The sequence below is a fragment of the Pipra filicauda genome, unplaced genomic scaffold (genome assembly GCF_003945595.2).
Source record: "Pipra filicauda isolate LSUMZ 115617 unplaced genomic scaffold, ASM394559v2 scaffold106_size2291244_pilon, whole genome shotgun sequence".
Lineage (NCBI taxonomy): Eukaryota > Metazoa > Chordata > Aves > Passeriformes > Pipridae > Pipra > Pipra filicauda.
Window position 1 is genome coordinate 1,339,960 of NW_024103507.1, and position 72,089 is coordinate 1,412,048.

At 40.5% G+C, this 72,089-nt stretch overlaps 1 protein-coding gene across 3 annotated transcripts; it reads right to left on the reverse strand.

Annotated features, from left to right (window-relative positions):
• Positions 1-10,169: 10,169 nt before the first annotated feature.
• MARCKS (myristoylated alanine rich protein kinase C substrate) lies at positions 10,170-15,221 on the reverse strand. Of its 3 annotated transcripts, none has more exons than XM_027731275.2 (3): positions 15,134-15,221; positions 13,374-13,546; positions 10,170-12,234 (listed from the first exon to the last, which is right to left on the reverse strand). In XM_027731275.2, exons 2-3 carry the CDS (start codon positions 13,470-13,472, stop codon positions 11,473-11,475), a joined length of 861 nt encoding a protein of 286 aa, XP_027587076.1. In that variant the 5' UTR covers positions 13,473-13,546; positions 15,134-15,221; the 3' UTR covers positions 10,170-11,472. The 3 variants fall into 3 exon arrangements, with proteins under 3 accessions (XP_027587076.1, XP_027587075.1, XP_039236114.1); XM_027731274.2 differs by lacking the exon at positions 15,134-15,221 and adding an exon at positions 13,787-13,904; XM_039380180.1 differs by lacking the exon at positions 15,134-15,221 and having other exon boundaries at positions 13,374-13,851.
• Positions 15,222-72,089: the final 56,868 nt, after the last annotated feature.

Sequence of the window (72,089 nt, forward strand, 5' to 3'; positions counted from 1 at the left end):
TTTGCCACTGTGCAGTTACACTCTACAATACCATTTAGGTATATAACACTACTGCACATCCATCATAGATTATAATATATATCTACACTTGTAGATATGTAAACTGCTAAATTTAGCAAACAGTCCTTGTATCTTTGGTCACCACAAACAATTCAGATGGTTCAATCCCAGACGCTAAAGGACAGGGACATTCCTACGGGAAAACCAGTTCCTTCTCATGAAACCAGAATGGTAATACTTTGGTGCTGTTTTGCTTGCAACTTTTTTCTATAGATTTTAAGGGGGCTCTAATTTTTGCTGTGAGTGTATAACACCTAACTCAATACAATCCACCTCTTAGACTGAATAGTTAACATGTAAAAAAATATTATACTATAAAATAAATATTAAAAAAATTGATTTATTTCCAGAATCTGTTTCTGCTTAGAGACCTTACTGATTACTGCATTAAGAACAATATGTGGCTCTGTTAGTGCATGTGTATTTTTATTTAGTTGGATGTTTATACATATGTATCTCATGAGATAAATTCTGGACAACTGTTATTGTACCCTCCCTTTCCTGTACAACAGTTTAACTTCTACTGAAGCACAAGACAAAGCTTTCCCTGGTCTCTCAAGACTTTTTGGAAATCACTACATTGAATTAAAATTCTAAAGCAAAGATATATAGGGAGGGAAGGGATCTTGAGCTATACATTTTGACAACCACTGGTATTAATGTAGGATAAAGACAGACTGCACCTTTCAGATTATCTGTTCTAACCTCAAACGTCCACAGGGAAGAAGCTTTTCCACAATGTTCCTATTGTGTAATCTGTTAGACCATTGAATTATACTTGTAGTCAGAAATCCTTTCCTAAAACTTAAGCAATATCCTCTTTCTTACAAACTATACTAATTATTTTTTGTCCTGCCTCCAGTTGACACAGAGAACAACTGATTTCTCTTTATTATAACCATTCATATGATGAAAACCAACTAAATCCTAGCCCTCCAAACCTCTCCTTGCCTGTAGTACGCAAAACCATCTCTTTTCTATGTAAAGCTTGTGTGTTGCCTTAGGCAATTTCCATATTGCCCAAGATTGTTCTTAAGGTGCATGTTTTTAAAAGATGCTCAAAACAACCCTACTGGGCCCTTACCACTGCACTAATGCTTGACTGATATTGACTGTGAACCACCTTGGCCCCAGGTTCCTTTCCTGTTGCCTGGGTAGTCCACATGTTCTGTTTCTGAACTAGATTTCTTTTCCTGAAACATAGTCCTTTGCTGAACTTCTGCTTGATTTTTGGATCATGTCTGTCTCATGTTTATTGCCACGTTAAGTCCCATAGTATTCTGAGTTCCCTTCTGTATGAACTTCCAGTCCTCCCAGTATAGCAGCAAACCATTGACTGTTATATCTTGAGGTTATTTTTTTAGGTCTTGAATTTGCTCAGCATCTATCTTCCTAGATCTTATTTCCCTGCGTTTATGAGAATGTTGCACAGGACAGCATAAAAAATATTACTGAAGTAAAGATCTATTACAGCTCCTGACTCCCATGGAACTACTAGGCTGGGTACACTGTCAGAAACGAAAATAACATTGAATTGAAATAGTTTACCCTTGTGAATCTGATCCTGACTATTTCTTACTATTTTATCAACCTAAAAATACATTTGCTCTAGTGTATTTTCAGTTTCCTTAGTTGGCTGCTTTATCTGTAATTTTTCTAGTCCTTATTTCAGTGTTCTGGTTCCACTCAACACCCATGTCTCTTTGTCCTTCTGCTGGTCCCTGTCTTTTTGTTTTTACTCTCCTCAACCTTATTTTCTCACTCCTCTATCTTTTTTTCCCCAGATCTTTTGTGAAACTATATCTAAAACAGGTATGGTATTTATTCTTCTCTAATTGTTCAGATTATCCTATTTCTTTTTGTTGCCGAAAGCTCCCACTAATGACTCAGAAATTGTTTGGCTAAGTTCCTAAAGCTGTGTGAAACCCTTTAATTACTTTTTAAAAAATTATTCTTTTAACTTATTTCCCCCCCACACACACACCTTGGCATGTTGTAGATAGAGTTTTTGAAGTTTAACGCTCTTGGTAGCAACAAGTGCTAGGTGTCTCAGTGGTTACATTGGCTACAACAATTTTAGGGAAATTCCCTCCCTTAGCTCTCCCACGTGGCTAGCAATACAGAGACTGTAAATATAGCCAAACCGCAAGCATTTTTACCACTTTAGCTGATTTATGCAACATCATGGTGAAAATGTCATCAGGCACTACCATTCCTGTCTACATTAGAGGAAAGGTTGGAGAAGTTTTTAAACTTGTGATTTTCAGGTAAGTGTCTCTGATAGATTTGGCATAGTGTGCTAGGAAATACAGGGAATAATACAATCAATTTTACAAACCAATGCGGTCACTTTTTTTCCAATGCCATATGAAAATAAATATCAAAAATCTCTAATAAACATGCTTTTCCTTCTATTTAATGCACAATATACACATGCACTTCAGCTTATCAGGCTGCTGGTTCATGAGGACTCACAGCATTCCAGATCATGCATCTGAACCAATTTCCAGGTAGTTCCATTCTAAGTAGTTCCATATTTTCTTTGGTTATCTGTAGTTTTGAAACAAAATTTGGATAGAGTGAATTTCTTATTAATACTCTTAGGAATCTCGAATTATACTGGAAAATTTAGGGTGTTAAGGTACTTTTTAAATAAAAAACAAAATCTATGAAGAATCTTCATTTCTGTACTTGAACATGACAATATTTAATAAAATTGAGGATAGCTTTTGATAAAGAATGAACAGCTTCTGAAAGAAAAATCATATATCTAAATGCAAATATTCTCCCTAAACTAGGCACCTTCCCTCCTTTCCAAAAAACCCACACTACTCCCATGGTGGGATTTGCATCAGTGTTCAAAACAACCACTCCGAGTGAAAAGTATATTAGTTTCAGTACATAAAAATGGCCTCAAAGTGTCACTAGAGAGCTACCGATAATCTGTTTCAAACTACATTCCATCGTTTCTGGGTTGCTTGATCTTTTCACTCAAGAGCCACTTCTAACTTAATCTTATTGCTTACAATGCCCATGACTATGCGTAGCCATAAAAATGCCCTGGCCACTTGTACACTGATGGCAAGGCTTTCCGTATCACAGTTCCACTTTTATGAAGGCAAAGAGCATGAAGCGAGAAAAGAAACTTGCAAATAACATCCGGGGGGCTGAGGGGGAGGGAAGGGAAGGGAAAAAAAAAGGAAGTTGGTAATTTATTCCCTCTCCCTTCAAAATCTTGAACAAGACAAATAGAAATGTGATTCTAACAATGGTAGGAAGTGAAGCAGCCTAACCTTTCTGCATTTAGCCTGGAAGCTTTTTCAGAGTAGAGACTGTCTCTCGTATATGTTTACACAGTGCCTGGTACAAGCAAGACTCATATTTAATCTTGGCCTTTTGAGCCTGTATCACAATATAAATATTTCCTAATTGTAGTAGTAGTACAGAAATGAACCTTTGTTTACGCTGCTGTTCAGAAGCGGTCCCCCGCCATGCTCCTCCTTCGGGATTCCTTCCCAACTGTCCACGTCACTGTCGCCTGCAACTCGATTGCCTTTAATGCAGCAGATTCATGCGAAAGGAAGCCTGAAGTATGCAAAATTTTAAGATGTCCAGTTTCCCTTGCAAATGGTGCATCTCTTACATGTATGTTGCTTCACTCAAGTGCTGCTGGGAACATCTGATGTTCAGCTCCCTTTTAAGTCTCATTTGAACTTGTGTGCCTTTCCTGAAGAGTTATGCTACAAGTGTCCTCATTCTATCTTTGTCACAAAAGATAAACACTGTATTATTTCATCTGAAGTCCTCAGGAACAATTTAGCACTTCCCTCTTCTGCATCTCTATGTGACAGAGCCATGCAGAATGTTTCTCCTACAATTGCTTCTTGCAGTTAAACCAGGTACACCTTCTGTGAAGTATTTAGGAGTAGAGAAACTTCAGAAACACTATTTTGTTTCTACTTCTACATATCCACAGATTATTAAAATAATGACTATCATAACATGTATGCAATAACAAAAACAACGTGCAAATCAAGGCCCTAAAGCCTCTTTAGATTAGATTAGATTAGATTTGCACTGCGATTTAAATAGAGAACAGTTGGCTTTGAATCTCTTTGCTTGTTAAAGCTGATGGTCCTATTCTAACATCACTTGAAAGATATTTTCTCCTTCTTTCTCCCCTTTGGCCAAATTTATGATAACATCAAAAACATCACGATCTTGAAATGACAATTTTCTGTGCAGGCAACACAAAGGCAAAAAATTCACCAGATAACACAGCTTTCAGTGGACATCAGTGGTGACCAAAAAGTACTATTTTTACATTGAAAATAGCAAACTTTTCTGACAACTTATCCAGATGGGGTTTTGAATACATTTCTGCATCATCACTTCAATGTTAAGTATTAGACAGACTCCATGTGATGGAGGTAGAGGAAGCCAGGACTGGTGTGAACCTCCAGGGTATAAACTCTCACATATATAATAATGAGGCTGTTTCCAGTGGCATTTCATTTTGTCATTCATGACAGCAACATATGAAAATGCTCCTGTCCATTTTGCTACTGTAGTCCTGCGGGTCTTCAGTCTCTTATTTCATGCGAACACAATCACTTTCTTGTCCCTTTATTACACACCATTTCATGTGGATTCCAGGTGGATGCTGTATGGAAGAATCAAATGTATTTCTCTTATCATTAGCAACATTTATGGGGGAATTTTATAAGCGCATTGCATAGTTTAACTTCCCTCTCATAGATCATGATGAGAACAGAATGAGGCCAAAATGAGTCCTTTACAAAATTTGTTATCTAATTTAGTACACATTTGACACTTTCTCCACGTAAGCATTAACTCACAAAGTTGTTAAACATCAGAATGAAATGACAATTTTCAAATATACCTGTATAAAAACATCCAGGAGAAAGGATTCAGAGAAATGTTGGAAATATTCTCACTCCACTGTTTTAAATTATTTTCCTGGATATTTATTAGAAAGCAAAAACATATGTATATGCAAAAATAGCACCAGAGGGAAAAAATCAAATAAAGTCATGTTCCTTCCTGTATTCTGAGTATCAGTTCACAATTTCTGCATTTTGATTGATATTGATTACCCAGATGGAAAATATTAGCTATCCAGTCTCCTCAGAGGTGCCATATCTGGTAAATTTACTTTCACAGGCTCCTGAACTCCAATGTGGGATTTCGTGAGTGGCCTAATGATTCATTCCCGAAAAATGTTACCTTCATCAATTTTGGACTTGGTTTCATTGGTGGTTTTTGGAAGGAGCATGGCTCTGCAGTCTAGTGGAAACAGTGCCTCACATAATTAAATTATATTTTTTTTGTAGACAGAAAAGGGAGTACTTTACACCTATGACAGTGTTGCTCCAAAGGGGTAGAAAAAACCAGTTTCTTCCTTTAGGTCCTAAAGGTTGGTGGTCGGTTTCTTTTTTCTGTCATTCTTCTTCTGAAAAGGCCCTGCCTATACAGGACTTAATTTACTGGTTTGAAATGGTTCTTTTCCAGTGAGGATGGATGGTTTTAGCTTTCTTTGAACAGAAGATGACCCTTGTAAGCATGGGTTTTGTGTCATCAAATTAATTTAAAATATTCAGGGTCTACATACCAAGTTTCATAGAGATAACTACTCCAATATAGGCTAGCAAGTAATTTCTTGCAGCTATTAGAGCTACTCAGCAAGAACGATTTACCTTACCAATAGATCCATAGGTATTTTATTTTCTCTCTCTATTTTTTAGAAACTAAGGTGTGAACTTCAGGAGACAAAGTCTAGTTTGGACTGTATCTAAAAATAAATCTCTAGTCACTATGGTCTTTGGAAAGAGTAGCTATCAAATACTTTCATACCAACAGTATCAACTGTGGTGCTGGAAAAGATCTCAGAAGGTAGCATGGCTTGACTCAAAACATTCCCTCTCCAGCACTCTTCTAATGCAGGTTATCATACACATGGCCACAAGAACTATCCTAAGAATCCTAACTTCTGGAATATTTACCTGCTTGGTGATAAAAACGCATACATCACCAGTAATGTTTCCCTGTACTTGCTGTTCTAAAATCAGAATTCTGTTAGGTTAAAAAAAAAAAAAAATAATAAAAAATTAAAGTAAGAACACCCTCCCCCATTCCCCCCCCCTTTTAATTGAATATAATTGAATAATGTCTCTGCTACTTATCTAAATTCATCATATTTTCGAGAACTAACATTCCATGTATCTTGTTTGGGACTTTCTAACTGCAAATATTTATGTCCCGTTTCACCCAGTATCTTGGTAATCCTGTTCCTGTTCTGGGTAAACATGCCTTCCTACAGCAAAGACTGAGGGCAAAGATGTATAAATAATACTTGTAACCCTCTTCAAGACTTCAAAACATTCTAAACATATTAACTGAAGTTTTATATCACCTTCATCAGATAACAGTATTGATATCCTTAAAAAGGGGCATTCTGAGTCCGAGTCTCTTGCTTTCATATGGAAAGTGTACTCAGTAATACAGGACAAACTTACATATTCCTATCCCTGTACTTTATTCACAGGTCAATATTTTGGTCACTCATCTGTTTAGGTATAACTGCCATTTTGATCCCATTGCTAACCCTCCTCCAATCTTCCCAATAGGCAGTGCTCCCACTTCAGAATGATCTCAACAGTTGTCTCAGTAAACGTATCATGAAACATGCTGCTGCATCTTCCCTAACAGTCCCCTAACAAGCAACAGGCCTTAGAAGCTCACCACCACACTGGCTCTCCCTAGGGCAAGCTGATGCACAGTCAGTCAGTAACCTCGTACTTTGTAGTAAGACCTCTTACATTCATTTCTTAGAGTAACAGGAGGCTGCCTGGCCTGCTTGCCTCTGCCCTGCTGGACTCCTTGCAATGCCAATAGTTTCTATTCATTGCCAATTATCTGAAGACCCCAGATTTGTAAAGAGAAGAAATTACCCCCACTGTCTACAGTATATTATAAACAATATACCATTCTTTACTTGGTGCTTACTTCAGGAACCAAAGTACCTGTTTTATTGTATCTCAGTGACCTGAGCATGGTAAAAAAAAAAATTGTCATAAGCTAGAATCAGGATGCTTTCAACTAAAGCTACATCATTATGGAAAACACGTTATCTCAGTCTCTTAAAACAAATGAACACTGAAAGGAGTCCAGTATCACCAATGATGACCTTTTACTACTCTTTCACTATACAAATAGCACAAAGACCAAATTCACAGGAAACCATTACCCAGCATTACACCTTTAGACTGGAATGTGTATTTTTCTAGATTTTTTTTTTTAAAGACAATATAGAAAGACTTACAACTTAGAAAAAGACTTACAACTTAGAAAAACCCAATCAAAACAGATGAAAACCTTTTACCTTCATCTAATCATCTGCAAGTGAAGTTAAGGGTTAGGTGTTTCAAACAGTAGTATGTAACAAAAAACATTCTTAAAACACAGACAACATCATAATAAAGGCATAAAATACTCACATATGCAACATTTGCATCTAATACAACCAACAGGAGTTTTTAGGTATGTCAGAAGTTGATATATGAAGACTTGATTTGTATCCAGGGATTGTGTACACAAGCAGGAAGGTGATGGCACTCCAGCAGAAGCCAAAGCCTAGGCTCCACTTTCCTGACCCAGCTTGCCTTTCGCTTTTCTTGCCTTGCTTCCTTGCCTGAAGGCAAAGTCTCTACATGAATATATCAGGACCAGATACAAAAGAGGAGTACTTGAAGTTAGACATTGTGATTTGGAGTTTGAAATGAAGTTTAGATATTACCAAGGTAGGCATGAAATTTGAAAGGATTTTTGTACAGCCAAGTTATATTATTAAACAAGGAAGACTGTTGGGTTGGTTTAAGTAAATAAACATAAAATAAGTAAATCTCTAGAGCCACTAGTCAGGCAAAATTAGATTCCAGTGCAAGTTTTACCGAAAAATATGACATTGTTTCAGCACAACAGAAGTTACCTTGTTCATAGCAATAATAACATTCTGCTTCAAAAGAACCACAGCAACCCAAAAAATAGGAAAATCAGTTTGAAATCACACATTTTAAACCCACATACATTCCAAGACAATTTGTTGAAATTACAATACTCATTATAATTAGCATTTTCATCGAGGCAATCAATGCAACAAAAAAAAAGTATAAAGCTTTCTCAGTAAGAATATGAACGACCTGACCAGTCACGAACACCCAGCTCCTTCATTTTCCTTGCACATAAATAAGGATATTCCACAATTGCACAGAAGTCACTACTCAGTCCCTTGGGGACCAAGGGAGGAAGGATGGTCTTGCACAATTTTTTGGCAGGAGGAAGCATTTCAAAACTCCTCTATTTCCACTACTTCAAGCCTTGACTCCCATCTTCTTAAACCATACAGTAGAAAACTGGTATCATTGCTGGGACCAGAAGAGCAGATGCAACTGGCATTCTTAAGATGTATTTTTGTAACTCTAGTAGTGTTAGGATTTGGAAAGATATTTCAAGTCAAGCCAAGCCATGGAATGACAAAGCCCCAAGCCAGAAGCCTGGCTTCCTGGGGCAGGAGCAATTCTGCACCCCCAGGAATAGGAAGCACTTCAGATAACATCAGCTGGGTGAGGAAAGAACATGAAAGTTTGAGAAGAAAAATTTGAAAAAGAACTTTACTAGCAATTATTTTCTTCATATGTACACACACAGTTTGGAAAAAAAAAAGAAAAAAAAAGAAGAAATTCAGACTTCTCTTTAAGAATCCTTAGATTTAAATATATATATATTTATTAAAAAGAGACATTGACTCTACGGCCAAGACATCATGCGTCTCAGAACAGGTTTTTACAGCCATGTTATAAAAACCCCTTAGCAAAGAAGTTAAGCACTAGACTTCAAACACATGTACTCCAAGAATGACACTGGTGTGGAGGATCTTGTTTTACATCCATTTATTTTTGTCCCTCAGCAATTATAGCATAGTTTCAATACATTTCTAAAGCTATAGAGAAATACCAGGGCAACTAGAGTACATACAAGCCAAAGTTAAAATGGTAGACAGCTGAATTAAAAAAAAAAACCACTAAAAAAAAAAACCAAAAAACAAACAAAAAAACCCCAAACAAACAACGACAGAAAAAAAACCCCAAACCAAAACAAAAAGAAGTATGCATTCAGCAGGAAATCTACTATACTTCATTCAGTTTAGGCTTTGTTCTTTAGGGAACAAGGTGCTAACGTGCCATTTTCTCATAAAATGAATCATAATTGCTTCCAAAGAGTTTCTGCTGAAAATGTAGGTGGAAGCAAATAAGTGTAACACTAAACTTTCTCCTATAAACTTAGAAGCAACACTTTCTTGAATCAATTTCCACCCTCCAAACACCACTGCTGCTTTTCTTATATGAACTCACTGTTTTATTAAGGCATAATATGCCCTGAGCAATATGCTGGAAATTAGCCAAAAAGCCTAACAATTAATAAGCAAGCACCAAGTGATTTTTTTATAGACAAATTTGGAAATCTGTTTTGAAACTCACCTGTACTTGGGAGTAGCACTTGAGGAAAAAAAGAAAATATTGCTTTTAATTACTTTGAGCAGAATGGCAGTGTTAATTTCCCTTTTCTCTTTCCAGGCTGTTTTCAAGCTAATAGTCTAGGTACCAAAGTAGGACCAGCATACTAAGATATAAGTGGGACATCTGTTCTAGAGCTTAATTTTTAAGCAACTCGGCATAAAAATTTCATTGCCCCACCCTAAGCAATTCAAATTAAATCTTATTTTCCTCAAGAGGCAAGACTCTCATATGCTGGATACCTCTGGTCTTAAAAGCAAGATGGACCCTGGACAGGAGAAACACATACTGTACATGCTCAGATTGCCTTCCACTCTTCTTTTTAAAGCCAGAAAAGCCTACAAATTACCTGGTGCACTGCACAGTTTCTCTGTAAGATGCACAGTATTAGAGAGTCCAGGATTCAGGAAGTTTTCAAAGCTAGTGCTAACAGCACACACGACTTTCTACAAATTTAGGCAACACTGGCTAGTCCCTTTAAGCTACCAGAGTATCCATAAAAGAAAGACAACCAAATTATACATTTTATTCACATTTATTTTTCGCTTTTAGTGTGCTCACAGAAAATTAGAACACCTTAAGCAGGAGTTTAATAGCAATTTTTGTAAGCAAAGTTACATTCCATCTCTAAGTCAAATTGGTCAAAGCTTCTCCAGTATTTACAAAAACATGATAGACAAGATGCTACACAAAAAAAAACATTGCATCTGAAGAGTTTTCCTTTATTTTCAAAGACAACTGGAAAAGAAAGCATTGTCTGCTGTAATCAAAAACATACCACAGTATAAACAGTAACCATTCCACTTATCACAGCTTGGTTGAGTTTAAAATTTGTGTTTAAAAGGTCCAAGATGACTGCAGTTTTACAAAAATGGGCAGGGTGGAAAGAGTTGCAAACTTCATGTGCTTCTGGATATCAAGATTTGTTTTTTTATACAATAGTCACAGTTAAAAACACCCTGCTGGTAATACATAATTACACTTTATTAAGGTCATAAACCAGCAATAAACAATAAAGCCTATACAACTTGTATTTCTACTTAATCACTGACTGATACAGCTAACATGAGATAAGTGAAAAGTTCCTATGGTTTAAATGAATTCCTAAGACTATGATCTCTTTATCTGGGTATTGATTTTTATTTTTTATTTTTTTTCCTTTTTCCTTTCCTTCTTAATCAAGACTTGTAGTGTTGTAAACCTTATAGAACATCTGCCTCACAAAATACATCGTAATAACTTTCTTTTAAAAAAAAGACTAACCCCTTACATCATTTCTGACGGGGCGTGCTCCCGGCAAGGGCTGCGCGCCCCGGGTTCCCCACTGCGGCCCCTGTCACTTCATTTGATATCCCTTATTGACCCACCCATCTCCTTCATATATGGGCATGTCCATAGACCGATCGGCAAAAGTTTTATAATATGAAGAGAGCTGCAAAGCATGAAATTAAAAAAAAAAAAAAACCAACAAAAACAACAAACAAACAAACAAAAAAAATTAAAAAAAAAAAATAAAAGAAAAAACCCGAACCAACCAAAACAAAATGTTAATACTGATGAAAAAAAAAACCCAAAAACCCCAAAATATAGAGGGTGGGAGAGGAGGGCGGAGGGGGGCCCCCCTCCGCCCGTTGGAATGGCGGCAACACACAACGATTTGAGATGGGAGCTGCGGGGGGAGAGAAAAAAAAGAAACGAGACATCTTTTAAATCAATCCCTGGTTGTAGACAAGTTCTCCGAGACCAGTACCTGGCACCACTCCAACAAACAAACAGGGGGGAAGAAAAGTCCGTCGGCGAGGGGCGGCGGCGGCGCTTACTACTCCGCCGACTCGGCGGCGGGTCCCTCGGGACTGCTCTCGGCGGGGGGCTCCTGCCGCGCCGGCTCCTCCGCGGGGGCCGCCTCCTGCTCGCCGCTGCCCGCCTCGCTCGTGGCGGCGCCGGCGCCCGCCGCCTCCTCCGCCGCCTTCGCCTTCCCCTCCGCTGCCTGCTGCGGCTGCTGCGGCTGCTGCTGCTCCTCCGCCGCCGCCGCCGGGGCCTCTTCTCCCGCCGCCTTCTCGGGGGCGACCTCGTCCGATTTGGCCTCCTGCGAGTCCCCCGCCTCCTCCTTCGCCGGCTCGGCGCTGCCGGCCGCGCACGGCTCCTCGGCGGCCGCCTTGCCCTCCTCGCTGCCCGCCGCCTCGGGGGCCGCCGCCTCCTCCTTCCCGCCTTCCGCGGCGGCGGCGGCGCCCTCGCCCTCGCCCCCCTCGCCGGCCTCCTTCTTGTTCTTCTTGAAGGAGAAGCCGCTGAGCTTAAAGGACTTCTTGAAGGAAAAGCGCTTCTTTTTTTTTTTCGGGGTCTCGCTGCTGGACGAGGGGGTCGCGCCCTCCTCAGTCTTGGGGGAGGACTCGCCCTCCGCCGGAGAGGCCGGCTCGGTGCTCTCCGCCTCTCCCGCCTCCTTCTCGGAGGCGGGCTCCGACGAGGCCGCCTCCTCCTTGCCCGTCTCCTCGGCGGGCGCGCTGCCGTTCGCCTGCACCTCCTCCTTGCCCGCCTCCGCCGCTGCGGGGGAGGCGTCGCCGTTCACCTTCAAGTGGCCGTTCTCCTGCAAGACAGCGACCAGCGTTACCCACGGTGACCGGAGGGTGTGTGTGGGGGGCGGGACGCGCCCTCCCCGCCCGCCGGCCTCGCCTCTCCCGATTCCCGCTCCCGCGGTTCGAACGCCGCGCCCTCCGCCGGGCCGGGCCGGGCCGGGCCGGGCGCCCCCGGCGGCGGGCGGGACGCGCGGCGGCCGCCAGAGGGCGCCGCGGTTCTACGGAGCGGCGGCGGCGCCGCGCACCCGCCCCCGGCGCGCCCCGTCCAGCCGCGGCGCCGGCGCGGGGTGGGGAAGGCGAACAAAGCTCGCCGGGCCCGGCCCCGGCCCCCCGCCCGCCGCGGCCCCTCCGCACCCGAGCGGTGTGGCGAAGCGCCCCCGCCCCCCGTCCCCCCCCCCTCTCACGCCGCATTTGCATCTCTCAGGCGCCCGGAGCGCGGCTGGCTGCCCCGGGCGGCAGCTGCGGGGGCGGCGGGGGGTGGCTGCCCGCAACGCTGCCGCTGCTGCGCGGGGCAGCGGGGGCACGGCCAGCCCGGCTCACGCGTGGGGAAGGGGCGGTGGGTGACAGAAAGCCGTGCCCCGAGGCTGCCAAGCCACTGGCGGAGCTGCCACAGACGGGGCAGGCGGCGCAGCCCCCGGCCCCCAGTCCTGCCCGAGGGGACTGCCTGCGGAGCCCCCCGTCCGGCGGGTCCGGCCCCCGCTACTACACAGCCATCCTGCTCCACCACGATAAGCGTTTCGCGCGGGTCACCGAGCGTCTTCGGGAGCAGGTTAAGCGGGCAGAAAAGCCAAGCCAAGGTGTAAGATCCTTCCGTTTACGAGCCATTGGGACACTCCACCATAATACACGAGGGATTTAAAAAGAAAAAAAAAAAAAGAGAAAGAACCATGCCCCCTGCCCCCGCCCCCCGCAGGAAAGATAAAGGAACGAATCATTCAAAGCCAAGCCCGTTTAACCAAAATAAAGAAATTATTCCTTTGCCTCGAGTTGCAAAGATAAAAGGATCGACCGTATTCTCCATTGAATGTGCCACTGGGGCATCAAAGGAAGAAGAATCAAACAGGATGCGAAAGAGAGTCCGTCGAAGTTGGCTTAAAAAAAGGAGTAGATTTAATATTTTTTTTAATTTGTTTGTTTGTTTGTTTTTTACCTGTCCATTCGCCTTGGATGGAGATGCAGCCACTGCTTCCCCAGGTTTCTCGGCGGAGGCTTCGCCCTTTGCAGCGGTCTTGGAGAACTGGGCACCCATGCTGTCTTATTCAACAAAGAAACTCAACAGATCCAAAAGGAGGGGAAACAAAGAGCGTTGGGTTGGTATAAATACTGGGCGACCAGCAGCAGCAGCAACACACACACACACCAGAGGGGAAAAAAAAAGAGAAGAGAGAACAGAACCGATTATAATGCACTCCTTTTAAAAAATTTAAAGTTGAAGAGATCAAAAAGCAGCAGCACAGGAGGGAGGGGAAAAAAAGGGAGGAAAAAGTCGAGCAAAAAAAAAAAAAAAGGAGCCCAAGTTTAGTAAAAAAGAAGTAATAAAAAATCCCAGATTTGTAGCCGTACTGTAGACAAGGAGAAAATGGAGAAATCTCCCTGGTTGCTAATAAGATGCGGAGTCCAACGCCCAAGTGCACAGATGAATGGGCTTCCCGAGCGGTGACGGCAGCGCTCCGCCCGCCGCCGGCCAATCGCGGCCGGCGCGCACAAAGGGGGGCGGGGCCCGCCCGCCCGGCGAACAATGGAGCCGCGATGGCAGCGGTTTGAAATCGGCCCCCGGCCGATAATGAATGTGCCGCTCCGCTCCGCCGCGGCGCGGGCGGGCGCGCCGGGACCCGCGCCGGGCCGCGAACAAAACACGCCGAAAGAGCGGGGCGGGCGGGCAGGGACAATGGTGCGAGGGGCGTGCGGGTGAGTGCGAGTGCGAGTGTGAGTGAGAGCGTCCCGGCCCCGCCGCACGCCCCCGCCCGCTGCCGCCGTGAGAGAGCAACAGATAGTGTGTGCGAGCCCCGGGCGGGGGAGAGGGAAGGAGGGGATTTGCTGCTTGCTTTTTTTTTTTTTTTTACCCCCTTTGGGGTTTTTTTATTCTTTTCTTCCCTGGGTTTAATTGGTCGCGATTGTTAAATCGCCCCCAATTTGGAAGGTATTCGAACCACGTAGATCGGATTTCATCGAACGAGATCACGAGTCGAAATTAGTAGGTCTGTAGGCCAGATGTTTCAAACGCTAAAGCAGCGGCGGCAGGAGCCGCTGCCGGAGCAGAAACGGACCCCTCCCCCATAGCGATATTGGCTTGGAATAAAATATTTTGTGATTAGCCTACGGCTCTAATTAAATTCTGCTGTCTGATTATTCCTGATTTGTGTTTTTAAAGTATTTTCTGAGGCGGTGACCCACTTTACGATTACATTTCCATGCACTGAAGTAGTGGGCGAAGGACGTTATCAGGGAAAGATTCGCGCTTTCCCAAACCCCAGCCCCGAGCGTCTATTTACGTTGAATTTAAACCCTCGAATAAGATGCAACCCGAAACGCGATGCACGCGAATTAACGGTGATCTGGAGCGCTTAGCAGCGCTGGGGTGGGTGAAATATCACGGACCCCACTGATTTTCTTTCTCAGGGGAGGGGGCAGTGTGTGCGGGGAGCGGGGCGGTTCCCTCCCTCCGCGCTGTGATGCGGGGAAGGCTGGCCCAGAGCCCCCCCCTCCGACCCCCTCCCCCGTTTCCTCGACACCCCCATCCCCTTTTAAGGAGTAGAAACGAGCGTCAGAACGATCGTTTCCCTAAATCGGGTAATATCCTCCGAACGCGTCTTGTTTATAAACAAGGATGTTAAAATGATTCCGATAATGAAGGGCTGCGAAGCGGGGAGGCTCGGCTCAGCCTCCCACCTCCCTCTCCCCGCGGATTACCGGGGCTGGCGGGACCGGTGGGCTTCGTGCAGGCGCCGAGAGCCGCCTCTCGGTAATCCCAGCGAGGGCAGCCGGCTGCTTTCAGCCGCTCAAGGGAATATTTCGTGTCCTGGGGGCAAAAAGGGGCATATGGTTGGTGTTTTTTATGGGGTGGATGCGAACTCTCCCTCCCACCCGCCGCATTTCACGCACAGCCCCCCCCCCTCCGCCGCCTCTGGCCGCCGCTCCCTTTGTTTCGGCCGCAGCCGCCCGCCCCGCCGAGCCCGGCGCAGCAGCTCCCGCTCCCCCGGGGGGCTGCTCCCCGCACGCCCACCCGCGGCAGCGCTCCCCGCACCGACAGCACCCGCAGCCGCGGAGGGCAGCCGCCGGCCCTGCCGGGGTGAGCGCCCGCGGCAGGGTGGGGGTGCCGGGAGCGCCGCCACCGCGCCCCGGGGCTCCCTCGGCGGGGCCGCGCCGCCGGGCGGTTTCCTTGGCGACGGCCGAGGGGCGGTGGGGCCTCCATGGTGGGATCGGGAGCGGAGTGGGGCGGGGGCGGCCCTGCCCGCCCCAGCGTCAGCTGCGGCTGCACCGCGGCGGTCGCTCCCGGGGGCAACGGTGTCGGGAGCCGCTCTCCGGGGATCCGTGGGCCGCCGCCCCCGCCCCGGCTGTGCGTGGCGGAGCGGTGTGTGCGGCGGCGGGCACCACCGGCAGAAGGGATGGAGCGAGCTGCGGAGGGCTCACCTTGTGGCGTGACGGCAGCGCTACCGTGGGGCACGGACAGCTAGACAGCTCCCTTCCTCGGGATCCTCCTCCGCTGCTCAAGGGGACTCCACGTGTAGTGTTTTCTCTGCTCATTTTAATCTGGATATTTAGCAAATCGTGGTTTTGGTGGTGGTGGTTTTGTTTTTTTTTTTTCTTTTTAGACTGGTTGATTTAACAGATCACTTAAGAAGACCTGCTGGAAGACCACGATAGGACTTCACAATCAGTATTAAAAGGCACCTGTCCATCTTGCATGGGTATGTGCAATTTCACCGACACGGGCATATGCAGTTTTACCGGCACGGTCATGTGCAGTTTTACTTTCCACCGTAGTTATGTCTGAATTTCAGAGTAGTGTCACTTAAAAATTTCACAGAGTGACTGTGGCAGTTTGGACAGCGTGTGCTCTGCGTTATGCTTCTGATATATTTTTCAACCATTTCAATGTTTTACAATCTGAAAAGAAAAAGAGGAAGAAAAAAAGAAAAAGCTTTGACTGATCTTACTCTAGGTGCTTAGTTCCTAGAGTTCTTCTGTAGAGTCTCTGGACAAGAGACTGGAATATATCTGGAATATATGTACATTCCCGCTGTCAGTCCCATTGCAATTAAAACCTGGACAGCTATCTCTAACCCAAACCCTTGAACATGAGATGCAAATGCAAGATTTAACGCCTTGAATGACCTCCTGAGCCCATCGGTTCTGTGTCACACCACACACACCTTTATGGGCCAAGCAAAGAGACAGACTGGAGGGGAGATTCCTCATTCTTAAACTTCTTCTTTACTCAGGTTCCTGATCTTTTCATCTCCTTCCAAGGGAAAGGAGGGAAGAAAGAAAGAAAGGAGAAAAAACAAAATAAAACAATCCCTCATCGGTGTTTTGGTGCAGGACTAATCAGTTATGAATATGAGAATACCGATTTTCTACCTTGCCCTCCACATAAAAAGTTGTTGTGGCATTTCTGTGGCAGGAATGAGGACGTACGAGTGTAAAGTTGCTCATGCATAGGGTGTTGGAGATTTAGTATCTGAAAAAAGTGGTACAATTGTCAAGTGTATTTGTGTTAAGGCTTTTACCACAATAGCTGTGTCAGCAGAAAATCAGACTCCCTCCCTCCCCTTCCCTTCCCCCCCCCCCCACCCCGTGGCATGGGTGGCAATATTTCTAAGAATGTGACAACCATGACTGAGAGACAGCTCAAAAATGAAATGAGAGGAGCCCAAAAATTAAGGCGAAGAAACAGGGCTGGGGACCTGTTCTCAGGGGGGCAGCAGGATTTGTCTTCCCTTTGCAACTCCAAAGGTTAAGGGCCTTGTCACAGCCAATCTCCTGATTTCTAAGAGTGTGTTACATGCCCCAGATGAAGTTGTCTTTTTTCAGTTCTTCCAAAATGTAACTCCTCTCAGCACATTTTGCCTGAGGTATTTTCATCTTCTGCCTTTTGAGAAGGGGAAAGGCTGAGGTGTGGACTGCTTTGTAGTGTGCTGCCCAGAAAATCAGTGTCACGGCTGACTCTGAGTTACTGATGCTTGCCTGGGCCTTCATGGTCATTAATACTGAATCTGTGCCTTGCAGCTACAACTTTAATCAGGCATAAACACAAACCTTCCAGTCAAGCTAGCCAGGTATAAGCATGGTATGTAGCACTTATGTCAACTTTACACTCACTTTCTGTAGGGAGGTTAGAAAAAAAGCTGATAGCTTTTGGCCCAAGAGCAGCTGAGGCAAAGTTGCCCCTGCAAAGTATTTGGCCACATCTAGAACAACAACTGAGCATGGTGCCACGCTATGGGTTATGTGTCTACAGAAATCCTGACCTTACATCCGGTCCTCTGAAGCTGCAATTTACAACCCTGTGAAAGCATGGCTTCACTCCTGCAACCACTGCCCAACCTCTCATCTCACTAATATCCAGCTTTTATTTTTTTTATTTGTTTTTCACATTAATGTAAAACATTAATTTCTATCCATTCCTGAAAGACAGGCACTTTCATTTGACAGTTCAGGAAAAGGAGAAAGCTATTGAGTAGCAGCTCCCTGCCAGTATGGCAGCTGCTCACTGGAGTCCCAGGAAAACACATCGGTGACACTCACAGTTGGCTAAGGTAAAACCACTATCATGAACATGTTTTAACTCCTATTAAAATTCGAAACTTTTAAAAACATGTCCTAACTTGCCACACGTGGCTGGGACACAAATGTATTTTAACACATTTGCTGGCAAATGCACTAAACTGCAACACACCCTGCCAACACTGAGATTTTGAAAACACGTTAATTAAAAGTTTTCACTGACACTTTTTTCTTTTTTTAATGCACCTTTATCCTCGTCCAGACAAGCCTTTAAAGAAAGTGAATCTAAGAGCGGTTTTGGGAGCTGGAATGCTATGTTTACAGAAATCGTGAACCTGTGTATGCTTTCTGGTGTTCCCATTGTGACTCTCTGAGCTCTGAGGATGTGCTGGGAAACCTCCTTGTGTCCTGGGGTGCACAGAGACTTTTCCTCTGTGCAAAGAGGGCAACAAGCAAATGAAAAAATAATAATCAAAGTTTACACCGAGAGATAATGTTCCCTATATGCTCATCGACTTTCTTGGAAGTCCTTTCTTCTCTTGTCCTGGTCCTTATGGAGAAAGAGTGTAACATGCATAGGACAAAAACCATCTTGCTTTCCCAGGAAATATCAAACTGGGACAGTTCTGTTAACAGGAGAACAGGATAATATAAGCTGAATAATGTTAAAAGCGTCAAGTTCTAAAACTAAAGTCAGATTTGTAAAACAGTTGCATCTTTTCCAGTTTCTGAAAAATGATTATTTCATGATGTCTGAATCAGTGCTGAGATTTCTTACTGGCACATCACTTCAGTTTCTTCAAGCTTTACTCCAGTTCGGCGCAATGCTATCAAAAGCTTTTAACCTTTATGTCACTCACAAGCATTACAAGCCCTTTACTAATATTTGCCAAGCTTTTATTAACTGAATACATTCAACAATGTTTGTTAAATAGGATCCAGGCTGTTTGAATGTCCAGTGTACTGGGAAACTGAAAACTTAACAGAGCTTATATATTTTAGAAGTATCATACAGCTGGTTTCTCTCACAGCTGATAAAAAAATATCTCTCAACCAACTAGATAACTGTCCTAGAGTAATGATGCTTGTTACTTCTGGGGAAAAAAAAATGAAAAAAAATTAAAAATCTACAAACTAAAATCAAGAATAAGAAAACAAACAATAAACCCTACTCAACCCAAACAAAAATTCCTTAGATGATATGAAAGGATACACTTCAGTAAAGCCCAAGCCCCTCCCTCAAGAGCAATCACAGCAAGAAACAATCACTAACAGGGAAGGTGTGAGTGTGCCACTAAAAGACTGGTCCACGCTACATGCTGATTGTGCTTTAAAGAACACCATTTCAGCAGCAAAGAAAGGGCATTGAGGCTCCATTACATTAAACGTGGAGTAGACAAAAAAATAGATAGTAGCAGAGAGTTGTAAACACTTTATATCCATCAGTTCTAAGGATAAATACTGTTTCACTGCAGTTTCCAAACAGTTTTACCCGCGCTAAGTCAATGCAGCAGCAGTCCTTTGCTCCCTTCATTCCTGTGCTCTGGCCCTACAGCTCCACTCCCTCCATTATGTGTGCCCTGGCTTTCCTCTGACTTCCTGATAAGCCATTTGGAGAGTTCAACCAGCAGAACACCATTCTCTCTCTCTTCCCCAATACACCTTCTCCTCTCCCCCTCACTTTTTGAGGGGGGAAGGGTCGTTTCCTGCGGCTTTAGCTTCTGTAACTCTTGGTGTGGCCAGACAAGTAGCAGCGACGACAAGCAGATGATAACCTGATCCAGCATGAAGTTTAGCTTCAGTTCCAATGACATTTGCTTCAATGGCACCACTGCCTCACACAATCCCCTCTTTCTGCAACTTGTGCTTGGTTCCATTTTCCCGATCCTCCTTCATTTCTGCTGGGAGGAGTGATCTAAGTAAAAAATGTCTGATGGGCAGGTATTTTTTAGAATGGCATTGACAAATGATGTCTCATCAAGTTTTTGAAAGACCACATGAGCTTTAATGATCAGTACTTCATGTCATGTGGCTACAGCCAGCCTGGCTTTTCTGAATTCCAGCTAGATTTGGAGGGGGCAGGACTTAAATAAGAGTGGAACCATGCACATTTATGCAGAAAAGTGTCACAGGGTGTGAAATGAAACTAAACCCAGCTAAACAGAAATCCATCTAAAATAGGAAATAGGAAGCATTTGAGCTTGCCTCAGAGATTTGGATTCTTGTCATTTAGTTGTTGTGAATTGAAACTGATCTAGGGCTGCATCAAGCAGGGGCTCAGGGTTGTGGAATTAACAGCCTCCACATCAAGTGCCTAGGCTCTCCACAGGGCTCAGGCTACCAGGAGAAAGCCAAGTGCTAGTCTGTAATTTGTCCAGCTGGCAGGTAGAGGCTGGTATGCTGAGTCTGGTTTTATGATTCTGACTGCCTGAAAAAGTACACTACAGCCACAAGGTGCAAAAGGCCAAGCCAGTACAAGTTGTTGTTGTTGTTGTTATACTCAGCTCAGAAGGGCTGTTTGTTTCAGGTAGCTGGAATAAACACTGTGTAGTGCATCCCAGTCAGCTTGGCAGAAATGTATGTGATCTATATTGTCTGGTGTCCTAGTAGGGCACAGGTTTTATATCAGTGGTCACATAATCCCCAACTACACAGAAATAAATCACATTTTGGAAATATGAAGCAGTTGTGCCTGTCTCAGAGACTAGGATTCCTTATATTTGGTTGTAGAGAAGTATATCCCTTTACTTGGAAGCCAGCACTCTGACCTCTTTCCTGCTGTGAGGTGCTTTGAAAGCTTAAGAGTCAGTCCCCTTTCATCCAGCAACTCAGTGGTGGGGCTCAGGAAGCATGGCTTTAATTCCCACGAAAAAAATTTGAATCCCTTCATTTACCTCCCTCTGCTTTTCCCGTGAAGTTCTAGGATGAGGAAATATGAGCACAAATGTTTCCATTTTCTCTTGCTGAAGCTGTTCAGCAAAGGAATTAAGAGTTACTCTATGACATGGAGAATTACATAGTAATTGCTCCAAAAAACTGAGCATGATTCTACAGTCTAATTGCTTAGCAGACCTGCCTGGGAGTGGGAGACATCTTGCCTCTGGTTCTTGCTCCGCTGAAAATGCTACTGCTTTCTACTTTCTAGTTCTTGTGGCAAGCAAGGGCTGGGCCTCATGGTCCAGTGTTAGCAGTCTGACACAGTGACTTCAATACACAGTCATGATCCTGTTTTATCTCATTCTTCATCCTTCAAATAATAATTTCTTTGCAAAGTGGATCACTGAGCAGAGAGCTGGTATGCCCCAGCACTGTCATGCTTCCAGCTAGACAGGTCAGCTGCACAGCTTAAATGGAGTAAGAGAGGGCTGCATGCCATGACCCCTTCCCTCTCAAGTCAAAGGACTTCCTTCACATGCAAGGTAGGTCAATGCCCATGTCAGCATCAGTTGCTCTGGACATCACAGATGCAGAGAGATCTCTTCTGTGTTTCCTCAGAGAAGGCCCTTGGTCGGCTGCTTCTGAAGCGCTTTGGAGATAGGATGATTGAGGTAGGACATGGTATGTTGGTTGGGTACCTCTGGTAACACCTCTAGCCTCTCGATTCTCCTGGCCTTTTGAAAAGCAGTGACAGATCATACTTTAAACTACAGTTCCTGGGTCCGGTCTGATGAATTCAGCAACTTATCGATGACTTTAAATTTTCAATTTGTGTTCGGATGACCAAAATGCACATATGTGCTTTTGTAGATTTAGCTGCTGTTTGTAATCTCTCAACAGAGAGACAAGTTCACTGACACTTCATATTAGATACATCAGACTTTCAGGTTTTCCATCTTTTTTTTTTTTTTTTTTTCCCATTGACACAGTGAATGTTTTAGACTATTCATTCTGGTATTACATACCCACCAAATTTTATTTTGGTTTATATTATGACTAAATATGTTCTATATTAAAGTGTTTGTTCTATGTATATTTTGTGGTTTAGCACCTTGCTTTTTATTGTAACTGTGTACAACTTTGGGCACCACACCATAAAAAGGATATAAAAGTATTAGAGAGCATCCAAAGGAGAGCCATGAAGATGGTGAAGAGCCTCGAGGGGAAACCATACAAGGAGCGGCTGAGATTACTTGTCTTGTTCAACCTGGAGGAAAGGAGACTGAAGGGAGACTTCATTGTAGTCTGCAGATTCCTCACAAGAGGAAGCGGAGGGGCAGACACTGATCTCTTCTCTCTAGTGACCAGTGACATGACCCGAGGGAATGGCCTGATGCTGTGTCAGGGGATATTTAGGTTGAATATAAGGAAAAAGTTCTTCACTCATATTGGTGGCTAGGTGTTGCAATAGTGTGATTCTTGGGGTGGTCTTGTGCAGGTCCAGGAGTTGGACTCTATGATCCTTGTGAGTCCCTTCCAACTCAGGATAATCTATGATTCTATGTAACCTGATGCAAGAGGATTAAGTTCATACCCATAAAGCCTTAGAAGAGCTCACCTTAGTCATACAGTGAGTTCAGTTGTCATAAGGAGTATGGATACGTAGGATGAGACCCACCTATTTAAGTCTAATAGGTAACAGAAACTACTGTCTACACATCAAAGGGGTTGATACAACCTCTTTGTGTAAGAAATGGGTAATGAAGGTCTTTTCTTTTTAACAGTGGCTTTGGAAGTTTGCTCTATAAATGTTCCTGCAGCCATGTACTAATTTTTGAACATATAGTGACTGGATCAACTGAGAAGCCATTTTTTGTAGCCAATATTGCAAGAAACCACAGCTGTGAGACTCTCAGGCTGCAGGCTTCCGGGCAGTAAATTAAGGGTTGTTAAAACAAATGGGTTAATGATTACAAATGCAACTGTTTATTTAGAATGGCACATATGCATAAATGCAAGAGACAAGAGGAGTTATTGATGAAATAACTGGTTTAAGACAGGGGTATTTGTGTCCATATTCCTGCTTGGGATTATTGGTGAAATAACTAGTTTAAAATAGGGGCATTTTTTCTGTATTTCTGCTCTGTGACAGACTGCCTAGGGGATTGGGGTAAGTCTCTGTGGATATATCTGCTATGGAGACCAGGGTGCTGGTTTGGGGCACTAGCTATAGTACGTCTTGTTGTGGATATTGGAAGCAGACATGGAAATAAGCAGAGAAGAACTGGCTCCACATTTTGGTGAAGAAAATTTTTGTACCTTGAACACAACAAACACACCTTGTACCCAAGCTTGTATAAAGCCACTGTCAAGCAAAGGCAGCAGGAGGGCTGCATGAATGAACAAGAAGCTCCTGACTAAACGCAAACTTAAAGAGGAAGAATGCAAGAGGCAGAAGCAGGAGACCCAGGAAAAATACAGACACAGTATGCAGTGATGGAATTAGGAAAGCCAAAACCTATCTGGATTTAAATCTGGTGAGGGATGAGAAGGGCTTCTACACATGTACCAGCAGCAAAAGGAAGATCAGGAAAAATGTGGACCTGCTGCTGGGGGCAAGGACCCTGGTGCCAAAGGTTACAGAAGAAATCAAGATACTGAATGCCTTCTTTATCTCAATGTTTGCTGGTAAGACCAGCCTTCAGGAACATTAGGACTCTGAGACCAAAGGGAAAGTCTGGAACAAGGAAGACTCGCCCTTGGTGGAGAAGGAGCCTATTGAAAGGAACATTTAAACAAACTGAATATATTCAAGCCCATGGGATCCAATGAGATGTAACCAGAAGAGCTGAGGGAGTTGCCTGATGTCACTGCAAGGATACTCTTGGTTATCTTTGAAAGGTTATGGTGATGAGGGTAGAATCATGAGGACTGAAAGAAAGCAAATATCAATCCTATCACCTAGAAGGGCAAAAAGAAGGATCCGCTCAACTATAAGCTGGTCAGCATTCCCTTGATTGCCAAAGAAAGGCTGTGGAGCCTCCAACCTTGGAGATCTTCAAAAGTCAGCTGATCACAGTAGTGGACAACTGACTCTAGGCAGTCCTGCATGAGCAGGGGGATGGATGAAACGATCCCCAGAAAGGCCTTCCCATCACAGACATGCTCTGATTCTATATGATTCAGGGTGTGACATTTTCCCTACTGCCTCAGCTATGCCTATACTCACTTCAGTTTCAAATTGTATTTCTGAGACCTCGTGTCTCAGTTAAATGATTTATGGAATACGGAAACTAATACACCCTCTTATGTGCCTTGAAAGAATAAATTCACCAAAGATTGTGGGGTGCTTTCAGTGAACGAAGCATACAAATGCCTTCAGTACATATTTATAGGAAAGAAAAACTTTACAATCCATTTTCCCCGTACAGTACGAATTACACTAAAGTGTGAGAAAACAATATCTGTAATAACATTCTTGAAACTAGGTTCTGAAAAGCTGAGAAAATCATAGGTTTAATGTGAACTCCTGCCTTTATAAGTTCCCATGGCTTCTATGATACCATGTTGGAGTCCGTATAGAGCAGATGAAATAGTATCATAGTAATTTTTGTTTATTCCTTTTAAATTATACTTTCTCACACTTCAGTAAGATCTCCCATTTCCCCCTATGCAGCTATAAAAGGCTGACTTCAGTCTGTTTAGGCTCAAGACACGCGTGCAGTCTTTTATTGGCAAAAGCAGATGGCAGTTTCCCCTACAATCCATTTCCTTTTCCCTGGTTGGCACGTGAAAAATGGAGAACATACTGGAGGACACGCCGTCATACCACACTAGCCTCAGAGTGCTCCTCTCTCTCCAGGGGAGAGCCCAGGACCTGGTTGCCCACGAGGGGTCTGAATTACTGGAAACTATTTCACATTTGGCTTAGAGCTATTTTGACAATCTTCAGCTGTATCCTTTATTTCTTCCTTTTTAGCATGTAAATGTCCTTTTTATAGTAGCTATTCTAACAGAATTTATAGTTCTCTTTTCTTAAAGCTTCTCATTCCCACTTCCTCATTTTTATTTGAGTCAGTACCTTTTCATTTCCTGGGCATAAAGTGCTACGCAAAACACATACATTCACTGGGTGAAATCCTGTGTCTTCCTCAAATTACCTCATGATGCTGGCCTATATTATTCACTTTTTATCTTCAATATGGCAATTATGTCCTTTTTTCCTTACTGCCCTTCGTGCTTATATGGAACTCCGCAAAATGAATTGTCTTCCTTCATATGCTTCCTTAAAACACTTCTTTGCTATTACACCTACCAGTGCAAAGAAATGACTGGCTAATCCATTGTTTTCTAATTTTTCCCCCCTTGGATTTATTGGTAGTTATTTTGCATTTGAAATCTCTGTGGGATAAGGCCTGTGTTCATGGACTGACATTGCCTTATTGGTTAGCATAAGGACAGAAAAAGTGCAAATTTAAGCCTCTGAGGTGCTTTAATCTTGGCAGTCCCTGAGCAGAGTTCTCCTTTCTGCATCTTACTGAGATTTGCTAGGGAGGATGTGCAGCTCAGTCAGTGTGTGGGCATAAAGCTTGTAAAGAGCTTTGGAGCAACAACTGGTTTGGCACATCACATGCAAGAAACAATTTATCTTTCTTCCTTAGACCCACATACATCACGGGCACTTTAATTTCTTTTTCTTTATCTCTGTTAGGATTTTTAGATTGCTTTTTATATGGCTGTATTCAGCACTATTTCTTTCAGAATCAATTTCATTTAGATTTTTCATTCATGTACAAAGAAAAATTTCTGAAATCAACTAATAAAGCAACTGACTAATTTAAATGCTTATGAGCTTAATGTTGCATTCATATTACTAAAAAATATGGAAATGTTTTTCTTTAAATCTGAATTATGTGAAACATAATCACAGAAACTTTTTGTGTTCTTAAGAATTATGAAGTTTGTAAATGTGATAGCATTTTTGATGCAGCCGTGAGTGATCTGGAAAACTGTGAGCAGCACATGTGAAGCACCTCCACACTAGTAAGGGCAAGAAAAATTCAAGCCAAAAGAAAGGTGGGAAAGACACAATTATTGCTGGATGTGCAGTTGCACATTCAATGTCCAGAGAAAACAGGTAGCGTCAAGCTTTTTTGAGAACGTCTTCCCTTCACTGCACATTTGCAGCAAACTGTAATGCAGTTCTTCTCCAGGCTGCCACTTCTGTGGTGGTGACAAAGAGAAACTCACATCCAGGAAGGTTCAAAATGGAGCTGTGCCTGGCTTAAGCAGACAGGTTGAGAGCATTCGGACTGCAAGGTTTGTTCTTTATGGAAAGTACAATTTAGATCTTCAATGATATTGATATTAAAAATGTCAAAAGCTATACATGCATATTATAGTGATATCAAACTCTTTGAACAAAGTGTCAAGTGGGTTTCTTGGAAGATTCAGATAATGACATTTTCTTTCTTTATGAGCTCATCAATCCCCAGATAGAGCAGAGACCAGTCTTTGAAAGGCTTTCATATCTCACCTCTCCTACCTTGCACTTCATTTATAACCTCTTTATAGAGGGCAGGGCATAGGGTGATTCCTGCTGTCCTTCCTTCAGGGTGCAGGACTCCATTTCCAGCACAACTCCTTTTTCTTCTCCTACTCTTCCCCCACCCACTTTCTGGGACCTAAAGGTCCAAAAGTGACCTTATACACACAGAAACTCCACCTTTTCTTGGCACTTGAGGAGAAAGAGGACCATTGCTACTGGGGGTGAAGAAAGACCCAGGAACTGAGGTGGGTTTGGACTTGGCCAGTGGAGCATACAGGCAGGGCACTCATGTCCCAGATGCTCAGCTCTGCAGCAGTGTCAGCAAGCTGTAATTTGTCCTCTGGTACTGTCATCAGCAAGCACAGCTATCCTGCCCCTCACCCTGCTGCTCATGGTCCCAGGAAAGGAAGTTTTCTCTGTTCTGTAGTGTAAGGTTGTGCTTCAAGGCAGATATTTGTATCTTGAAAAAGCATTGTGTAAGATTAGAAGAAGCCAGTCTGTCTGAAAGGTTTCACAGGGGAAGTTTTGGCACCACAGAACATGAGACTGAGAATTGATGGTGTTATCTACCTGTTTGTCATCAGAGATACACATTGCATCTAGCCGCCCAGCTAAGAAAAGGGCGGAAAGAGGTGGAATCTGACCAGGCCTTTCTCCAGTCTGTGGGCTCCTATTATCTTTTTCTGCCAAGACAAGGCAGGAAACACAATTTGTTTTGGTGCAGACTGGTGACACAAAGCTGTGTTTTCCAGCAATTGCTAGGATCGGAGAAGTGCTTGAGACAGGACATTATACTCGCTCTGTGGGAAGTGCACATCATGAGGGATTAGGTGCTTCCCAAGATGTTTCTCACAATGCTGTTTTGAAACCCTGGCCAGGGGATCTCCATCCCATTTCCAGGGTGTACGGCTCTGTGCCCGTGGGTTGTCAAGTAAATGATTAGCAGAGCACAAGATCCCTGAGCCTCAGAGCAAAAAGTGGGCTTTTCACAAGCTGCATCTTTGGATGTATCATAGTGTAGCGAGTTGGTTCCCTTCTGATGCCTCAAGATGAGGTCTGGGGGCAAATAATTATGCTTGTTTCTTTTCCTCAAAACTTCATGGGGGGTCCCACAGAAATATCAACAAGTTTTATGAGGGAATGAAGAAAATGTGGTGGTTTTCTTTTTATGTCTATATTTATTTTCTTTTTGGTTTGAGTTACTTGGAATCTCTTTATATAAAAATACTTTGAAACGTAATTTGTTTCCTTGGGTAAAATTCATCTCCAGGTCTGCAGATATGTTGTACAAATTTCTGCACCCTCACAGTTGTTATTGAGCAGCTATCAGAGTCTTCAAAAAAGGTAACAAAATATAAATCAAGAAAAGCATTCAGACCAGTATTTCTTAACTTTATTTTTAGTAACTGATGATAGACTGTGGGTTCAATTAGATGTGGAGGAAGTCTTCCAAACACAATGTTTTTCTCCTTAAATATTTTATTTCAAAACCTAAGTCTGTATACAATGCAAGTACATCTGTACACACATGTATCTGTGCACTGGCTCACTAATCAACTCATCTTTCAAAAACCTTTACAAGTTTCACAAACTTGCTGCAGTTAAACAGAGATAAGAGAAACTCAACCTCTGGATTTAATTCTGCTTTACTCAGCATATGTGTTTACATATGTCAGCTGTAGATGAGATTTCTGAAAGGCATCCTTGGGAAAATCAGTACACATTTTAAGTTACTCTTACACTTCATTAATGAAGTCACGGTTTGGTATTTACTAGATCTTAACCACCAAAGCAGCAGATGTGTAGGATTAGGAGAAAATGTGAAAGTTAAAGTGTAGCAGTACTTAAATCATCACTATATTTGACTATTCCTGAAACAGAAAATCAAATCAGCTCTGGTTTCTAAAGAAGTTATTGAAAATCTCATTGATGGCTACACTTGCTGGTTGCACTGTGATTTTATTAACTCTACTAATGATATTAGGTAGATACATATTTTTCTCTTTCAAGCGGCTTTCACAAGGTTAGTACCTGAAGCACTTTGTTTTCTGACTAATTTTAGTGATAATTGATAACAAAGAATACATGAAAATTGTATAGATTCCCTTTTCTGAAAATTGTTTTGTAACCAGGTCCAACAGCCCCATGGAAGATCTGCCATCCTCTGTGCTAGTCCCCTTTCATTGTTGCAAATATTAATAATGATCATGTTTATTAAAGTAACAGGGTGAATGAAGTAAGGTTTGTCAGGGTGCTAGTCAAATGCTGAGCAGTAGGTAGCTCCCCCTGAGCCCAAGGTTTACAAGTAGACAAGACAAATACAGGAATGGGGAAGAGAGTATAGCAGCAGAAGCAGAAACAGCCACACAAGCATTCCCCTTCTCAGGGGGTGAGAAAAGGGCAGCTTGTCAGGGAGGAGGATACTCCAGAGGAACAGAAGAGCAGTGGGGGGAAGGCTGGGAGGAGGCAGGGAGAGGATGAAGTCCTCTGTGAAGCTGGGGAGAAGATCAGCCAGGAGCAGAGCAAGCCTGCAATCCGTACAGATTAAAAAAAGACTTTAGGAAAACTTCCAAAGGTGCAAATGTCCAGTGCTTCCTGATTTGGCTCCTGTTATTTCGGTTATCTGTCAGCTGCCTTCCTCTTTCTTTGCAACCCTTCCCCAAAGCCATATGGAAGTAGGATTAAGGTGGGTGGAAAGCACCACCTTTCTCCTTGTAACCTCAAAGCCGGGGGATCTCCTTGGAATGGCTTGGGGCCTGGCATTACTGCTGCCATCTGTTAGCTGCTCCTCTTCTGTATTATGGCTATGGTGGTGTTCAACGGCTTCGGATAAGTTGCAGACAAGGTTCACTGTCTGCAAATGTAGTCAGGAGCAGCTGGGAGAGCTTGCTGTATCCTACTGGCAGATGGGACAAAGAAAACATCCTCGCTCTCTTTTTGTGCATGGGAAACAAATGGGTTAAATGATTTTCCTGAGGTCACACAAAATGTCAGCAGAAAGGGGAGAACAAAGCTTACTTAACCTGAGGCCAGCACTATTCTTCAAGCCTAAAACCCCTGTAGCCCTGGTAGAGGCAAAAGGGAAGGTAAGAAAAGAGGAAAAAGGATTAGATAGGACATACTGGCTCATGACTGCTCATACACAGTGCCTTAATAGAAGCTAAGCTTTTACACAGGAGCACTGCAAATGGTGTGGAATTCAAATCTGAAATAAAAATGTTGGCAGAAGTGTAATCTGGGACTATATTTTGTGTTTATGTTCTCTTTTTAGGGTCTGTATCACTTCATCTGAGTGCCTTCTGATCATCAGCACATTTTATTCTTACAAAATCTTAGTGTGGAAGGAAAGTTTTATGCCCATCTTGGGAAGGTAGAATTTAGCCAGACAACTGACAAAAATCTTAGGGTTCCTGGGAAGACAGAGGCTGGGTTCAGCTGTAGAGCAAAGGCTTTATAAGTTTCAATCTATGTTCCTAAATGCCTTAAATCACATTGTCTAAATTGTTTTTTTAAGGAATCTGAAGTCTACTACACAGTCTGTGTTTATATTGCTCTCTGAGAGAGATATGTGGCTCCTGCACCCTTGTTGGGTCTTCCTTGGGGAGTTTGTTGGCAACCTTTTTAATAGGATCATAAAGTAAGGCGTGGGCCTGCCATAGTCAGGGAGCCTGAGGTCAGTGAAATTGAAGGAAGAATTTCATTTGCTCCCCAACCTTAGGAGTATTTGGTCGTATGAGTAAACTTGGAAAGCTGTGAGTAGGTGGAGGAATGCACATTTGGTGCTGAAAGAATGTGTATTGGGAAGGGAAGATGCAAGAAGCAGCTCTTAAACTTTTCACTCTGGGCAATGGATATGATGGGAGATGGGCATGATTGCTCAGTCACACCCCTGCCTTCTATTTCTCCTGAGCAATGCCCTGGACATCATCATGACGTACTCTCCCTGTGACTCTAGCAACTGTCCTTGGGAGCCCATGAACTAAGGGGCTGATGTAAAAGCTGTGATCCTGTAATCTCTTCTGCAGCCATCTCATATCTCATTTGGAATAAATTTCAAGCCTCTCCCAGAGATTTACCTTGCAATTCGTCCTAGGAAAAAATTCGGGATGCATTTTCTGTATTTGAACGTACTGGTTGTTATGTGCTCTTGAAATCTTGTTTATTATTGCCTTTTCCTCTCATACTGAGTCACAGAAGAGCTATTCGTTTTGCCCCCATCTATCTCCTCCTCCCTGACTCAAGAACAAAGCAAATCCCTGCATATGGTTCCAGCTGATAATGAATGCAGTTTTCCTGAGGCCTCAATCAGCAAGGCATTTCAAGGCTTAGATCTGCATTTCCCAAGTCAGGGCTCAGAACCCCAGATGGAATCTAGGTGATTACTAATGCATCCATTAACCTGGAAGAAATTCATGTGAATCCCTTCTATGTCTATTCTTATACCTAGTTTACATCTGATAGATCTGTAAGAGAGCCTACAGCTGATACTCATTTGAGCACTGCAGGCTTAGATGCCAGCAGAAATCTGTGACAATCTGGAAAAAAGGACAGGATATTGTATGGATATTAAATAGGCCATTTGTGTGTATTTCCTTACCAATACTTTGAACATTGTCTCCAGGTCTGAACTTCAATCATCAGTTGCTCAATAACTACGTAGACAAGTACGCATTGTGTTCATTCTCACATTAGAAAGAGTAGCCCATCATGCTAAACACTGTAAATTCTATCTGCCTTATCACTGCAGGATCATGTTGTGTCCTGTTAGCTGGTATCACAACAGCAGCTTTGTTTTGGTAATGCTAGACTTGAGTATTCAACATAATGAATACTCTCCTACAGCTAGTTTACACAAGGATTATTGCCATTTTTCACAATGAGTTTTTTCTAAACATGTACCTGCTCATAAACAGTCAACATAACCTAGAAGAACTTGAAACTCCCATCTGGATGTCATATTTGGATCTCATATGCAGGAATTTTTTAAAAGATACTCTATCAAAAAACATTCTCTTGGGGTTTTTTTGGAGGGGGTTGTTTTTGTTTGTTTGGTTGGTTTTGTTTGTTTTGTTCGTTCATTTTGGTTTTGGTTTAATAGATAATTTAATTTTTTTTAGTTTAGCTCAAATCTTCTAGATGTTACAGCTTTTTAATTTTTATTTTCACCTAGTTTATGAGTCCCTCAGGAGCCTACCAAATCATCCATCACATTTCTCTGATTCTCTGTTCCATAAAGCACCATCCACCATGTGAGAATATTTTGATTTTTTTTCTCATATCATTGGTCTGATGATCTGGAAAGAGAATAAACATGGTAGGCTCTCAGATATTTGCTTCCATCATCAAAGGAGACAGGCTTTGGTATTAGTTTCTTTTCAGGGTCGCAGATAGAAATGAGAACACATTTCACACGTAGAAACGAGAGCAACTAATCACAACTATCTTCTCCTCTCAGAACAGTAGCTACCTTCAAGTAACATCTATTCATAACCTTTTCTGCCACTGTAATTGGTATAGTACACTCAAGCACACAGCACAATGATCGGTGTTGTTACCACAGAAAGGACTACATAATAATATATTTATGTCTACACTCAAGAATAAAAAATGTATAGAGGGAAAGGCATAAAGAGGTTGTGCCAATGCTTGAATATACCATCTGCAAAGCAAATAGGTGGAGGAAAATCAGTGTCTACACTCAGAGTTTTGAGTCTTTAGTAGTGAGAGCATTCAAAGAAGCTGCTTTACAGATTACGGAATTGTTTTCAATTAAGCCATTGTTTTCAGCACTATCTAACCCTGCTAACCTTGGGGTTAGAAAACACACTGCTAGAGTGGTGAGCCTGTATAAGTCTTGTCTGAACTTCATCTTCTACCTCTTTGTGCCCAGTGGACCTACACTGCAGATATGAAGGGTCGTGAGGAAGACAAGACTGATGTGTCCAAGACAAACACAAAATACGAGTCACCAATCCTTATGGATATACAGTGTATAATCTCACAGCATAGCTGTCATTAACAGATACTGCACTTGAATAGACATCATTGCAGATTTTGGTAGGAATTATTTTTTATTTGAAAATGAAATTTTGAAATGAAAATTTTTTCCCGTTAACATACTAGTTTTGGCTTCAAATGGAGAAACATTCTAGTTTGGGGTGAAATTTATCATCAGACTGAAAGTGAGAAAAAGAGGATGAGGATGGAAATTTATACTGTTTGGAATGACTCTATGGTACCAACTAAGACAGATATTTTATGTCAGCCTCACCCTCTGGAGCCTGCAGCATCATACATTAGTTACTTAACAATGAAAGATTAGATTTCCACATGCCAAGCTATTACGGGGAGCCGCCTTCTTTCCCGCAGTCTTTCCTTTTGTATGTATCCCACTCTAAAATTAATTTTGTATTTATAGGTGGAAAAGAGAAATAATTGAAACCTTTTATCAGTCTAATAGCAACAATAATTTAATGCTTAGTTTTTTCTGAAAATATGCACAAATTGCCTGTTGGTGCTCTGTGAACAGTCAGCATATGTCAAACTCAATCCAATGTGCACCAATAAACTTCTAAAATCATCCTTTCCGTTGAATGGACTGTTCCTTAATAGGTTGTTCTTCATCTTTTTTTTAACATTTCCCCATGTGGTTTTTGCTGTTCTGTCACTAGTTAATGTCTTTTGCTGGTACCCATATTAGGAAGCAGGTATTATCAAGCAAATCTGCTGAGAGAAGATGAGGTGGCCAGAGGACTGTAGTCTGGTAGGAAAAGCCTTGAGGAAAGGGACAAATAACTTGCTGCTTTTGCATAAGGTCTTCATTGCTAACCAAGGGGTCAAGTGGGATTTTAATATCTGATTGTACTAGGAGAAGTGAAGCCATCACCACACGGCCCAGTCCATCATCATTGTATTTTTTAGAAGATGCATCCTAAAACACGACAATCAACTCTGCTGTGGGATTTCTTCTCCCTTTGTCCTCCCTAAGGGAAGCATACTTTGGAGTGCGACAGACATATCCAAGATCTAATGAGTAAAATGAATACTTTCTGGGTGGTGAATTTCTACCATGCTAGAAAACCTACTACCTGGACCAAAAAAAGTTTGACTAAAGCTTCTAAGCATAAAGTAGGAACTGCAACATCATGGAAAGTCAAGTAAAAATGCTGATAATTGACTGTAGACTTCCTTTTTATGTTCTCTGGCTAAAGCTGAACTACTAGCTATCATGGAGTTCTTTTCTTGCCAAAAAAGGTCTGTCAAAGGTGAAACTTCAGGTACACTGAAGAGATTGAGAGGGGATTCTGAAATGTGGCTGTGGGTGGAGATATCCGAAGAAATGTGTGACTATGAAGACAATCTTTATATGTTAAAAAAAGAAAAAATTAACCAAAGATATAAATATTGCCAAAAACTTGGGGGGGGGGGGGGGGGGAAGGAGTACAAGAATGCTCTTAAGCTCCTGGCAGCCAAAAAGATAGGAAATATTTTTTCATATGTGTCTATGTATTTAAAAAAGCATAAAATGTTGCCCTCTGATGATGACAGCTTAGACATAAACTACAATAGGAGTTGTGATGTGATTAAAGAAGAGTGCGTACCTCTGATGATAATAAAGAACTGATTCCCTTAAACATCGTGCAAGCTTTAAAATCAGTGTCTGTTCTGGAGAGCATCCTAGAAAGCTATCCAGCTACAGTAAATTAGGAAGAGGTGACTGAAATGCCTGGGGACTTTTATTCCTAGTATAATTGTATTTGAAATACTTACTCTGAAAGGCTTTGCACAGAAGATAGTGGCAGAAAAATGTTGTAGGTTTGTTTAGTTTTTTTTAAAAGGCAAGTATTTAGAAAAGGGAGAAAAGATCACATACATCCCTGCTTGAAATGATGGGATATGGACCTACAGGCAAGGGTGTTGCTATTCAGGTGTTACTCTCCATAGCACTCTGATATTTGCAGTACCTGCTCCAGGGAGTATACCTGGTGGGGTTATTTTACAGTCCCTCTAAGGGGTTAAAAAGAAATCTAAACATCAGAAGAGGGAGCTCAGATGTAGTTGAAATGACAGTGGTGAAGATTAATAGTCAACCTCTGCCCTTGTCTAGTCTCTAAGGCTTGGCAGTTTCTCACTAGAAGTCTATAAAATGCTTAGGCATGATTGCTACACTTTGGGAAGAGCCAAATTCCTGAATTGTCTGAAGGGAACAAAAATAAAGAAATTATGTTCATTGTATATACTTCACTCTCACGAGAAGGTTACTGAGTTGTTTGTATATTTTATATCAACCCATATCACTTCCTACAGTTGGCAATAAAACCCTCACCAAGACTTTGGCAAGCAAATAAGAAAATGTTCTGCCAGACACCATTAATACAGATCAATCTGGTTTTCCTTTGCGTGAACCAGAAGATTATTTTCCCTAGGCAGATCACAAATAGTTTTTTTCTTCAAAGACTTGCTTTTTAAATACTACTACATGCCAACAAATCTAGGATAATTCCTAGATGCATGGAAGTTAAGGCCAGAAGGGATGGTTAGATCATCTACTCTGACCTGCTGTACATTTCAGAGCAGTAAATTTCCCTGTTACCCTTGTACTGCACTCATTAACTGGAGTTGGTAAAAGTATTTCCTCAAAAAGTTGTTCAATCTTGATTTGAAGACATCCAGAAAAGAAAATCCACCGTTCTCTTGGGAGTTTCCCCACACACCACTAATGAATTACTTTCAGTGATAAAAAACAAACAAACAAACAAAAAGCCCAAACCAACAAATCTTTCTTTTCCAGGTTGTATTTGCTTGGCTTTGGCTTTCAGCCACTGATTCTTGGTACACTTCTCTCCGCTAGATTAAACACCTTCTTAGAATTATCTCTTCGTGAAGAAACTTACTCGTTATACGTCTTTTTGTTTGATAAACTAAGTAGATTTTATTTCTGAAGTTTGCCACTGGAAAACATTTTATCCAACCCTCAAACAAATTTTGTGGTGATTTTCAGTATCTTCTCCAATATTAACATTGTCTATGAACCTTGAATAAATTATGATTCTCGTGAATACTGAACACAGAGATAAAACACAGAGATAAAAATTGTGTCCCTATTCACAGTGTTCTTTTAATAAAAGGTAGGATAGCTTTATTCAGAGTGTGTTCTGACATCATCACAGTGCAAATCAATGGCCATGAGTCCGGATGGACAGGGGAATCTGGAAATAGGACACAATTCTTCAGGTAAGGCTACTGACTACCAGAAGACATAGTCAAAGAGAAGATGGTTTTCTGTTTGGTGATGTCTCACAGTCAAGCCTGGATGCCTTTCTGGAAGACTCACATTGGCTTTGGCATCACTCATGCAACTCTTCAATGAGTAATTTAGAAACCTAAATTTACAAAAAGCTGACCTCTCTAGGAGAGCAAACAGTTTAGGAGAGCAAACTCACTGCTTAGTCCCTAAAGTGGGGACTTATTGCAGGGTCAGGTATATGCCAGAGCCAGTGCACGTGAAGGAGCAGGACTACATCCGCAGGCCAGGCAGCAGGAGACTGATATGTGTGTGACCATTGCTCAGCCACAGCATTTGGATCAGCTCAACTAGTCTGTGAAAATATAGTTTTGGTGACTCTGACCTCTTATCCCAAATTGTTTATGGAATTTCAATCCAAACTGTAAGTCAATTGCAATTTGGTTTTGAAATTTCAACCTTCGGTGATCTAAACAGAACAGACACCAAGGAAACAACTTGAATCTACTAACAGAGCAAGACTCCTAGCATTCAAAGCAACACTCCAGTTAAACTTGCTGGAAATACAGATTTCAGTCCAACTTTTCACAAAGTTCAGACACATCCAGAGCCAAAGTTCACTTTCATGACTATCTCAGCCGCCAAGAATATAAAAAAACAAGGAAGTTTTGCATGCAACATCCTCTCAGACAATAGAGCTAATATAAGAAATTCCCAGTTATAAGAACTCCCCAGCCCTACCTGCTTATACCTATTCTCAGCCTGCACTTTTTTGCTGTTATGGTTCTGTTAATAGGACTGTGCAAAGAACCACATTAGTGAAATGATCCCATTTATACAGAAGCAAACAAGCAACTGCTTTGTTGAAGGACAGGAGAAAGTGGGAATCTCTTAATGAAACAATTTAATTAAAAAAGGAATGGAACAGAATGACCACAGCACCATAACCAACCTCTGTGGATGCTTAAAAAAATAATCTAATTCAGACTATTTCATAGGACATTCTGCCAGTGTAGCCCTTAAACAAGCCACTACAGAAGAAGGGACTGTAAAACATTGTATGGAGAGAGAAATGAATTTGAGAGGAAAGTGAGAACTGAAGGGAAGCAGGAACCTCTTTTGCTACTTGAGAAACAGTAATGTGTAATAACACCTCATGTAAAGGATCAGAAGTGTGTTCAAAACTTAGTAATAAGTTTGTAAACCCTTTTTTTTTTCCCCAAGGTAGACTTATTGTGCAAGAAAAACTTATTTATATGCTATAAAATTATACTTTCATTATATTCAAATTAAAGGCAGGTGGTAGAATAGTTTTAGTAATAAACTGACACTTTCTTCTCAAAGTACTTAGCAAGTTTCCTTGGTGAAGGTTAGATTACACAGTAGCAAATGTCCTGACTGACAATTTCCCAAGATGGTAAATGGGGGCAGGAAAATATGAATTCTTTCATGGAGGGGGAATATCTAATCTTAAATTAGATATTAGGAAGAAATTCTTTACTGTGAGAGTGGTGAGACATTGGAACAGGTTGCCCAGAGAAGTAGATGTCTCATCGCTAGCACTGTTCAAGGCTAGGCTGGAAAGGCCTTGGAGCAACCTGGTCTAGTGGAAGGTGTCCCTGGCCATGATGAGGGAGCTGGAACTGGATGATCTTTAAGGTCCCTTCCAACCCAAACCATTCTATTAGTTCAAGTATAACATGTATATGCAGTCTCATTTGCCTTACTTGTTCAAGGGCAAGCCCTTGCCTTTCTTGTTATCGACTTGTTTGTTGCTCCTGATAAATTTCCTTACAACTTACACAAGAAATCATAACTACCTGACATTACTTTGCCTGCTTTAATATACATATATATATAAATACAGAGAAACATATGCACATACGCATATACTGGGTTTTTTGGGGTGGTCATGAAGGCCAGAAGTGGAAACTTTAGCTTTTTCCTCCTCTGTACATAATCCTTGAAGAAATTCCTCACTGCCTATTTTGTTCCTTGGTATTTCTTTGTGATGTGCTTCTGCAAGAGAGGATATGTCTAGTCTACAGTTGATCAATTATGAGTCAATTTTACTCAACATGGCCGTTGTGGATCACTCCTCTATGGCAACCCTTATATTTTATTCCTCCTTTTCTGGGGAATCCTCTAGATCCATGTCTGGGCTCCTGGAGTTCCCCAGCATGGAGGAGCACCCTGGTTGCCAGAGCACTTTCCCGTGGTCACTCACTGTTTCCTCCATGTTGGTGCATGCCTTCAGCATCTCCTTCATTTCAGACCATCTCCTCAGGGAAACAAAAGGGATTGCTGAGGCCCTGATGTTTCCAAATGGACTAAAGAGATCACATTACCAAAGGGAGTGGATATGAAGTAGGGTTAAAAAATTGCTTCTGAGGCTTTGAAAATTTCATCTGAGTTACTTGCGTTTTCCAACTTCAGAAAGTTATTTAGAATGACATTTTTTGGCTGGACTTAATGTTAAGTGATCCTTTTGTGGTATTACTTATCAGCTAAGAAAAATAGGCTGGTTTTGAGTACAACTTTTCTCATCCTATGGTACATATTTAAGATAAGTTACATGGATTATATCTCAGAAATAGCTAATTCATAGCCCTGAATCCCTCATGTACCTTCCCCATGCATCTAGCTTTACCATTTTTAAAACTTAGGAAAACCTTTGTTCTGCTTTGTATTATCCTCCACAAGTTGAGAGCTGTCAGGCCTGCTGTGCACAGCAGCTGTGTGCCCAGATCATCATCAAACCACTCCGCTTAACTCTACTTTGTACATCATAGCACCAACAAAGAAGACAACACTTATCTTGTCTTTTCCTCCCAGAAGTAGCCACAGAAGCTGAGATCAGTGTGTCTGTACCTAAGTCACCCATCAACCCTGCTCTTCTCCATCTCTGAAGCAGCTGCCTTTCTGGTCTGAGTGACAGTGACAGGCTGGGCTACACAGTCAGGGAGGCTGCTATGTGTAGGGCATACGGAGGGCGAGAGCTGCCGCCACCCTGGCTGAAGCTTTAATAATTTTTTGAGCCAGGCAATCTCCTTTCCTCTTCATGATATCATGCACCAGGCACAGCTGATAGAGAGAGCACAGTTCAGTTCAATCCAGATGCTGAAGGGAGTGGGGCCAGCAGATCTACAGGCTTGTGCTCCTCTGCTCTATCTGCCTTCTGGTCTCTTCTCTGCTCTCCAGCACTGCGGGAACTTCTGGAGACATCTTTCCTGTCTCCAAGGGATAAGACAGTATCGTGTAAGTTTTAAATCCTTTCTTTTTTCCCCAGAGGTATCACATACACCTGAAAACTATTTCAATTAAGATTAATAAACTAGATTAAGAGGATTAAAAAAAAATTAAAGTTAACTTTTTCCTCCTCCAGTCTACATTTCCTCTGTGTGATAGCTGCAGTACCTTGTCAAATATAACAGCAGCTTACAAATTCATGTAAAAGTGGAAAATATATTTATAGCAAGCATTTTGACCCAGATAAATGTAACTATCAGTGCTGTAAATCTGGGTAAAGTTTGTTATCTCAACCAAATTGTACAAACTTCAAGACTAAAATTTTTTTTTTCTGCTAGTTCGGAATCTTCTCCCTAACTCCCCAGGAACTTTATTGGAGTCTACCAAAGGAACGGAATAAACTCTTCCACTTAGCACTTAAAAATTTTGCTTAAAAATTTTGGACTTCTTTTTTTGCAATCAAACAGGTGTAGTTACTCCTGCCTAAGATCAGGTGGGTAGAATATATAGCCTGGAACGCAGATGCAAGTCTTGAAAATCACAACTTCATATCTCGTCCCCTGCTCTTCCCCTCTTCTTCTCCTCCTTTTGGGGCAGAACGGAGAAGAGGAAGAGATGTTGCTCTTTTCATCAGCTGTTTTTAATGCAGCGTGATTTAGTGCACGTAGCAGTCATTTATATAGTAAGAATGAGCCATTTTGCAGCAGTAGAATAATTCCATTGTACCGCATTTATGAATAGTAGCAAAGATCATGGCTGTTACTGTTAAATAGATTTGAGCAGGAATCATAGACTACAAAAACAGCTCAGTACATAATTCTAAATGAAAATAACATACTAATCTGTGAGTGATTTACACCAACATCATCTGTCTCTGCAAAAAGTTAGTGCTTGTTCTCATGCTTTCATTTTCCTGGGTGGAAGATTAACTACACATATTTTCTGATTTCTTTCTTGAAGTGGTTTCACATTAGCATAATATTTTTGTTCCCACAATTTCACTTTCACACAGATTAGTAAACTGGAATATACTGTTTCTTAAATATAGTTCTTATTCATCAACTGTGTTGTTCAGACTTCTCATATTGACAGCACGCAAGTATAACTGTCTCAAGCATGTTCTCCCCTTTGCTGTAAACAATATTAATTTTTGTTTTCCTTTAGAAAACTATGTAAGGCTGTTGCAGTGACTACATTTCAGTGCTTAAGTAGTAACACTGGTTTTATGGGCTGGTTATGGCATGTATAAACAATACTAGTAAACCTAAGTATGTGGATTACTGCTATGGCCAAGGACAGAATTTGGCCCTATGTAAAGACTGATTTTTGTGTGTGCCATTAGGAGAACTGTTTTCAAAACTGTGAGTGCCTGAAGGCGAAGTTACATGAAGATGCTACTGTGGGGTGATGAGGTACCGGTGGAGCCAGGTGGCTGTGCATCTTGCCTGTAGCAATGGAAAGCTAATTGCTCAACAGTGAAAAAGCTTGTTCAGAGTTTTGCTCACAGGTTTCTACACTGCAAAGGATTTTAGATATACTGTGAGTTCAGTGATCTACTTATGCATTTTATACACCCACTGTTCAACGCTTTTTGGTGTAGAAATAATCTGATGCCACATGCCTCACATAAGTGCCATAATCACTTGCACAGGTCTCACTCTTTCCCTGTCTTCATTCTATGATGATTTCTCTTCTCTTCTTCTTTCCTTCCCCTTACCTCCCCTCCCCTCCCCTCCCTTTCTTTTTTTTTTTCTTTTCAATGGTTACAGTTTAAACTGGAGTTAGAAAAATTACCCGGCCTCCTCCACTCAGCCCCATGTTTAGGGATCTACTCCTATAAAAAGAGACATAAGTTTCTTCTACACTTCTCCATTGCCTGGGCTAAGATAGACAGTACTCTCTACTTTAATGCACATCATAATTAAAAAGGAGAGGGTTGTTAATTCTGTTATTCCATGGGCCATGGATGATGGTCAAGGCTATAAAACAATCAGAAGGATAGGACTTGAGATAAATCCATCCCACGTGTGAGTTCCTATTGACTAGATTTGACAGTTTCTTGCTCTTCTAACTAGTGAACCTGACTCTTATGTGGCAGTCGATTTTCTCAAAAATTAACTTTACCAGTCCTGTATTTAGAGCCTAATTGTCCTAGGGACTGACATGAAGGTATTGTTCTGGTGAGGGTTAGTGTATCTCACCCCTTGGGGGAACCAGCCCTCAGGACTGATGTGAAATGATCTCACTTAGAACACCTACTGTTAGACTTTGAGTGTAAACAGGGGAGTGACCACTGACTGTGTGGCTTTCCAAGAAAAATCTTATTGCAGTGTTAAAAAATAATTTTCCTGCTTACATCCTACCACTTAGGATCCTTTGCATCCTAAATGCAGAGAGAGGATGCAAGGACTTTCCTATGACCTTATGTCCTATGTCCTCCCAAAAGTTCTCATTGGCTGTTTCTGGCTGGTCAAAGCTTTCTGCAAAACTAACTGCTGCAGAAGAAGTCCTGTTATGACTATTTTGGAGATGTTATTAGCATCAGCATGATTTGATAGATCAGGATGCCAAGTCAGAGAGATGGAGTTATTAAATGTATGGAGGAGTACAAGGTTTTGGCAGGTGAGGGCATGATAGAAACTATAACACAATTTGAGGTGAGTTTGTAGGGTAAATGAGATTGGTGGAAGAGTTGTTATTATTAGGCTGAAAAATGGAATTCAATTCTAAGGTTTGGTTAAGGAGAGTTTTCCAGATGTTTAGTGTTAATAGAAATAATGATGTGGGAAAATAGTAAAGACTTGAAATGGAAATGTCAAAACCTTCAGTACTCATTTCAGTGCTGGCATAGACACTAATAAACAACAGGTTTACTTTTTTTCTATTTTCTGAGAGCACAACAACCTTTTGAGTTTCTTAAATTCTTTCCCTTTAACGAGCACCCAGGTGTCCAAAGTGTAACAGGAGCACGCAGTCACGGACATGCTTCTGAATATGAACCAGGAAGTCTCAGGATGTCAACAGGCCTACCTTTACTTTCACAAAAAAATTTAAAACCAGTCATCAGTTCCCCTGCATGCAACTGGCAAAAGAACATTTTTATCTGAAATAACACTGCTGTTTTCAAAAATATGTCCTGAAGTATCAGGATGTTTAATCATTGCTTAAGGATCTCCAAGAGTCAGTTAAGCCCATAATTTCTGTTCCAAATGGAGGGAAATGAAAAGCTGCTTAACAGTTCTAATGACCGGGGGAGGCTTTGGGGAGTCTTTGCTGGGGTGTGTCTGTATGAACAACAGCTTGCACAAAGAAACAAAAGGCAGCAAGGCATAAGAGATAGGTAAGGTGAGAGGGAGTGGGACAAATATGAGCACTTAGGGTAAGGCTCTGGCTAAAAGCACAAGGGTACAGTACTGTCTGATCTGGTAGATATTCCATACCTAGGGAAATGAAGCATTGTGAATTTCTTCTGAATGAGGTTGCATCAAAGAAAACCCAGTTTACCAATAGTTTGTCATCCCAGCTGGAAACATCTACAAATACCTAGTCTCAAATCTAAGAAGCAGTAGGACCATCAAAGCCTTTGGAAATAGTGACCTGAATCTAGACAGACCATTTATTTTACAGATCTGTTTGGATCTAAGCTGCTGCAAGTCATTGGCCACTAAGCTTATTGTGGCAAACTCTTTTGGGACTTTCCTAAATAACTATTATCAGAATAACAAAACTCACAGGGACCTTTGATATCATCTCATCAGTTAAGGTGCAGGCAGTCTTTTGAAGGCCATGGCTCTACTTTCAGCTGAGGTCTCTGGCATTTTGCTCTCTCCTGCTGAAATGTGAATCATGCTTGTTATTCTTTTTTTCACCCTCATCCTTTTTCTTTCTGCCCCTCTTATTTCCTGTCATATTATACTATATGTTTTTGATAGGTCATCCTACAGAAAGGACCAGTGGTCAGCAAAGTCAGCACAAGGAGAGGGACAGGAGTCTATGCCTGGACGTAAGGTTGGGACATCCCCTCCCTCTTTCAGCTGTTGATAGGTTATGGTGTTTGCTCACCCTATATAATGTAACTGTATGTGAAAATACAAACACACTCCTCCTTCAAGTAGGTATAAAGGGAGGGGTAATTCTTATCTAGCAACTGCTCGGGTTGCACCCATGGTAGGGAGGAGGGTTTACTTTAGGTTTGTTGCTACATCTGCACTTGCACAGAAGGAGCTCTAACAACTCACTTGTTGCAAACTGGACAGCTGATTAACAGTGGTCTCATACAATGGGGCAAGCAGAGATACACACAATGCTGCATCAGGTCCTCTGGGAAGGTGTTGTGCTGCCAGTGTCTGTGTTCCATAGAGGGCAGGACAGTGGCTGCTTGAAGAATACATTTTTTTTGACATTGAATTTTATTTACTAGGAGTTTGTCGTCTAGATTTCTACTCTTTGAGCATAGACACTATCTGAGGAGACAGTTAGATCCTGTCTGCACTGTGTAAGTAACTAAATGTATCATCTTTTTTTTTCTTTTCTTTCAGGTAGAGTGTAGCTGCTTTGGGTTAACATATCAACTAACCCCATCTTTCTGAATGTAATAAAACAGTAGTCTAAATGGTCTGCTTAAGCTTGCTGTGCTTGAAGCTACTAAAAAATTTATCCAAACTATATTGTAACAGGCAGGATTTATAAAAACATTTTAACTAAGAGCAATTTTTTATTTTACCAGCATATTTGTTGTTAAAATACACTTGGAGACAAGCCACAGAAATGGCTAAATTCTCAGTGGTCATAAAGTGGCCCAGATGTAGTGAAATTAAAAGAATTACACTGATCACAGGTAAGGAGTTTGGATTATAGTTATTTTTTCAGTAACTGAAATATCTTATAACAGAAGTTCCACCAAAGGTCCATGTAGCCAGTTCTTCTTCTGTACTTGCAAAAAGTCACAAATGATCAGCCATCATCATTCTCAGCTTTCCCTCACTGGAATAAGCCAGTCTTCTGACTGTCTGTGCAAGCAGTCCTCACCATCATGCCCTTCCCATGAACAAATCTGACCTGACCTGTGACAAACATGCCAGTGGACCACCTGTACACTGACATAAGCATTTTTCTGACTGCAGGTAAGCGTAATAGGATTCATAATTGTCTTGTTCACAGCTGGGCCAATAGCAGCTCTGGAGAGGCCTTGTGTTTAGTACATATTCTCAGGTTCTACCCCTCTTTTAATATTTTAGAAGGTAATCTTCCAATTTACAGCTAATTTCTATTACTTGCTCTTAAATGCATGGCCTTGCATTTAGTGCTGTTTATAAGTGCCCTGTTTTATTACTGTAGTTCTCAAAACTCTACAGTTATTTCTGCTTGATCTCTTCATCCTCTTCTGTTTTGTGCTTGTCCCTGACTTTGTGTTACTAGCTAATTTCATCATCCTCATCCTTTTTAGAATGTAGGACATATCAGATTTGTCTGGATTCTTGTCTGCATCTTTAGATACTGAAATTCATTCTCAGCTTTAGATACTGAAATGTTTTTCAAAGTCTTTTTCAAAATCATGTTCCCCTCAGACAAATGCTAGATGGAGCAATAGCTAGGGCAGATACTGTAACTGAAGACTGGACAGCACAATTAAATGTATGAAAATGTATTTATTTAAATATCTGTGAAAAAGTTTTGTAGAAAAGAAAGGAGTTTGGCCATAGCACGGACAGCTGCTCCCAGAGTACTAGAAAAATACAGTAGATACTCATTGTTAAAGAAATATGATTCTTATTAAAAAGATGGTTTTGGTTTGAGTGTGGTAGGCAAGACATGCTTTACAGAACATTAACTGCACCAAGTAGGTGGAAGAAGTAAAAACTGTTTAGAAATGCAAAATGTGCTATAGTTAATTTCTTGATAGAAGACTTTTTTCCCTGGAGTTGAAAAGCTAGCATTTTCTACTCCATGTAATTCTTTGAAGTTAGCGTACAGAATATGTGGATGATAAAACATCCACATGATGAATGAATATTCTTAAAATTCAGAAGTTAAGTTGTGCTACCACTGTGACTGCACTGTTACTATAGACAGTTCCCTTACTTACAAACATTATTACAGAGTGACTAACAGCTTAAAGGATGTCTTTTTTCCAAAGGACTACTTCGGCACTCCTGGAGCAGGATGAGCAGCGCTCACGGCACAGGCAGGGAGCCTGTGGCTTGTTGTCATCTGGCTGTTCTGTGTGTGGTTGCATGCTTTGTAACCCTCCTTTAAAGGCAGAATTACTTATTTCCATCTGGGCTTCCCTCACTGCTCTGTGAGACTGTTTTTTCAGCATAGGCTTGTCGATCTGGATGGTTTATTTTTGCTAAAGCACAGAAAAATTAAACTGAAAGTATGCATTGATTTTTGGTGCACAAATGGAGTATCCAAGTACCCTAAAAAACTTTCTGTGTTCAAAATGCAGCTCCCACTAAGTTAAGTCACAAGTCATGGCATTTTTCTAAATCTGATCCCTGGTACTTGTTTTGGACAGGCTGGGACTTCTAGTTCTCACTGGGGCAAAATCCTTCCCTCAGAACAGCCCAGGGTGGTGGGAGGACCACAGGAAACTCCAGGTTGTTTTTTGCTGCCTTTCCCCAAAGTACACATGCTTTCATTAGCACCAGCTTTATGCAGGGGTGGAGAGGAAATTTTTACTGCCTTTCTCTTCAGAGGTCTCTGTTTTGTCCTGGTGTGCACATAATAGGGCGTTTTGCAGATCTAAAAAAAAATGTCTTAGAGCAGTAAAATGCTTCCTGGCCACGTCTACTCCTGATTTACATCTTCAGTACTAGCATCAAGGGAAGACCCAATCTATATGTTAAAGTTTATTTCTAACTACAATGGGCTGCTCCATTTTCCCTTCCTCTCTTTCCCCATTCCTCCTTATGAAAGCATGTTCTTTGCTTAGGGAAAGTTTCTTTTTTAAATACCCTTATGAAACTCTTTCAGGTTCTATATTTGAGGTATGTCATATTTGGAAACTTTTCAGGGTTTTTCATACTTCTGTACAATGTATATTGTTTTTACTGCTAAGCCATCCTATATGAGTTTAAATTCTTACACTTTACAATATTTTAAAGAAGATGATTTTGTCATTAATCCAAAAACTATGCAGCAGCTATTTTTCATACCACATCACAATTCTCCTCCCACTCTTTCTTAAAGGAAATCAAAAATTCCAGATGTTTTCCCTGCAACATCTGGCTCCTTGGCACAGGCTTCTGAAACAGTGTTTGCAGCCTTAAAATCATGTCTTGGTTTTGTCATTTAGTTTACTGATGGGTTGTTGGAGTCACTGGTGACACAAGGACTGGTTTCCTTTGATACCTTTCACTCTAAAAGGAGATAGCCTTGCAAGCCCATTGGGATTATTCTCAGAATTTGTTGGTACTCAGGAATGTGACGAGCTCAGCCACCTTGGCTTCCTGTCTTGCAGAAATACGTGCAGCAGTATTAATGCATGTGGACTCAGAAGTGTTCCTTGCTCAGCCTCAAAAATGAGGCTACTCATGTCTAAGTAATTAGCTATATTCCTGCAGAACAAACTGTCAGGCATTCAGAGTCACTGTGCCAGACTCTGTCCTGGGGGAAGGAGACAAAATGTAATGGGAGGGAGCTAGAAAGGGCCATTCTGCCACGCTTTTCATCCTTTTTATATGTCTCTTTTTGGGATCTTTATGCATAAAATCTTGCTTCTCTCACATCCTCCCTACTGTGCTTTGATCACCAGCTTATGTTTTTCAACATGTCTCTCATGGGGTACACAATGCAACAGGCCCTATAGTATACCTGCTTTCCTTGTACGGATTGATAAGCTGACTCTCACCTGGGATTTAAGTACCATATATAGTGGGGACCTTGACAACTAAAGTAGCATTCCAAGTGAGTTTCGTAACTATTAACTCTTACCTGTTTCAGGAGAGAAGATCTTTTTATTTCCTTCTCATCCTTCTTACCCCTTTAAAGATCTAGAGAAGTTCTGTGTTCATCTGAAAAGGGAGAGAAACAAACGTTGTGTTGATTTTCCTGGTTTGGAAAAACCCCTTTCTCCCCACTTGAATGGTAAAGCCGCTGTTATCAAATGCATGTGCTACAGCCAGAAATATGTCTCAGCCAGGGGCACAAGCTGCTCACTTTTCATCAAAGAAGCAGAGGGAAATGGCTCCATGGAGCATGCTTTAAAGTTGGCTGTTAAAGCCTTCGAGACAGGCTCTGAATTTCCTGCTTTGAAACATTTTGCTGCCCCAGCAGAACAGTTCATGTAGCTGGCATAAGGCAACCACACCTCTCTTCTGGGTTCCAGCATTTTTTCCCATATGGGCAGGATGTGGTTCTCTATGTCCTGTCTCCTCCCAGTTGTTTGTTTGTGTAATTAAATCTTCCACACCGACACAGAGTTCTTGCATGCTTTTATGTAAGACATGTGATTTATGGTCTGGAAATACCATCATCCTCTTAATTTGCAATGTGTACACTCTCCTCATGTCTTTGTTGGTACTACCTGTGCAATATCATAAAGCACACAGAGAAGTGTTATTCTGCTGCTTTTAACCTGCATGCGTGACTGGTGCTGGGTTAAAACTTTTCTGCAGTACTTAACTAAGGAGTTTTGCTCACACACAGTGAGGGGTTATAAGTGGGATGGCCAAAGCAACAACCTTATCTGCCAAGCTTGCATGTTGGAGGTTGCCCTCCATAGCAGAGTTCTCTGTAGTACTCATGAAGAAGGTCTTGAAATTAGTTCGCTTTAATAAATTGGCTATAAACACCGCAGCAGCTCCAGATCTGCTCCAAAAGTTGCTCAGCTATCCCTGTGAGGGCAGCACCCCCCTCCTATAAAAAAGGGTGAGACAGATGACAGAGCATCATTCATCTTTCAGCCATCTGACTTTAGTCTCCTACCACATGTGAGAGAACCTTTAGATGTTTTACCGGGTCACCTAGTTATATGGCAAAAAGCACAAGACAATTTTTTAATGTACTAAATAAATTGTCACTAATGGGACTTCTGGTGTCTTGAAATGGGAAAATGATATAGTGAAATGGGAAAGGATCAGCATGTGAAAATGATACTAGAGACCAGTGTGAAGGATCAGGGGACTCAAAAAAAAAAAAGAAAAATGAAGGCAGCAAATGTAAATCAGAGGTGAGGCTGTACCCATGAGGTTTGCTGCACAGAGCTGTGAACTTGTTCTGTGTTCCTCATCCTCTGGCCAGGTGGGGCCCTACTAAAGGTTGCTGCTCTTTAACCCAGCCAAAACCTCTGTGTGTATCATTTGGAGAAAAAGTGGATGCATTTTCCCAGCTCTGAACAAGTGGAAACTATCCTCTGAGAACAGAAGTTAACTGACTGTTTTGTCTTGAGGGATGCTTTAATGCCCTACTCCTTATTTAGGGCCAGAAGTTCTAAGGCCAAATCTCCCCTGCCTTGCTATTTTATTTTTTTTTTGTTAGTTCTGGATACAATGGTGTGGGACACAGACTGGGACCCAGGCTGGGCTATTAAAAAAGGCACAGTAAAACATGCAGGGTACAAGTCTCTTTGCTAACAACGGTTTCTAACAACTCTGCCAATGGGTGCATGCAAAATAATGGGAAGGATAGGAAGACCAAGGAGACGAGAAGTCTATGCAAGTGAAGAAATACTGCAATGTAGATCTGAGCAAAGGCTGTGAGTAATGTTTATGCTATTTTACAGAAGTTAGAGCTTTGGTAGATTATAGAAGCATTTGTGCACTGTAGTATCTGTGCCATTGTGAGACGTGTGAAATGGACTGGTTGTTTTACTTCAGCACATGGATTCAGTACTGAATACAGCTTTTTGTTTTGACCAGTACAGATAAGGAGCCTGCCACTGATATATCCTGCGAATGAGTCAGAGTGATGGTGTGACAAATTCTTTATCTGCACTACATACACATAAAACTGTCCACTTTTTCTGAATCAGTTACCAATACTGGGAGTCTCGCTTCATCTTTCACTCTCAGTACTGTGTCAATTAGTAGAATCTCTTATTTTCAGCATACTTAATTATTATGTTGCTAAATATGATACTATGGCAACATGCCTACTGCAGGATTCCCTCTGCTGCTAGGCCTGGTGCAGCTGAACTAATAGAAAAGGCTAATGGGAAAGCCTAATGACAATTTTTAAAGCTTAAATACCAGTCATTTAATCTGACACTCCACAGGCTGCCAGTTGTTTCCTCGGGATGTTCATAGAGCAGTTAAATGCAAAATAAAATTTGCAGTCAGTGGAATTGGTTTATAAATGTTGCGTAATGCTGGAAATCTTCAAAATTCCTTGAATACAATATTCAGCAAATGATATCTGACTGGCTTTTCTCATCCTCCTCAAAAAATTTAATGTGCACATGCACTGCCACGATGCATAGGAAAAAATCCTATGGAGCAGTCCAGCATACACAATCTGTCAGACCAAGAAGAAATAAAGATCTGTTGTTAATTCAGACAAATGGTCAGCAGCTGCAAAATAGTTTCCACAAGAAACAGAGCAAAACCCTCTCAGTTAAGGATAGAATTTTTTATGATTTTCTGTTGCCTTTTCCAGGGCCAAAATCTATGGCATATATTCCTACATAACTTTTAATTGTATTCCCTGCTATTTCAGTGCTGTAAGCCAGAGCAGCAAAAAGCCCCTTTAAAAGTAAGAAAAGCCCAGTGATTTTTATACTGTTTTTAGTATTTTAAACCAATCAATTGCCCCAATCATATCATTATGGAGAATAAAGCTGCTCCAGCAGCATGACTGAATGGTGGTATTCTGCATTCTCCTTATAAGACTGCAGCCATGGTGATGAGCATGGGTGTACTTACCACCTGAATGTGCTTCTCTGATCACAGTGGGTATATGGTCACCAAGCCAGGGCATCTCATCATTACCTTCCAGGATACCTGTCATTCTCATTGTAATAGTGCTTTTCTTAGCTGAGTCACTTTTTGTGTGACTCATAAGGTTGTTTTGCTACTTAGGAGAACAGGGAGAATTTTAGCCATTTCAATTCAAGATACACTAAAAAAACCCCAAAAACCAACCTCAAAATATGCTGCTATCAGGAGCCTTTGCTGCTGTTGTGATGACCTCCCAGCTTCTGATGCCCTTTTCTATACCTGAGGGGTAGTTAACAGCAGTATCACAACTTTAATCTCTCCTTGTGACTTTACAGGTATAGCATAAGTGATTGTCAGGAGTATGGGCTGGGTCAGATGCTCCTTCCCTAAGCTGTTAAAGTCGGTGTTTGGGTCTGTATTATTCAACTCTGCATTTGCAGGGGATGTGTCAGCAAAAGCCCCACAAATACCACTTAACTGTTATATTTTAATGACTGTTTCTAGGAATTTTGTAAGAACAGTATCAATGTTCCCCAGCACAAATCCCAGAGTGCAATCTGGGCCTATGTTATTTAAATTACACACAGCAAGCTGAGTTTTTTTCTGCAAGGTACACTGAACCAGATCTACTTTGGGTGTGTCTTCTCTTAAATCATGATTTAGCCTATGGGCCAGGATGAACTTCAAGTACTGTAGGGTTCTTGGAGATTTAAATATTCATATTGTCCTTTGTAGTCTGACAAAGAATACTGCAATATTTTTAGTCTTATTTTAAAAAATCCAAGCAACAAGAAAATAGTCCTTATTTGTCCACTTGAGATATGTTCAGTAGAGCTTGGATGTAAATTTGAATGTTGAATAGACATACATTTCCTCCAATTATAGTGTGTTGTTAGATTCTCATGTCAAGAAATCCTCAAACTCCCCTGGACCTTTCCATGCCTTTTAGTCTTGTTTGCTACAATGCTTTTACGGGTCTTTGAGTCTTCACTGCTTCCACCCTATGTAGTCACTCACATTTGGCAAAGAGATCAAAAAAGGAGTATAGAAGAGAATGCTGATGAAACAACACATATTCAAGCACAAAATAAACTTCTGTGTAAAGCACTCATCCTAACTCCAAATCAGACATAGGGAATGCCTTAGGTGGCTCAAAGGGTTGTGTCAAGAATATGATGCAATTTCTTTCCCATAGTTATGTGTGTTCTCATTCTGGAAATACTAAAATGCTCTGTTGCCTACATTTTAAAGGGAAAGATTATGTTACCGTTCTGATAGGAAAATTTTACGAAATGCATTTGCATATGAGTGTAATGGACCAGATCCAGAATGAGTCTTCAGCAAAGTGATGATGGTTAAGCTTAGAGGTTGGATGTCTAGCTCCAAAGATGGGGTTTAGGTTGACGAATTCCCTGTGCTTTGGACTAGGGAAAGTCTGTGGTTTGTAAGGAGGACTTGCAACAGCCAGGACACTGTATAGAGGAAATGTTGGAGACAGTTCTACCTCTGAAGGTCTGTCCCTCAGAATTTTAACTCAGTGTTAATATAGGTATCTCTGTGAAAATGGATTCCCTACCTGAAACCACTTTTGGCACTTCAATATCAAAGGCAACTGGCCAACTGCACCTTTTCAAGGTAGCAGTAGTAGAGTAAAGGTGTGTGAAAGTAATGAGCAACCTTTAGTCTTTCTGGGAGCTGTGATGAGCAATCATCTTACATGATAAATTGTGCTTTCCTGTGAATTATTACTTGGAGACATGCAAGTACCACCTCCTGAAACTTGTTAACAAATATTCTCTCCAGCTGTTGAGGTGGGCTGAGTTCACTCCAGTTTCTTGTGAGACTTTCTTTCCTCTCTTTGTAGGTGCTGCATGTTTAAATCACAAATTTCCTAGTTGTTTCTCAGCTGAGCACAAAATAAGTGAGCTTTCTTATTTGCTTATTACAAACAAAACATAGAAATGCTCATTTTTGTTTCTCTACTGAGAAAACACTAGCTATTTTTCTTATTTCTCTACAGAAAAAAAAAATTAAAAATGAACTAACCTTGTTTAGTGGAAAACTGGAGCTTTCAGACAATTTCATGTCATCATTTGTTTTTTCTCTTTGATGTGGTGTGTGGCTGTAGAAGACAGAGTACAAGATTTTGTCCCTCTTATCCCAGCAGTAGTTTAAGAACATTTCCTTTTCGAAACTCCTGCTTTACTTGAATATTTGTTAATTTTGTAAGGGGGGGAGAGATATTTTTCTGAGGTAGTGACTTTACCCAGAAATGACAGTGCAGCATGGCATATGCTGGCATATGTCTGCTGTGCTGGCAACTTGGGTTCAGCGTGCTGTGATTTTTCCTCCTGTCAAAGAACGAAGGCATCTGTTTGAAGCCTTGAGTCAAACAGTGATGTGCAGCAGGTCACATCGTGACTTCTGTAAATCAGTCTAAAGCAATGGGACCTCACACAGCGGATGTGCATCCAGGGCAGGACATGAACTGGGCTGCCATCTGGCAGGGCTGAATTGGGATTTCCCACAGAAGAGCCAGAAATAAAACAGGGGAATTCAGGATGAAATTCTAAAATGCAAATCAAGCAGGAAGCTCAGAAGAGATCAATAATGCATCCCCTTCTTAAGTGAAATTTCTTAAAAATTCTGAATTTATTTTTTCTCAAACACTTTTTCCTGTCTTTGGTGAATTTAACTCATAAGCAATCAGACTATGGAATTTAATGAGACCTAGTTATAATATCTCATTGAAGACATAGTTGTAATTCTTCTACAATGATATGTTTGGAGCTGATAGACATAGATATTTTTGTCTGATGCTTTATCTTTCTAAGGATTTTGGTATCACTTACTTTGTCCCATTACAAGAGTTCCAAAGACTGTCCATTTCAAAACAACTTGCGTACCTCCCCTGCCAGGTGCCAAATTCCACAATCTCTGAGCTACAGGTTAAAATGAATAAATATTATCACTGCTCTACCATATCAATGGCTTCTGGATTCAGTAAATGAATATTGCTTTCGTTTTGAGTATGGATGAGCAATAGGTGCAATTATTTGGACATAATTACATTGGACATCTTGCAGAATCCACCCCACCAAAAAACCCTCCAAGACCAACATCAACCTAATTACACATAAACAATACTCTTAATTAAATATATTGTGATTTTAAAATAGTTTTATAACATCTGCTGTAGTGTGATTGGTGCTTTAGGACTGAATATGAGAACTGATTCTAGCTAGCAGCTACAGAGGAATTATGTCTGCAGTTAAATAAAAAATGTTTCAAAGATGGGTGGGTTGGGAGCCACAGCAGCTCAACCCCATCTCTAAGTGTACCATCATTTGATAGAGGTTTTTGCATATTCATATGCATTTCTGCTTTACAAGACTCTGGCAGATGAATTTGCCTGGTCTCCTCATGGTAGTTTTGGATATTTTTTCCCCCAAGCTCATTGACTGGCCCCTGTGCTGGATCTGGTTTCCCCACTAGGAAGCCAGCATCTGGGAATCTTATCCACAGCACTGCCAATCTCACAGTTTAAATAAACCTGCTCTCATGATCCATCAAATGTAGGCCAAACTTTCAACAAAATGACTATGACACAGCCACACAGTCCATTTTTGTCTGGGGGGAATGGTCTTAGACACTGGAGCAAAGTAAACTTCTGGGCAGATGATAACTGCTTGAAATCTATGTTTTCCAGAGATGACCCCTTAGTTACCTGAAGGTTCTTTATACTTCTTTATCAATTTTTATTTTCTGTTAATTATTACTCCTTTATTTCACAGCTGGCACATTAGACCTGAGCCTTCTCTTACACAGAGTTGCATTGATGTGGTGCTACTGAGTTCATATTATTATGGACTTATGAAGGTTAAAGCAAAAAGCCTGGAACCTGTGTGGCTTCCACTTCTGTTTTATCTTAGCAGTTTTAATTGGAAGAGATCTTTTATTAAGTAAGACAAAATTCTCATTATAACAACTAAAATATCAGCATCCTACATCAGTGGCCTTTTCTATCTATACTTTCCATGATGGTGTCACAAAACATTGCTGTAATACATAAAGAAGTTGAAAAGTCCTATTTATTTGTTCCTGCTAATTGTGCTCTACACTGTTTCAAAAAAGAAAAAAATTGAGACGTTAAAAGTTAATGGACGCTGAAGGAAAACTTTTTTATTTGTGAGACCCCTTAGAAAGTTAGAAGCCAGCCTTGGAAAGCAGATCTTTTGAAATTCCTTATAAAAAGAAAACCAGATTCTTTTTTAGTCTTCATGGATATCAGAGGAATTTTGTACGTGGTTTAGAGCATCTGGCTCTAATTGTGTTAAATAGCCTTAAGCAGCTGATTTTAACTATGGAAACTGAGAAATTCCAACATGGGTACCACTTTTTCATATACCTTTCAGATGCAGAAGAAATCGGGATGTTGCTTGTATTTCAATAATCGCCCTTAAAAAGAGAGAAACATGACAGAAGCAGAACATTACAGTAAGTTTTGATTTTTGGAAGAACACGCTCTGTGTGGAACAAGAGGAAATTGATACAGAAACTGGAGCCTCTTTTTAAAAAAGATTGATTTGGTCTGATTGTTTTGCACTTACAGTCACAGACTTGATGAATGCCGAGCATTATGTATATGTTCACACATAGCACATATAGCAACACATGCTATGTTGTGTGTTTTTAGTTTCCAGTTCACACATATTACAACGCTACCAAGGTGCTTTAGACAATAGCATTTCCTTACAGCATACCTGCAGATATTCCTGAAATTATGTAGGTTTAAGAAATGATATTTTAGAGTTAGGATAGAGGACTGAGAGGAAAAAATAAAAACATAAAATGAAATTTAATTACCGACTGCCCTTTAAGACGAAAGTTTTCCTTTCATTGCAGTGTTCATTCATTTCCACGGAGTGTGAGTAAACAGAAAGGAAATAGCTTTTGACCTGATGAGCACTGGAAGGATGTTTCTGTACAAGAATACTTTGTATGCTGTACATCCAGACAGTTTTCATTGCACTGGCTGGAAGAGATTGCCAGGCATCAATGTTATAGTGAAAAATGCTGAAGCTGGAGAAGATAAATCCTAACCTAAATGTTATAGCTCAAACAGTTAAGTCCAGGGAAACTGTGATATAGTTTTAAAGTAAGGAGGCCATGAAAAATCAGTTGGTAACCAAAAGCTGTCACTATATACAAATGACTTAAGCAGTTCAGAATTATACCTATTGCAAATGTGTTTGTACAAATTATGGATTGTAGTGGCCCTGATCCAGCAATGATATGATTTCATATCACCCGTGCCCCACTGATGCAATGACTTACAGTCCTGATGTATGCAGGAAAAGTTGAACAACACCAGAGACTTTCTTATAGAGAGCTGCAAAACACTGATTCCTAGCCAGCTTTCTAGCCTCCTGCTTAATCCGCCCTTGCTTTATGATTTAAGAAAAAAAGTCCATGTTTGTTTACACATAGACCAGGGCACCTCAAGTAAGGCAAGATGAAATTAAATGACAAAATCAGAGGGCTGTGTTCATACTACATTATTAAAGATCCCATTCACTGCAATAAGATGTGACAGTCTTTTTTGCTGTTATTTAGTTTCGTATAGATGGTCCTTTCTGTTTACAGCGAGTTGTGTGGATTCAGACAACTCCAGGCTGAGCTGTTTGTCCTTGTGGTATTTCAGATTTCACACCTCATGCTGTAAAACTTTCCAGGACCAGCTCTGTGCTTTGAAGTATACAGTGTATGGCAGTAAACATTAACAAGTCATAAATATATTTCACCCAAAAAAATGTTTTACAGATTACACTCCCCTTAGTCTGTGGCAATACCATTCATTATTCTGCAATTTCGAGAATGTGTAGGATGGTAGATACCTCAAAATCATGATATTTTATGAAGCAATTGGACTTTACAGAAAACTTTTGTCTCAAAGTCTTAAAATAAACAAGTAGATATTGAAACAAATTATTGTGGCTGTGTTTTTTTCTAGACCTCAATGGTTAAAAGGTTTTTGCTGCTGTTTAGCCATGATTGAATTCCTATTCAAATGAAATTGTCATGACAGCAAACAAACTCTAAAGAATGTGACAGTTAAAAGTGTGATTTCTAAGAGCAAATATTTTAATGGAGATAATGCTCACCAGCTTCTGTTGGCAAAGGGCTAGTCTCATGAAAGCAGTGTGTAATTATTTGCCCTGGATGCCAGCTGTCAAGTGTATAGATACTGTATATTGAATTATAGTGAGCTGTCAGTGTATAGATACTGTATATTGAATTATAGTGAGCTGTCAGTGTATAGATACTGTATATTGAATTATAGTGAGCTGAAGATAAACATGCAATACCTCTAGTAGATATTAGCAACTTTATAGCTGCATTTATGTGCTTGTATGAAGCTATGTTTCTATAGATTTTGTGAATACAGGCCAAAATCATGATCATACTGATTTTAGGATGTTTGTCATGAGAGTCACTTGCATAATGCAGGCCAATTCTCATCATGGTCATGGGAGGTTTCAGTGTAGACAAGGAGTCTACACTGAGCACAGAATTAAAGGTCATAAAGTATTTTATTTCTTGCAATTTTCTCATAGCCTGTAGCAACAACGACATCTTCTTCAGCTCACTCCATCCGTGCATTCCGATTCCTTCTGTTTTTCATGTCATTCTGCTTTTCCTCCTGAGCCCCTGGGTAATGCTAAACACTCTGTTTCCTGTCTTGATTGGTGTGGCCTCCTCACACTTATTTAAGGTTTCACTCCTGTGATTGGAGTCTTTGCAGGCTGACTCTAGAGAGTTTTGTAGACTTCCTGGGAAATAGATTGTCCCTCTGCATGTTTCCATGTGCAGAACTATGCATTAAGTGCAAAGTCTTAATAGAAATAAACTGCTTAATTATGAAGATAGTGAGTAATACCAGAAAACTGCAAAAATGCACACACGCGTATATATACAAGTACACATATTGAGGTTGGTATATGAAGGAACAATCCTTCTGACAGAACAATACCCATCACAAGAGATTTATTTTTGATTCCAAAGAAAATATTCCAAAATTGTCTAATTGGTGCATGGGAAGCTTCAACAAAATGATGAACATAAGGGAACCTGACATTAAATGTTTGGTACACTGCCATGATGTTTGTTGAATTTTATTTTTATGCTGAATTTAAACCATCAGTGCTGCTAAAATTGATTCTTAGAGGAATAATGCACAAAAATGTAAATGTAAAATGCAAAAGAATGTAACTCTAGTGAATGTGGTCAGATACCATATTTTATACTTCTGAAAATGATAAAAAAAGATTTATTTTGTTTTACTTTGAAATTCCTCTATGTACAGAGTGGAATGTTCTTTAAGAATTTGTGGGTTACTTTAAAGAATAATCCTTGAGCTTTCCTTCATTTTAAATCTAAGCTTTTCAGTATATTCATTTTCTCTCTTTCATCTTTTCTCTTTGTGGAAGGAGAAAATAAATACCATTGATTGATGTGAATATTTGTATTAATCCTAAAGATGCTGACATTCAGCAGGCTTCGTCTACCCATTTTGTTAAGTCCCAGTAGTGGCAAGTTATTACCATCATTCAGTATTTGTCTTTGCAGATGTATCTTAAGTAAGATAGGTACTTGCTTGGCTTTACCTGTAATAGAAAGATAACTTGCCTTCGGTTTTATCTCATGAATGTCACAAGTCTCTTGAAACCTGAAAATAATCTGGGCACTTGAGTATTCCATAAAGAACCCCTATGGTGGGAAAAGTCCTCACAAGAATGAACATTGGGCAAGTAAAATAGGAATTCTGCATGGTTTACCTTGCAATTTTCCCAGAAGGTAACCTAATCAAAAAGGCAAACATATTTACCATGGGCTGCCTAAGGTGTCTGATCAGTCTGGTTCATAAACTCCATTTAGGGGTCCTGGGATAGAATTATAGGATAACAAAATCATAGAATCATAAAATTATTTGAGTTCAAAGGGACCTTGAAAGGTCATCTAGTCCAACCTCCCCTGCAATGAACAGGACCATCTTCAGCTGATCAGGTGATGAATTGTCATCATCACATCTCTTACATCCTTGAGTGTGAAAGACTGCGTACAAGGTCCTGCAGTTTTTAAAATTATAAAATACAAAGAGCGGCTAAATTAGAAATCCATTAATGAATCTGAGAGGACGATTCTTTGTCCCAGCTTTATGTTTGTGTTTTCCGGACCTTACCTCACTTTCTCTTCACAGAATATTCAATACTTTGGTACCTCATGATATGGTTGTAATTTAAAGATGTACATTTAACAGTGTAGGGAAGAGTGTCTGACCTATACGGTGACTATTGATGATTTCCAAGTGATTTGAAAAAACATGTGGTGAAGTATTCTTACAAAAGAGGTAAATCAATCAGTGACTCTTGTTGATCAGTTAAGCCCATTTGACTACTGATCCCTAGAATCTGATCAGAATTTAGGGATGTAGTATTATAAATTAGGCAGGATTATGATCACAGCATTCAAACACTGTCTCTGAGGAAAGTGATTTATCATAAAGACTAAAAAGGAACATTTCATGTCTGTGCCATGTCTGCATTATGGAAAAAGGAAGAAGAAAAGAAAAAGATAATATTTTCGAACTCATTTTTACAGTCCATTCAAAATTACTGATATCAAAACCGACACAAAAACAGATTGTTCTTAATATGGACAGACATAATGAAATAAAAAACAATAGAAAAATCTCTATCAGTTATGATTTTTTAAAATTTCAGCTTGCTTTGTCTGTATTAAAATTTTTACACACATGAGGTAGAAATTTGCCTAATTTGTGTGAAAAGAAGCCAGGCTGTGAATCAAACGAGACAACCTAAGCCTTCGAGCTGTGGTAGACTCAGCAGACCTCAGAAGACAATTAGGAAGCCATCTTTCCTTCGGAGAAGTTTCTTCCTAAAGGACTTTGGGGGTTTGATAAAATGTTATTTAAATTAAAATTGTAGACCATGGTAGGAAGGTAGGTCAGCTGTGCCTTTGCTCCAGGATGCCCTCTGTCAATGCACTCTATGTTTTCCTTATGAGTCAGCAGTTTCCCAAAGTATAAATACACACTTATGTCTTGGTATCTTTTCGAAGAAATAAATGGAAAGCAGAAGCGCTGAAACTGTTACACATCAGTCCAGCAACACTCAGGGAACTGCTGCTCAACTCTTCTTCAAAGGAGGGGCAAGAATGCATATCCCTTCCAACACATGGCCTCCTCTCTGCAACATCTGGGGGTACACTGAGGCACTTTTTGCTTCCCATAACTCTTTCCAAACAAAAGAGTCTGAGCTCTTTAAGGATTTTCTAGGTTCAGGTGGAAAAACTAGGTTTTACTCTCCCTTCCCTACAACTACTTTCTTGCTTCTTGTCAATAATGACCAGAGAACAAAAGTTTTACATCTTTGAGATGGGCAGGATTTCATCCCAACTCCTCTGTGTTTGCACAGAGCCTGGCATAATGCTGTAACAGAAGTCACCGGAGTAATCATGCTCACTTCTAGAAACACAACAAAAGATGGAGTCTTTTCCATGGGAAATAGTATTAAGATATGACTAAGTCTCCAAACAGTACATCTTTAATACAAGCAAACCTTGGCTAAAATAGCTAACATGGATTAAACCATCAATTAATTGGTCTTTAATTCAGATTAGCAGCTCAAATTCTGCTGCATTCAGCTGCTCAATCGACTGCTCTGCATTATTCCAGCAGCACAAAGCAGCAAGTGAATATGTCCCAGCACTTTACTTGTGAAATCATGAATTTGCTTAATAGTTGCTCAACCAGCTTGATTTTATGAGCCATCTCAGTGAGACAGCAGCAAACTGAAAAGATTTGCAGTGTGGCAGCCCTAAGAAGATTTTTGCCCAGAAGATCATGTGTTACAGAAATCATGAGAAAAAAAAACTTTGAATGCTTTCTTTAGTTTGATTGCAATTTCAATAGTTTTTACTGCAAAACATGCAGGCCAAAAATTTCTCAAATTTTGTATAGGACTTACTTTCTCATTCCTTCTCACTGTTTTACCTCACAATTTAAGTCTATTAGTACCCTCTTGCAGGTTGTGAAAATTCTCTCTAGAATAAGCACCCCATGGAGCCAATTATTTGCATGATTTGAAATGAGGAATTTTTCATACATAACCCTTTTTTCCCATCCTTTAACAGACAAGCTCCCACAAACATATTTGCTGATTAAAATTGCCTGTCAACATAAAAAAAAAAGTCCTGTTAACAAGAACTGCTGGAAAGACTCTTGTAATTTCTTAACATAACAAGCTTTTGGGATGTTGAGGTTGTGTGCCATATGTACTTTGAGTTCTGGTAAAAGTTCCATCTTATTTCTGAGTAACGCATTTCCCAGGACTTGCTCTCACATAGCAAAATGGTTAGTACAGTGCTATAAAAAGTGGTGAAAGTAATAAAAATGACAATGTATAAAGGCAGCTCAGAGTAATATGGAACTAATTTATTGAACATAAATATAATTTTCCATGCCATACATTCTGTAATTCAGCAGTTCTAGAAAATGCATATACAGTGGTAAAACTAAGAAAGTGGATGCCTTACTTAAATCAGAGCAAATTTGTCAATGGCTACAGTTGGAAAGGTGCTGAGGCTAGGGATTGTCTTTTAAAGACCATTAATAAACAGAAAAGCACATTCCAAAATGTGATGATTACAAGCATTTGGCAAACTGAGTACCTAATTTGCTAAGCATGTAGTTTAGAATATACAAATTTTGTTCACAGAATGGGAAGCTGCACTTTTGTCTGGATAAAATTGAACTATGTACAGGGAACAGATTTAAGATATCTTTTTGTCTTCCCCTTTTTAAGACTAGCCTGCATATTGTTTGTACACCGATTTAATTTTATGACAGTTTATGAGCATATGAAACGCTGGTCAGGCAACTTTTGTTTTTGTCAAGAATGTACGTATATATGATTTACATACAGTTATTTAAGTGAACTAAATTCTAGACTGCAGTCACTAAATCTGCTAAAAGCCCCAGTGTATAAATAAACTGTAGGCTGCTGTTTGATCAATTGTCAGAATAGAGGGTAAGTTCCTCTGTTATTATTGGCAAAACATAAGCTGCATAGTATAATCTCTCAAGATAAAGTAAATACATTCTTTTGCAATTAGGCTTAAAACCAAATCCTAATTATAAAGGATTTGTAGTATTAATCTGCCATAGAATGGTAACTACAGCAGGAATAATTTACGCTACGAAGAGAAGTACTCAGTGAAGCCTAAGGCATTTTGCACAGAAGTTTATGGACTGAAAAAAGGCAGAACTTGCCAGTGCAAAAAATATATTTGTCTCTTAACAGGTGATTCTCATTGAATCTTAAAGTTACTGGACAGGACGATTGGATATTAAATCTTTGCACAAACTAGTCTTCTCAGCTTTAAAAAATACAAGATATGAAAAGGATGGGAGAGGGATGCAGATTGCATCTTAAGAGAATGGTGTGTAGTGCTGAAACCTCCAGGGACAATCCAGGCATTTCTGGGAAATATTTACTTATAAGAATGAGGATCAGGTTTGACTTCAATGTAAGCTACAGGCTGTCAGCCATTAATCTCAAATTCCCTGTTTGTTATTTCACTTCAGGCACTTGAATTAGCCAGTTTTAGGCCAGCCCTACAAACGATATTTATTTTGTGCTTATCTTTGTTAAATTTATTAAAAATGAAATGCACCTAGTTACCCAGCTGTCAAAAAAGGGGATTTGCATGAATAAAACATAAGTTATGTTTATCCTGATATTTGACTTCTCTGAAACTGAGAATTAGTATAATGAGGGAGAAAGGCTGTTCTTTTTAAGAGCCAAGCCAAATCAAGACAGATATATATTTCAGGAGTTGGCTTCAAATTAGGTAATGGTTTAGAAACAGTCAAATAATGAAGGGCAAGGTCCTTATTGGGTGATGTTCCTGATATGTTCAAGAGATTGTCCATATAGTGAGAGTCTGTATTTGAAATGTTTTACTTCTGCTCTGAAAGGAGATTGGTGTTTAAGCAAAGGCTACCCCTCCTTCAGCAAACAGCTGGAGAGAAATGATTGCAACATCTAGAAAAAATAATCTTGTGACTTTTTTGATAGTTACCTCTTCCTTTATTGTAGGGTTTCTTGAAGTCAGTTTGAACTCTGCAGGTTAGAACAGTATTCCAGGTGTGTTGTATTACATGTAACTATTTTAATAATTCTTCCCATATTTGGGCATTTTTGAGCAATAGCACACTATATACTGTGAAGAACTGTGACCACAGTCTCTTCAGTAAAGTTTCATATGAAGAATTTTCTTTGTGCACAGTTTGGCTGGAGCAAAACAGCATCTCTAAAAAGTTTGGGTTTTTCTTTATGTTGACTGCATAAGATTGCATGTAATGGAGTTACCTTCTCTAAAATAAAAGACCTGTTTCTCATATGGCTTTGTGTGAATGCCAAAAGCAATTCCCCATTGTATCAAATACAGAACAAGCATAGTTCTGCTTTAATCAGACCAAATTTTATTTTCTTTAAATGCCAATATATTAGTTAAGCCTCATTGTTTTGGACTTCTTAAAGTAGTTGGTTTACCTCTTTATTTTTCTTATATTTCCTTTATTTTTAGAAGAAAACATCCTAAAAGAAAAATCATATTAAATCAAAATTATGATAAAATGAGCATAGCCTTTAAAATATTTAGCCAGTAAAATTCACAATCACATCAAAGAGCTGAAAATAATATATGATTTAAATTTCTTGGTTCCCATAAAATTACTCACTTGACTTAATTATAGAAATGTTAAAGCAGATAAATAGCCTTTCTATGTGATGTTTTCCAGATCAGAATTAATGCACATTTCCCTGTATCTATCCAAACCACACGCTCCCACAATGTACATTGTGTGTATGCAACACGTGCAGTATGTTGTGTGCACACATACATACGCAAATACAGTAAGTTAATCTTGTCAAGTAGAAGATGCAACAGCCATAGAACAAGGGGGCAACCTAGGTGGCAAAGCAGAAGGCTAGGGGCAAGATGGCTACAGAATGTATAGTTTATTCAAGGCAAGGCCTAAAACTCAAGCAGTATTTTATTTTTATAAAAAACTCCGTGCATTTGCTGCATTTTGGGGAAGGATGTGTTTCAAGACACATGTATGGTGAGTGCAGAAACGTGAAGACACATTTGTACAGAGCTTAGAAGTGGCTTTCAGAAATAACTGAGAATCAGTTAACTGTGTACTTTAAAATGAGAGTCTCATGAAAAGCAGGAGTGTTGAAACAGACATTTCTGGGGTATATAAGGTGTGAGGTGTGCTATAGGATTGTACCGGCTGGTCAATCAGATTGGTGCAGAAGTGCCCAGGGTCAGCCAGTTGCTGTGACAGTGGCTGTGTGAGCCAGCCAAATGACATCTGGTCCTAATTTCCTGTGGCTTTACATGGGCTAGTGAAGAGTCTTACTCTATTACTCTATTTCCCTGATGTTTTTTTCCCAGTTATAGTTGCTGCTGTTGTTTTCCTTTCAAAGCAGCCTGTACCTATCCAAAATTGACACCACCAATTAAAACGGAATTTCCTATCCCCCTGTTAACATTATCAAGTCTTTCAGTATTATCAAGCCTTTTTCTTATTATTTCAGGGAAATATTTCATAAACTTTGTGTCTGCTTCAGGTTTTGGTGGCACTAATGCTGACCAAACACAGCTAGAACCTGGAGACAGAAAACTAATGTGAATTGCTAAGATTAAAAATTGTTCATATCAGACAGGAAACAACTACAGTGGCAATGCAGACAGAATATCTAAAACATGTTCAAGTTGCTTTCCGTCCCTCTTTCATTCATCAACCCCTATGGCCATTCTAAGTTTTTAATGACAAACCCCTGCCTTCAGCTACCCATGTTGCTATCAGACTTGTGGGTGTCGTCTCATTCTGTGGCTTGGTGTTACCTCCCAAGGTGGCTAATGTGAATGGAAAATGATGGTTGTTTGTGGGTATACATGGCTGCAAATACAGGTGGCTGAGCAGCCAGCATATATTGTACTTACTGCTTCTGTGAGAAGGACAGAAAGGTGGCATGATCAGAAGTGAGATGGGCAGCAGGAATTGTCACCTCCATACCCACCAGTTAAATCCAATACAGGCTGCAAGTCAGGGTCATCAGCCATATGAGCTGGGCAATGAGATCTCCCCACACTTAATATATACATTCAAAGTGCTTTTTTTATTAACTAAACAAGAGTTTTTACAATTACCACGTAGATGTAAGAAAATCCTTCTCCAGAGTAAGGTGTACCTGTTAGGCTCCAGGAGATTTAAATTCAAGTTCCTTGTTTCACTCAGGTATGTTCTCAGGAAATGCTTTTGTTCTAACTAAATGAACTGTTCCACTGAGAAATTTCTGACTAACTCCAGCAATAATCCACACAATACAACTAAACTCCTCTATAAAGAGGAATAATTTTGTAGATTGTGTTCCTCAATCTGAAATGCTTCAGAGGAGCTAGATTTACACAGTATTTCTTTAATTTCTGGGATAGAGCCCAGTAATCCTAAATTATGAGATACATACAGCATTTTGATAATTAAAAAACTATGAGGACAATTTCATGTCGCTTAGCTTGAGCTATTGAGTCCAACAGTGTCTTCACAATTTTGTTCCTGTTTTCCATTCCTTTACTCACCAAAGCAGACAAGTTCTGCACCAGGAAGGGCTGCTAAGGCATTCAAATACAGCAAATTCCTCATACATGAAGTGACGCAGATAGTTGTGTAAGGCTTTCAAGTGATGATTTTCAGAGATTCTGATGGAGGCTACTCAAATGACGAGTTACCTGTCAGGTTAACAGTGCAGTGCAAAAGGCCTGCCTTCCATTTACTAAGTCAGTTATGCTGCACAGATACACATTCTGCCTCTATTTTTCTTGCTGTCTTGCCCTCTAGTAGCCTATGGGGAGAGGTGTGAACAATTAGCTAATGAAGAGCACACTATGTCTAGACAGAGCTAACTGTTAGCAGATGATCACTGTTTATATTTGTCAGTGAGCTGAGTGACATGAGCCAGATAGATGTGCATCAAAGACCACTGGACTTCAAATTATTGTCCTTCTTGATGTGTTTTTTTCCCTTCATTGTCAGAAGTACAGATCATGCCAAGTTCCAGCCTCATCATTTCTTCACTGATGGAAAGGCACGATGATAAGACCTTTGAACTATTTACCATCTGCACAGTGTTTCCTCTCCAGTCTTATATTTTAGAAATGGAGCAGTGGGGGGGAAAAAAAAGCCCCCTAGCCTTGGCCACAGGCAGCTCGGTTCAGTTATGCACTGTCCCAAGCGTCCCGCAGCTGCAGCGGGGGGGGAAAGAAGGCCTGGCCTCCTCCCTCTTACCTCAGGTGCTGTGACTCTCTTCCTTCACAGCACACACTCCAAATGCTGACTCTAATTCTAGCCAAGGCTGAGTTGGGGGGTCGCAGGGCTCCCCTCCCCCCCAGAGGGGAAGAGAGGGAGCCCAGCCACCCCCTGGCCTTGTCCACCTACACGCAGCAGACACCAACAGCAAAACAACCAAGACTGCAATGCCAAACATTTCTGGTGCTGTGATATATGATTTTTGTGCAGAGAAGAACAACATGGACAGTGATTGGCTCTCCAGGGAACACTGTCCTGGCACCCAATCACCTCTGAGCCCCTCGAACTCTCAAGGGGGGCCAATTTCAAACTATGACAAATGGAAATAATGGTATGTATCGCTTTTCATCCACTAGGGATTTAAAGGATCAAGGCTTAAATATTTTATTGTCTGCACTGTGAGAAATCAGAGCTAGACTTGAAGATAGGTACGAGTTTGGGAGTGAGGAATCAACAGATAGTTTCCTGGCTTTGTCACACATTTCCTGTTTGACCTTGGGCAGATCATTTTGCTTCACTGCACTGCACTGCACTTTGTCATCTGCAAAGTGTGGATAAAGGTGCACTGTGCAAGGTAAACTATGTGAAAAGTACTGTGTTACTGCAATCAGGGGAAGGACTTGCACATATACCTATCAATAAACTTACACGTAGACTTTTGTAGCACATTTTCTTTTATATAATTATTTTATGGAAGGTGGATACAATCAGGAGTGAAAACATAGGAGTAACAGTTTGTCATTTCACATATCTTGTTGCAGACAAGGCTTGGGACTTAGATTGCTTTGTGGTCCTAGAAGTACAAAATAAGTTTTTAGCAAACTTTCAAGAAATTGTGTAACTGTAATGTTTAAGTAGTACCAACTAATGGAAGCCATTAGGACAGCTATAATTTAGAAGTAGAATATTAGGTATAAAGAAGAAATTTAGGATTCTGTTTGTTGTAAAATGAAATGGAAATATTTTTAAAGGGGTTGCCATTAGGAAACATTTTGACTTTTCTTTCTAGCTATAAACATGTTTATTCATATTATGCCAGATTTACTAGCTAAGGCTGCTCTTCATCAACAATGCATAAATCCTTCTTGACTGATTGGCAAGGCACAACAAATAAGCTGGCATACAAAGGGGAAGCTTGCTTACTGTCATTGCAGTAGTTTTATAGTCCTATTCCCACAATATTCCTGTTGACTCTGGTGGTCTCAACCCAGTTTTTAAGATCTGTTCACAAGAAAAAATTCTGAGGGATCGTACTTTGTATTGAGAGCTGGATGCAAACTAGACTGTATACACTATAAAGCAAAACTCTCAAAGTCAAGAAGAGACTGAGCACACCCTGTCTCTTTTGTGGTCAATGTTTTCCTGAATAAATTACATGGAGGATACAAAAGAAGAAGGAAATATTATGACTTTGTTAATGTGACCCTGCATTTTCTGTGTAGTTTTTGAGTTGCTGCCTATCCAGTCCCCGAGGCTATATCCTTGCCTTAGAGTAATCTGAAAAATGATGCAACAAACCAGTGCATCACAAATTCCTAAACAATTGATAATGACTGAAAGTGATCACCTCTCTAAGATTGGTGTTGTTTATTATACGGTCAGTTGTCTATAAGAAATGGTGGCATTGATTCGGTGTTATAATGAAACCCAAACACCACAGAGTCTTTGTGGACAGGCCTTGGAAATGGAATTGCAAAATCCCCTTACCCCCTGGGGTGATATTTTCTCCTCAGGGTTGACCTGTTTCCATTCATTACTTGCACTTGTACTTTAGTGATAAGAAGCATAGATATGAAGTTTGCTGGTTGAGAATAAAATCCAGTGACAGTTTTGGGATGAAAAAATTTGGACATTTATAGGTAGATGTCTACATCCTAAGTCATCACTCTTTGGTGTGTTTTATGGCTGTGTGAAGAAGAAAAGTCACTTTTTGACCATGATCTACATGATTTATTTCACACCTGTGAACTAACATGAGACAAATACAAAACTAGAAATACTGTGGTTTTGCTATTGACTGTGAAGGAAGTCAGAGGTGATTCAGTGAAATGTAGATGGCAATACTGAAAACCCCCTCTAAATTACATTAATGTGACTCATAACGTTTAAGTTATTCTGTAGTTCGGGAATCATAAAGGGTTTTTAAGATCAATGCAGCTTTCAGGCGTCTTCTACAAAGGTCACACTACCAACTGAATTAAAAGACTTATGTTGGAATGGTAGCACCTCTCTCCTGCTTGCTGTGCAATGTAAAGAATTCGACTCTACATGCTCATTCTCCCCACAAGTGTCAGAGGACCTGACACTAAAATCTCTTCTGTAGATCAGGCTGTTTGTTTGACAAATCTTTGCATTATCTTAAGGGAACTGGGTTTTTTTTGAAGTTTACCAATTTTGTACATTGCAAAGGGGTAGAAAGAGGTCAGCTACAGTTCAGTAGGAAATGAGTGTGATGCCACTGGATTCACTTTCACAAGGATCACTTAGGGACATTTAATCTGAATGAATTTCTCTTCAGTCGCATCAAAGCTGATAAACTTCATGAGAAGACTACCTTTGCTATTAAAAGCTTGAGATTTGGAAAGGAGTTAATGAAGGGACCCCTCATTATTTGTATTTATACAGCATACACACTGAACTATTTTTAGCTTTCATGTTGTACTCTTACCACATTTGAAGTATAGAAGTGTAAACTGAGAATAATTTGTCTGTGGACTACATGCCTGTGGGGTGTAAGCTAAAATGCCTTCTTTGATCTAACAGTGAACTCAATTTCTGTCACAGACCACACACTTGAAACAAGGCAAGCAGTGCCTTGGTAGAGGGAAGGGTTCAAGCATTAATGCTAAGGTCCACATACAGTGTGTCTTTTCCTCTCTTCTCAGCCCTAAGATTCCAAGGCAGTTGCTGGAATATTTAGAAGAGCTCTGTATTGCTGTGGAGCACAGCGAGACTGAGCTTGGAATTAATGCACATTAGTGGAAAATAAAATTATTTCTTACCGTTTGGGTGGTATCTGTGTTTCGACAATTGTTGTCTTTAAGTGCTCAGAGGTGGGAGAAAAAAATCAGTTCATTAGGTAACCTCCTTAAGTGGGTTGCTTTCTATTTTTATAGTTGACAGTGTAATGGATTTTGGGATTTTCAGTCTGTACAGGATGAGTTTTCATGCAACTTCTTTGTGGTGCTTTTCTTTTATTTGTTCTGTTTTTCGTTTTGTTTTGTTGTTTTTTTTGGCAGGGGGGATTTTTTTTTGTTTTGTTTAATCTTATTTGTCACAGATAAAAGTGTACATTTGTGGTTATGCAGTGTGGACATAATCTGTAAATATGTTTGTATTAAAATACACACAACCATATTCAACTCTGACAATACAAGCACCGATTTTACTAAGGTTATATGAGGGCTGAGTTTGCCTGTGTTTGAAAGTCAGCTGATAGTTTTCATCATGAGGAGGAGGCTGAATAAATTTGTGTCGCTTATTTGGGATACCCTGCCTTTCCCCTCTAGAAGAGTCAAAAATGTTGTCCTAATAGTGAATTCATCGTGTTGCTTCCCACTCGATGCAAGCACTATCTTGACAACATGGAATGTTGGGTGTTTTTTCATAATAAATGAAGCATAAATAAAACAGTGTCCGTATGCTAGAAGGCAAACAGAGGAGAATATTAAAAGTGCTCTGTGATCAGTGAAATTCTTAGCTGTCCCAAAGTGACTTAGGCTTACTAGTCTGATTCATTTTTTACAGTAGTTATGCTCCTGAACCACTTAGCATTCTCAGAAATCTAGCCTTCTTCCAAATGCAAGTACACAGAAATGAGAACTTTGGCCAACTCACTGCAGTAAATAAAAATCAGATGTTTGAAGATAGCCTCTAGCTGTCTGCCTTGCCTGCCTTCTAAATGGTATTGACTACGAGTTAGGGATCTCCTGTAAAGAAGTGTTTGAACTGCCACAGTGATTTGTGCAACACACTAAGATAAACTGAAATCAGACCTGGTTTACCTTACATGACCATCTGAAAACAGGAGCTGAGTTGTAAGTAGCTTAGATGATGCTGTCCTGAGTCTAGTAATGTCCCCCACAGCAGTGGTGTGGGCAGCTCAGGGAGTGAACAGCTCAGCCATCCAGCTTTAAAATGCCACCACAAGTCTGCCAGAAGCTCTAGTTGAAAAAGAATAGCCTTAACCATGCAAAAATTACCATTCATAGAGGAAGTCACCATTTCAGCAGAAGACTCAGTCCTAATCTCTTACTCCCTTACCAGCAATAGAAAGAATTTTGCCCAAATAAGGACACTGTGGTTGTATCTGAGGAAGAATACATAGAAAAAGTGTCAGATAATTTTAAAAGGGTAGAATACTTCCTTTGTTGTCAGATTTTGAACTTGAGTCTCACATAAAAAAAACATTTCAGGTAAACTGAAAGAATGAACACAGACAATACCAAGTATTGACTCTCTCACCTTGACAAAGTGGTTGGTATTAGGAGGACACTAAAATTACCTCCAGCTCCCCGAAGTGTCATTCTAGTCCCTTCACAATACAAGTGACCCTGAAAACCTCTGTGGCCAGTTATTGAGTCTGACAAATGACAGAGCCACAGGAAAGACAAGACCAGCAGTATGTCCATTTCGAGAGCTGCCTTATGGAGACATAAACTTGTACCAAGTGCCACATCTCTGGGAGCACGAGTTTGCACCTATGTGAATTGACACAAAATCTAGAGCTGACTATGACAATGTGGGCCTAGACAGAAGCAGAAGTGTGTAGGTAAGAGAATAGCCCACTGACTCATGTTCTCTGCCAAGCAGAGGGAGCAAGTGCACTGACTCCAGAGACAAGATTTCCACAAGAATGAAGAGGAAAAAAAAGAAAATCTCCAAAATTTACCTATTTTACTGGGGAAAGAGAAGGAGCAGTAGAAAGAAGGAGAGAAGGAAAGAAACAGAGAAGGAGAAAAGAGAAGGAGAAGAAGAGAGGAATAGAAGAAAGAAAAAGAAAGAGAGAGAAAGAAAGAAAGGAAGAAAGAAAGAAAGAGAGAGAGGGAAAGAGAAAGAGAGAAAGAAAGAAAAGAATTCTCCAGCCCTGGAAAGATTTTCATTAAACATGAGTAATGAGGAAAAACTTATCAAAGAGTGATCTGTTTTGGTAGATGTGCCTTCAACCATTTTTTCTTTGACTTTCAAGTACTACCTTTGCAGACAAAAAAGTGAAGGAGAGGACTTTACAATGTGAACATCAGCATTCATAGGAGTCTGGGGAAAATCTTCTAAAAATATTTTAATTTATATTTCAGAAGACTTAAAATTTACCCTTAGTATGAGCTTTAAACTGTCAGTGGTCATTTTGTCTTCATATTGTATTTTTCAAATCTGACTATTGGTAGAGAAAATGGGAACATTACAAAATTGAGTAGGGGCAAGCCAGCCCAAATTATAGGCAAGGAAGATGTGGATTTACCAGGGAACTAAAATGTGCGGAATATTTCTTTTTTCTCTCAGTAGTATACTCAGTGTATAAGCGTGTTCCCATACAGCAGGTCAGTGTGTGGCTCACCAGCCTCATCATACCCTTCATCTGCACAGTCGCTGTAGCTCCATACCAATGTCAGCTCTTCACAGCCAGTGAGGACACTGTGTAAAGTGATTTGACTACTGGCTCGTGGACTACATTCACTCAAGCCCTGGGCTGTTACTGGTTTGAAGTCCACTGAAGACAAGAACAAATGAGATGGTTTGTCCCTTCGGTTCTTTCCAAGCTGAGACACATTTCTAGATACCTATTTGGACTTTTTTTTTTTCAAATTATTTTTCTCCCTGCAAAAGTATGAAGTGGCCAAAAATTTGACATTAGCAAAAAGCGTGGTTTTAATTTTCTCAATTAATGAAGACTTTTGATTAGAAGTTAGTTAAAGGTAGCAAGTTAGTTTTAACAAGTGTTTGTTTTGATATTCTTAGAAAATACCAATTTGTGAAGCTTGTTTTGACTGTTTGGTTTTGGTTTAGAATTCATTTTTTCAAATCTTGCAAACTTTTGTAGAAAAAAAGTCTTTCCTCAGAAAACTTAGCTAAGACTGTTAGCTGCATAAGAAGATGGAATGAAAGAAGATAGAAAATATTTTACCTTTTGTGACTGATAATACAAATGTGCAAGACAAGTGCAATAGGTGCATTATACTGCCCTCTGCGTGCCAAAGCTGCTAAGTTGTCTGTATACGTAGCACGATATTAGAACTTTATGTTATTGAAGATTTGTTTTCTAAGGGAGCTCTTGTATAAGGTCCTATAAGTTATGTATAAACACCAAAAGACACAAAGACTGGATCGGAGAAAAGAGAAAATACAGTTTTAATGATAAAAACATTTTCAGTTTTAATGAAGTTCTGTAATGGTACTGAGAGATAGTTAGTCTGTCCCCGTTGTTTTAATTTTGTTGTATAGCAAAGTGATTTGAAACATCTTTAGCCTTTGAGGCAACAGTCAGTATCACTTTTGACACTTAACACAATACTCAGGCTAAACACTTAAACTAAGGGTCTGCAAAAAATCACAGAGAAGTCAAAAGTCAAGAACTATTGGAGATATTTGTCCTCTAGTTTGAGAGGCCATCAGCTGAGAAAAAATATTTTTTTGCTTCCTCAGTCAGACTAGAGCCTAGAATCAGTCCAACCTCTAGAGCCAACCTTAGAATTGACTTCTGGATCTGAAAGACTCTGAAAGACTGAAATGAAACATGAGATTTAAAATAAAAAGGTGGACACAGGGTGCTTTTATACCTCTTTGTTAACCTGATTTATATATAATTAAAGCTGCAGGTGTACTTTTGATTATGCAGGTATTCTGGTGTGTGGTTCTGTGTAAATAATATGTTTGTGGTGCTT

What these genes read in the sequence shown, in the direction of transcription:
- MARCKS (XM_027731275.2), bottom strand. Translation starts at nt 13,472, where the DNA reads ATGGGTGCCCAGTTCTCCAAGACCGCTGCAAAGGGCGAAGCCTCCGCC. An exon ending in CATCCAAGGCGAATGGACAG is followed by an intron (nt 12,235 to 13,373) that starts GTAAAAAACAAA and finishes GCTGTCTTGCAG; the next exon opens with GAGAACGGCCACTTGAAGGT.